The following is a 72,089-nucleotide window of genomic DNA, read 5'->3' on the forward strand; positions in this document are numbered from 1 at the left end:
AATTGCTACGTCTTGAGCTTGCGTTGGTTTTCCTTTAAGAGGAAAGGGTGATGCAACAATAGTAGCGTAAGTATTTCTCTCAGTTTTTGAGAACCAAGGTATCAATCCAGTAGGAGGCTCCTCAAAAGTCCCACGCACCTACACAAACAAACAAAGAACTCGCAGCCAACGCAATAAACGGGTTGTCAATCCCTTCAAGGCCACTTGCGAAAGTGAGATCTGATAGAGATAGTATGATAAGATAAATATATTTTTGGTATTTTATGATATAGATTGGAAAAGTAAAGATGCAAATAAAAGTAGATTGAAAGCTTATATGATAAAAGATAGACCCGGGGGCCATAGGTTTCACTAGTGGCTTCTCTCAAGATAGCATAAGTATTACGGTGGGTGAACAAATTACTGTCGAGCAATTGATAGAAAAGCGAATAATTATGAGATTATCTAGGCATGATCATGTATATAGGCATCACGTCCGTGACAAGTAGACCAACTCCTGCCTGCATCTACTACTATTACTCCACACGTCGACCGCTATCCAGCATGCATCTAGAGTATTAATTTCATAAGAACAGAGTAACGCATTAAGAAAGATGACATGATGTAGAGGGATAAACTCATGCCATATGATATAAACCCCATCTTTTTATCCTCGATGGCAACAACACAATACGTGCCCTTCTGCCCCTGCGGTCACTGGGAAAGGACACCGCAAGATTGAACCCAAAGCTAAGCACTTCTCCCATTGCAAGAAAGATCAATCTAGTAGGCCAAACCAAACTGATAATTTGAAGAGACTTGCAAAGATAACTTAATCACACATAAAAGAATTCAGAGGAGATTCAAATATTTCTCATAGATAAACTTGACCATAAACCCAGAATTCATCGGATCTTAACAAACACACCGCAAAAAGAGTTACATCGAATAGATCTCCAAGAAGATCGAGGAGAACATGGTATTGAGATCCAAAAAGAGAGAAGAAGCCATCTAGCTAATAACTATGGACCCAAAGGTCTATGGTAAATCATCGGAGGGCTATGGTGTTGATGTAGAAGCCCTCCATGGTCGATTCCCCCTCCGGCAGAGCACCGACGAAGGCTCCAAGATGGGATCTCGTGGATACAGAAGGTTATGGTGGTGGAAATAGTTTTTCGTGGTCGCCTGTGATGTTCTCGGGGTACGTGGGTATATATAGGAGGAAGAAGTAGGTCGGTGGACGCCCGAGGGGCCCAGGAGATAGGGGCGCGTCCAGTAGGGGGGCGCCCTCCACCCTCGTGGCCGCCTCGACTGCTTCTTGACTTGCACTCCAAGTCCTGTGGATCACGTTCGTTCCAAAAATCACGCTCCTAGAGGTTTCATTCCGTTTGGACTCTGTTTGATATTCCTTTTCTTTGAAATACTGAAATAGGCAAAAAAACAGCAATACGGGTTGGGCCTCCGGTTAGTAGGTTAGTCCCAAAAATGATATAAGTGTGTAAAGTAAAGCCCATAAACGTCCAAAACAGGTAATATAATAGCATGGAACAATCAAAAAATTAGATACGTTGGAGACATATCAAGAATCCCCAAGCTTAATTCCTGCTCGTCCGCGAGTAGGTAAATGATAAAAACAGTATTTTTGATGTGGAATGCTACCTAGCATAATTCTCAATGTAATTTTCTTTATTGTGGCATGAATGTTCTAATCCAAATGATTCAAAATAAAAGTTCATATTGACATAAGAAATAGTAATACTTCGAGCATACTAATCAAAGCAATCATGTCTACTCAAAATAACATGGCTAAGGAAAGTTCATCCCTACAAAATCATATAGTTAGGCTATGCTTCATTTTCGTCACACAAGAATGCTCCCATCTTATACACCCCCGATGACAAGCCAAGCAATTGTTTCGTACTTAAATAATCTCAAACTTTTTCAACTTTCACGCAATACATGAGCGTGAGCCATGGATATAGCACTATGGGTGGAATAGAATATGATGATGGGGATTGTGTGGAGAAGACAAAAAAAGAGAAAGTCTCACATTAACGAGGTTAATCAACGGTGTCGTGGAATTGTCACGGCAGATGTCCTTAGTGTCAGGACTTAGTCGCGAGGCCAACGCATCTATGCGGTAGCTTGAAGGGGTTGGTTGGAATTGAGAGACACGAGGCAGATCAGCACACTAGACAAGGATTTAGACAGCTTCGGGCCCCGGGAAACATCATCCAGTAATAACCCTACATGCTGTTTGTGACTAGGTCTCATTATGATCATGAGGGAGTCACCGGTAAACCGGCTCTTTGTGTCTAGCCCTAGAGATTGTTTCTTCTTTCTTGTCCCTCTTTGGGGAGCCCTGCCCTTCCTTATATAAGTTAGAGGGGCGGGTTACATGTGGAGTCCAAATAGGATTAGGACTAGCATATCTTGTACTACAAGTCGGATACAAGTTCGGGTCTTGATTCCTTGTAAGGGAGATATTCCTCACACCTTTCCTCTTAAGCCGACCTATCATAACGTAAGCCGGCCTTCTGGGCCTTGAGCCTCCTGGGCCCCCGGGTCTTGTCGCTCCTCTGATCCGCTTGCCAGGTCGTTCATAGGTCGCCAGGATCGGGCGGGTCACTTAGTGTGTCGTCCAATCAGGGCGGGTCATTAGTTAGTCGCCAAGTCCGGCCGGGTTACACCACGGGGTATATCCACGACATTAGCCCCCAAGTTTAGCTTGGATTTATCCATGGTAAACTTATGCTGCAAAATAAACACAAGAACAAATTTGACAGGTTGTGCTCCGGGTTAAGAATTCTTGTAAACCGGCACCTGAACATCCTTAAGTCCTTGTCATTTCCTTCTTCTAGAAAATCCGGGTCAATAGACCAGCTTCACAATCAATTTGCTTGTAGAAGAAAATATTGTAAACAAATAATCCATTTGAGTCGGCTTCCGAAGCGCCGGCTTAAAAAATATAGGCCTTGAAATACTCATCTGATTTTCAACCGGCTTAAAGATGTAGATCTTGCCGAGTTATAATTTCCAAAATCTCCGGGTTATAAAAGACTGATGATGTCGAGTCATAACTGTTGTTGACGCCGGTTTATGTAATTGATCCTCCTGATTTACTCAAAACTGATAATTTGAAGATTTTCTCCCTTATATCCATAATACCTGTAGCCCCCAAGTCTTGAGTAGAACAAAGTGATGGTTTAAGACTTGCTCCAATAAATGTTGCAACCTTGAAGAAATCCGATTCATTCATCCTGCTCATGAAAACTTCAACCAGTGTGGCTAGGTCTCATTATGCAATAATGAGCAGGGACTTTGTAGTTATAACCATGTAAATTTGAACAGCAATGTGTAGCCCCCAAGGGCCGGCTTAGTAAGATAATACTGAGCTGAGACTTTGCATATAATTGATAATAACATCATATGATGTAATCTCCACCATGGGGTTTGAACCCACGTCCATAAGGTTAAGAGCCTTGCGCTCTACCAACTGAGTAGTGGATCTTTCAATGTAATCGACTGAGGCTTGTGTACCTTGAATTTTTGACAGGAGCAATTGGTAGCCCCCAAGGGCCGGCTCATTTAAAATGTGATGAGTCGGGTCTTTCAATAAGTTGAGCAAAAAATGACTTTGCATTAGCCCCCAAGTGCCATGGTGCATGCTGGCAGTGACATGGGACTTGCATATTTGATATAATCCCAATCTGAACAATATAGCCCCCAAGTGTCGGGTCGTAATCCTGCAGCGACTCGGGACTATTCCTTCCATTGTAGAATAAATCATATCCATTGATAAAAATAATAGCCGTTGCGCTAAAGCGACTTTGAAAACCTCAATCATAGCACTAGTTATTGATAATCACAATAGAAATCCAGCCATGTTGTCTATTCGAGATTTGAATAATATAATCCGGTATGAAAACCTCAATCATCAATGTCATCATGAAAATCCAGCCAGTTTGGCTATTAAAGGTTTGAATACCTCATCGGTTTCACAAGTAAATCCGGAGTTTAAAGACTTGGCGGCTCTTGGCCGATGGCAATGTAATACACCTCCATTGTAAGCCGGAATTTTTATAACCCTGCGGCTTATAGCCTTTGAGAAAAATCCAAAACGGATCATCATTTTGAAGCATGAACTTTGTTAATGAGCTTGAACTTAATCACTTATATGTCATATTTCTGCAAATCCTGCAAAGAGTTTAAACAACACATGCCCTGGCGACTTAACGTCAAAAACCAGGGCGGGTAACCACCCAAATGTAGTCTTATCCTGCACACAAGTAGATCACAAGATCCCTATGATCCTTTGAATGATACCGCCGGCTTATGTGACCCGGACAGTGAAGTTGATAACTCAACTCTGTAAGAACCTGCACATATGATATTTGTGACAACTCAAATACTTGCGATTGTATAAAAAAAGATAAAAATTTTGAGGCTTCTGATTCGAATACGATTAGTAAACCGTTCCAAAGGGGTTAAGCTAAGATTCGAATACGATCATATAGCCCCCAATGGCGTTGGCGTTGTCGATCAAAGTGGGTATCGATAGCTATGTTCTCTTTGGTTCTAATACGACCTATGTTTGAACAGGAAGCCCCCAAATGACCTTAAGAGTTTTTTAGCGACACTGATTCAAATACGATCCACGTCGAGTCCCAAAGGGGTTGAGCTATGATTCAGATACAATCAAGAAGCCCCCAAGTAGGTTCAGCAGTTTGCTAATCAAAAGGGTATAGATAGCTATGTTCTCTTTGGTTCGAATACGACCTATGTTTGAACAGGAAGCCCCCAAGTGACCATAAATTTGGCATCACACCGATCAAGAGGGTACCGACAGCTATGCTCGATGAGCAGGAAGCCCCCAAGTGACCATAATAAGATAAGTCGTAAAGCAGGATACCCATGTTTGAACCGCGCATCATGGCAGCAAGTTCTTTTTGGCAACCTTTACTTTGTCTGAGAACTTGAACTTTGCGAGACATTAATTCTTTTTGAACCGGAACTTTAAACTGGACTTGAAAGCTTCAAAAATTTGTGAGGGACAAATTTACCTTGAGACGGATTTTGAACCTGATTTGAGAGCTTCAGTGCTTTGTGGGAGAAAGATGTCTCTTGAGCCGGATTTTAAACCAGAGTCCTTATTTTGAGCCGAAAATCTTCTGACGGCTTTTAAATTTTCATCGATCTAGCAGTAATCTCTGGGGCCGGGTTATTTTCCCTTCAATGATCTTGAATTTATTGAAACCGGCTAATTTTGCCGAGTCATATCATTGTAGCCCCCGAGTCTCAAGACGACTTGAGGAGTTGGCTTGAGATTCTCCATAATTAACCGTGATATAGACCGGTTTGAATCCTACATGAGACAACTTGCAAACCAAAGTAATTGCTCTTCTGAAGAAAATAATATGTAATATAAAATATATTGGATGGATTTCACCTGATATGTTAGGCTAGTGATTATCCATAGAAGGTTGAGGTGACTGCGGCGGGTTATAAATGATCCCGTATGAGCCGTGTCAGCAACTCGGCCAATGGTTCCTTCCAACTGGCTGTTTGAAGTTAACCAAACCGTAGTGTCGGCGACTTGTGCACCTATCCATTGAGCCATCCAGTGCAGACGGCGGTTGATAATATATGATAGTTTGCCTCCCATTTGTTGGAAGAGAAATCGGGCTTCCCAAGTAGTGACTTGCTCATACTCAATAAACAGCTCATCCAGAAAAATGTGCTCCGGTGTGTTGATGTAGACCAGGCCGCAAGAGACGGACCATAAAAAATGATCGTAACATCAAAGGCGGCTTAGACAGATGAATCAACCGTGGTGCTGTAAACCGGTGCGGGCGGGTAAGTTGTCCTCCTTGTTGTAAGCCGGCGTGGTCATAAGAGACGGCCACGGCGTTGTAAGCCGGCGCGGTCGCGAGAGACAGCCACGGTGTTGTAAGCCGGTGCGGGAGTCCGTTGAGTAACGACGACCACCTGTGCCAAAAGATGTTGGCGTTTCTCCACCTCCGCGGTATAATATCACTTTTTGTCATAAATAATTGCCCTGCATAAACAATATTGCAGACCAAGGCAAAGATAAACTTGTTCTTTGACAAAAACAACATGTGATAATAAAACAAACTTGGATGGATAACACCTGATTTGTTTAGGCCGAAAAATAATCCGCCATGAAATTGATGATCCCTAGGTGAAACCGAAATCCCTCACGGGTGAATCGACCGCGGGAACAAACTGATAAACCGGCGATGGCGTTTGTAAGACGGTGCGGACGAGCACGTTGTCATCCATGTTGTAAGCCGGTGAGGACGCGTGAACCGGCCGCGAGGGTGTACGGGCGAGTCGTCCGTGGCGTTGTAAGGTGGTGCTGACGGGCGAGCCGGTCGGCGCATTGACGTAAACCGGACCGCAGGGGCGATGGATGTATATAACAACACTAGGAAGAGTAGTTGTTTTCAAAAAATTAATAAATATTGATAAAAGTAAACTGGATGGATATCACCTGGTATTTTTTGCCGGATGCTGGCGCCAGATAGTGCATAGTGCTGCTTTTGTTTTTTGACAAAAGAGTTAATTGGTTCGGTGTCTTCTAGTGCCTGAGCTCTCCACATAACCTGGCTGACACTTTTTGAGCCTGAATTTTTGAAACCAGAACTTCTTGATAATCCGGACGGAACCTTTGATAACCCGGAAATTTTTTTACCGGAACCTCTAGATAATCCGGAACATTTCTGTAGCCTAAGTCGGAACTCTTTGATGACTCGGACGGAACCTTTCGGTGATTCGGCTGGAACCCTTCGGCGATTCGGACCGAACTTTTCGTCAAGGCGATCGGAACTCTTTGGTGATTCAGACGGAACCTTTCGTCGAGGCGGTCGGAACTTTTTCGGCGATTTAGACGGAACCTTTCGTCAAGGCGGTCGGAACTTTTTCGGTGAGCCTGCTGGAACTCTCCGACAAGTCAACTGAAACTTCTTCAATAAGCTGGGCGGAGCTTCTCGATCCCTGGGATAACGCCCTTCGAGAACTCAACACCACCGTGCGCGAGCCCCACGGTGGGCGCCAACTGTCGTGGAATTGTCACGGCAGATGTCCTTAGTGTTAGGACTTAGTCGCGAGGCCAACGCGTCTATGCGGTAGCTTGAAGGGGTTGGTTGGAATCGAGAGACACGATGCGGATCAGCACACTAGACAAGGATTTAGACAGCTTCGGGCCCCGGGAAACATCATCCGGTAATAACCCTACATGATGTTTGTGGCTAGGTCTCATTATGATCATGAGGGAGTCGCCGGTAAACCAGCTCTTTGTGTCTAGCCCTAGAGATTGTTTCTTCTTGCTTGTCCCTCTTTGGGGAGCCCTGCCCCTCCTTATATAAGTTAGAGGGGCGGGTTACATGTGGAGTCCAAATAGGATTAGGACTAGCCTATTTTGTACTACAAGCCGGATACAAGTCCGGGTCTTGATTCCTTGTAAGGGAGATATTCCTCACGCCTTTCGTCTTAAGCCGGCCTAGCATAACGTAAGCCGGCCTTCTGGGCCTTGAGCCTCCTGGGCCCCCGGGTCTTGTCTCTCCTCTGATCCGCTTGCCAGGTCACTCATAAGTCGCCAGGATCGGCGGGTCACTTAGTGTGTCGTCCAATCAGGGCGGGTCATTAGTGAGTCGCCAAGTCCGGCCGGGTTATACTTCCGGCCGGGTTACACCGCGGGGTATATCCCCGACAAACGGGCTATGGAGATGCCCATCAATTGATGTCAATACGAGGAGTAGGGATTGCCATGCAACGGATGCACTGGAGCTATAAATGTATGAAAGCTCATCAAAAGAAACTAAGTGGGTGTGCATCCAACTCGCTTGCTCACGAAGACCTAGGGCACTTTGAGGAAGCCCATCATTGGAATATACAAGCCTCTCTATATGAAGAACATGGTGCTACTTTGAAGCACAAGTGTGGAAAAAGAGATAGTAACATTGCCCCCTTTTTATATTTTTATTTTCTTTTTATTCTCTTTTTTTCTTTTTCTTTTTTTTTCTTTGGGCCTTTCTTTTTTTTGGCCTTTTCTTTTTTTTTCTTTGGCCTTTCTCTTTTTTTGGGGGGGATACTGCTCTAATAATGATGATCATCACACTTTTATTGATTTACAACTCATGAATTACAACTCAAAACTAGAACAAGATATGACTCTATGAATGGCTCTGGTGGTGTACCAGGATGGGCAATGAATCAAGAGTGACATGTATGAAAAATTATGCAAGGTGGCTTTGCCACAAATACGATGTCAACTACATGATCATGCAAGGCAATATGACAATAGTAATGTGTGTCATGATGATAAACAGAACGGTGGAAAGTTGCATGGCAATATATCTCGGAATGGCTATGGAAATGCCATAATATGTAGGTATGGTGGTTGTTTTGTGGAAGATATAAGGAGGTTTATGTGTGATAGAGCGTATCATATCACGGGGTTTGGATGCACCGGCGAACTTTGCACTAACTCTCAAGGTGAGAAAGGGCAATGCATGGTACCGAAGAGGCTAGCAATGATGGAAGGGTGAGAGTGCGTATAATCCATGGACTCAGCATTAGTCAAAAGAACTCATATACTTATTGCAAAAATCTACAAGTCATCAAAAACCAAGCACTACGTGCATGCTCCTAGAGGGATAGATTGGTAGTAAAATACCATCGCTCGTCCCCGACCGCCACTCATAAGGATGCACAATCTAAGAACACCTCATGTTTCAAATTTGTTACACAACTTTAACCATACGTGCATGCTACGGGACTTGCTAACTTCAACACAAGCATTATTTAAATTCATAATCACCCAACTAGCATGAATTTAATATCACTACCTCCATATCTCAAAACAATTATCAAGTATCAAATTGATCATAGCATCCAATTCACTTCCGATGATACTTTTTATTATACCCAACTTGGATGCCCATCATTCTAGGACCAATTTTATAACCATAGCAAATAGCACGTTGTTCTAAGAGACTCTCAAAATAATATAAGTGAAGCATGAGAGACTAGCAATTTCTACAAAATTAAGCCACTGCCATGCTCTAAAAGATATGAGTGAAGCACTAGAGCAAAAACTATCTAGCTCAAAAGATATAAGTGAAGCACATAGAGTATTCTAATAAATTCCAATCAAGTGGGCTTCTCCCAAAAGGTGTGTACAGAAAGGATGATTGTGGAAAACTAAAAGCAAATACTAATATCATACAAGACGCTCCAAGCAAAACACATATCATGTGGCAAATAAAAATATAGCTCCAAGTAAAGTTACCGATAAACGAAGACGAAAGAGGGGATGCCTTCCAGGGGCATCCCCAAGCTTAGGCTTTTGGCTATTCTTGAATATCTTGGGGTGCCATGGGCATCCCCAAGCTTAGGCTCTTACCACTCCTTATTCCATAGTCCATCAAATCTTTATCCAAAACTTGAAAACTTCACAACAGAAAACTCAACAGGAAATCTCATAAGCTCTGTTAGTGAAAGAAAGCAAAACCACCACATAAGGTACTGTAATGAACTCATTCTTTATTTATATTGGTGTTAAACCTACTGTATTTCAACTTCTCTATGGTTCATACCACTTAATACTGGCCATAGATGCATCAAAATAAGCAAACAACACACAAAAAACAGAATCTGTCAAAAACAGAACGGTCTGTAGCAATCTGTAACCCTAGAATACTTCTGGAACTCTAAAAATCCTACCAAAATAGGAAGTCCTGGGCAATCTGTCTATTGATCTACAGCAAAAAGAATCAACGCAAAATCACGTTTCTGTGAATTAACAAAATTATTTTCATGCGCGCAAAGTTTCTGTTTTTCAGCAGAATCAAATTAACTATCACCATAAGTTAAGATTCTACTTGGCATAGACACTAATTAAAACATAAAAACATATCTAAACAGAAGGTAGATGCAAAATTTATTACTAAATAGGAACAAAAACAAAGAAACGCAAATAAAATTGGGTTGCCTCCCAACTAGCGCTATCGTTTAACGCCCCTAGCTAGGCATAAAAGCGAGGATAGATCTAAGTAGTGCCGTAATAATAAGATAGATCTTGAAAACTCATCTCATATTCTCTATGTTCAGCAGCAAGTTTTCTTTGAGGCAAGAAGAAGTAATCAAAAGGGCTAAATTTAATGGGACAAAAGTCCCCAAGATCAACCACAGGAGGAATGGGTTCCTCCTTTGGCCCTTCATATTGCACAACTAATTCATCATTATAAGCATTCTTTTGGCAGAACTTCGTGAGCCTATACTCAAGAGAGTATCCTGGCTCATTATTTCGAAGAGCAAAATCATTATTAAGTTCAGAAGTTTTATCAACTAGGACATTGGTAGGAACCTTTTTTCTAAGGTTTTCATTGAAAGCAACATAGTCCAAAGATTGAAAACGCCTAATTTCCTCTTGATCGAAGAGGATCGCCTCTATGGGAGGACGACCGGCGTCCACCCTATAGTGCGCAAAGATTTCTTTGGCCTCTCTTATTATAAATCTAAACTAATGAGCCAAAAACATAGTAACGACATGCTTAACAGAAGAATGTTCAATGTTAGAAAATTCCAGGAAAATTCTTTGTATGCAAGGATGCATATGCATAAATTGTCTTTCAAGTTCAATTACAAGCATAGCGATAGCATCCGCGAGACTACTAGTTATATGAAGAATATAACCACCCATAGAGGATAAAACACCGACACAAGTAAAGAAATCTTGAATAACTCCTTTTCTGATAATATTACCACTACCGATTCGAAACCTTTTAGTATGCAAGATAGGGGGTTCTTCAGCATGTGCATCAGAATTTTCTATATTATCATTATTGTCCATATCGATGATAATCTCCCCAATTTTAGACATAATGGCAAATAAGAGCGAGGAAGAAGAAGAGGGCAAGCGAAAGAGAGGAGAAGAAGATTGGCAAAGAGAGGGCGAATAAAACGGCAAGGGTGAAGTGGGGGAGAGGAAAACGAGAGGCAAATGGCAAATAATGTAAATGCGAGGGAGATGAGTTTGTGATGGGTACTTGGTATGTCTTGACTTGAGTGAAGACCTCCCCGGCAATGGCGCCAGAAATCCTTCTTGCTACGTCTTGAGCTTGCGTTGGCTTTCCTTGAAGAGGAAAGGGTGATGCAGCAATAGTAGCGTATGTATTTCCCTCGGTTTTTGAGAACCAAGGTATAAATCCAGTGGGAGGCTCCTCAAAAGTCCCACGCACCTACACAAACAAACAAAGAACTCGCAACCAACGCAATAAAGGGGTCGTCAATCCCTTCAAGGCCACTTGAGAAAGTGAGATCTGATAGAGATAGTATGACAAGATAAATATATTTTCGGTATTTTATGATATAGATTGGAAAAGTAAAGATGCAAATAAAAGTAGATTGAAAGATTATATGATAAAAGATAGACCCGGGGGCCATAGGTTTCACTAGTGGCTTCTCTCAAGATAGCATAAGTATTACGGTGGGTGAACAAATTACTGTCGAGCAATTGATAGAAAAGCGAATAATTATGAGATTATCTAGGCATGATCATGTATATAGGCATCATGTCCGTGACAAGTAGACCAACTCCTGCCTGCATCTACTACTATTACTCCACACATCGACCGCTATCCAGCATGCATCTAGAGTATTAAGTTCATAAGAACAGAGTAACGCATTAAGAAAGATGACATGATGTAGAGGGATAAACTCATGCCATATGATATAAACCCCATATTTTTATCCTCGATGGCAACAATACAATACGTGCCTTGCTGCCCCTGCGGTCACTGGGAAAGGACACCGCAAGATTGAACCCAAAGCTAAGCACTTCTCCCATTGCAAGAAAGATCAATCTAGTAGGCCAAACCAAACTGATAATTTGAAGAGACTTGCAAAGATGACTTAATCACACATAAAAGAGTTCAGAGGAGATTCAAATATTTCTCATAGATAAACTTGATCATAAACCCAGAATTCATCGGATCTCAACAAACACACCGCAAAAAGAGTTACATCAAATAGATCTCCAAGAAGATCGAGGAGAACATGGTATTGAGATCCAAAAAGAGAGAAGAAGCCATCTAGCTAATAACTATGGACCCGAAGGTCTGTGGTAAACTACTCACAACTCATCAGAGGGCTATGGTGTTGATGTAGAAGCCCTCCGTGGTCGATTCCCCCTCCGGCAGAGCACCGACAAAGGCTCCAAGATGGGATCTTGTGGATACAGAAGGTTATGGTGGTGGAAATAGTTTTTCGTGGTCGCCTGTGATGTTCTCAGGGTACGTGGGTATATATAGGAGGAAGAAGTAGGTCGGTGGATGCTCGACGGGCCTAGGAGATAGGGGCGCGTCCAGTAGGGGGGGGCGCCCTCCACCCTCGTGGCCGCCTCGACTGCTTCTTGACTTGCACTCCAAGTCCTCTGGATCACGTTCGTTCCAAAAATCACACTCCTGAAGGTTTCATTCCGTTTGGACTCCGTTTGATATTCCTTTTCTTCGAAATACTAAAATAGGCAAAAAAACAGCAATACGGGCTGGGCCTCCGGTTAGTAGGTTAGTCCCAAAAATGATATAAATGTGTAAAGTAAAGCCCATAAACATCCAAAACAGGTAATATAATAGCATGGAACAATCAAAAATTATAGATACGTTGGAGACGTATCAACAATTCTTTTGGCAATTCCAGCTTGTAAGCAACTTCTCCCATACGTTCTAAGACTTTGTATGGTCCCACAAAATGTGGTGCTAACTTTCCCTTAACTCCAAAACGCTTAACTCCTCGAAGTGGTGACACACGAAGGTATACTTTGTCTCCGACTTTGTAAACTGTATCCTTGCGTTTAGGATCCGCATAACTCTTCTGCCTGGACTGGGCTACCTTGAGTCTGTCGCGAATCATTTTAACCTTCTCTTCAGGCTCCTTAATCAAATCTGGTCCAAACAACTGACTGTCTCCAACTTCATCCCACAATAATGGTGTCCTGCACCTCCTTCCGTACAAAGCTTCGAAAGGGGCCATCTTCAAACTGGCTCGATAACTGTTGTTATAAGAGAACTTTGCATACGGCAAATTGTCATCCCAACTAGATCCATAATCTAGCGCACAAGATCTCAACATGTCCTCCAGAATCTAATTGACGCTCTCGGTCTATCCATCTGTCTGTGGATGAAAGGTTGTACTAAACTCTAGCCTAGTACTCAAACTCCCATGTAACTGATTCCAGAACTTTGAGGTAAACTGGGTTCCTCTATCTGATACAATAGTCCTCGGAACTCCATGTAGACATACAATCCTGGTCATCTATATCTTTGCCAACTTAGCACTCATATAAGTGGTCTTCACTGGGATGAAATGAGCTACTTTCGTCAACCGATCGACTACGACCCAGATAGAGTCATAGCCTGAACGAGTCCTGGGCAATCCCGTGATAAAATCCATGCCAAGCTTGTCCCACTTACATTCGGGTATCGGCAATGGCTGTAGCAAACCTGCTGGCTTCTGATGCTCTGCCTTAACTCTCTGACATACATCACATACTGCTACATACTCGGCAATATCCTTCTTCATTCCTGTCCACCGGAAACTTTCCTTCAAATCCAGATACATTTTAGTGTTCCCTGTGTGAATTGGATATGGCGAATCATGGGCCTCCTACAGAATCAACTTCCTGATCTCGGGGTCATTAGGCACATATACGCGATCCTCAAACCATAAGGTATCGTGCTCATCCTCACGAAATCCTTTAGCCTTTCCTTTACTCATCATTTCCCTTATCTCTGCAATCTCCTTGTTAGTCTTCTGGGCTTCTCTGATCTTATCCATCAAGGTGGACCGAATTTCCAATGCTGCTACATAACCTCCATAACCTCTCGGGACTATTTCCAAACATAGCTCATGAAGATCCTCTGCTAACACCATGGGTAATCCTCCGATCATGAGCGTATTGACATAACTCTTGCAACTTAACGCATCTGCTACTACATTAGCCTTTCCGGGATGATAGTGCAATTTCATATCATAATCCTTAATGAGCTCCAACCATCTCCTCTGCCTGAGGTTCAACTCCTTCTGCGTGAAAATATATTTCAAACTCTTATGACAGTGTATACCTCACAGTGGTTTCCGATGAGAAAGTGTCTCCACGTCATCAATGCATGCACTACGGCTGCTAATTCATGCGAAGTATAATTTAACTCATGGGGTTTAAGCTGTCATGGGGCACATGAAACAACTCTTCCCTCCTGCATAAGCACTGATCCAAGTCCTCGACGTGAAGCATCGCAATACACTTGATAATCCTTTCGTTGATCTGGAAGAATTAGCACTGGGGTTGTAACCAAATGTTTCTTCAACTCCTGAAAACTAGCTTCACACTCCTCCGTCCATTTGAACTTGGTGTCCTTCTTCAACAACTCAGTCATGGGCTTTGCAATCCTGGAGAAATTCTCTATGAACCTCCGATAATATCCTACGAGTCCAAGAAAACTCCTGATCTCTCCAACTAATGTGGGTGGCACCCATTTAGTCACAGAAACAACCTTGGTGGGGTCTACTGCTATTCCTTCTTCGGATATAACATGTTCGAGAAATCCAACTTCCTTTAGCCAAAACCCACACTTGCTGAACTTGGCATATAACTCGTGTTCCCTGAGCTTCTCAAGAACCAAATGCAAATGCTCCTTATGCTCCTCTTCATTCTTCGAGTAGACCAATATATCATCAATGAACACAATGATGAACTTATCCAAAAACTCCATAAACACCTTGTTCATCATGTTCATGAAATAGGCAGGCGCGTTAGTCAAACCAAATGACATAACGGTATACTCGTATAGCCCGTACCTTGTGGTAAAAGTTGTCTTAGGTATATCCTGCTCTCGAATCTTCAGCTGGTGATATCCTGATCACAGGTCGATCTTGGAGAAAACTTTAGCTCCTTGCAACTGGTCAAACAAATCATTGATCATCGGAAGTGGGTACTTGTTCTTGATCGTCACTTCATTCAACGCACGATAATCAACAACCATCCTTAATGATCCATCCTTCTTCTCCACTAAAAGTACTGGGGCTCCCCAAGGTGACGAACTTGGTCGAATATAACCTTTATCCAGTAACTCCTTAATCTGCTTCTTAATTTCCTCCAAATCCTTTGCGGGCATCCGATACGGTCTCTTTGATATTTGCCCGGTGCCTGGCAAAAGCTCAATCAAAAACTCAATGTCTCGATCCGATGGCATGCCTGGTAACTCCTCTAGAAATACGTCGGGGTAATCCTTCACCATTGGTACTTCCTCCTGTACAACTCCTGATAAGGAATTCACTTGAGTCCTCTTCGGCACATGCCGGGATACATACTTGATCCTTCTTCCTTCTAGGGCGGTGAGCATAATTGAATTACTGGCATAGTTGATGTTTCCTCCATACATCGATAACCAATCCGTACCCAAAATCACATCCAACCCTTGCGACTCCAGAATTATCAGATCTGAGGGGAAAACATGCCTACCTATGGTCAATGGCATTTGAAAACATCCTTGGGTTGCCATATGCTCCGCACCGGGCGAGCTTACTAACATAGGTGTCCTAAGAACTTTGGTGGGCAACTTATACTTATCCACAAACCCCCTTGATATGTATGAATGTGATGCACCAGTATCAAAAAGAACGATTGTAGTAAATGACTTAACCAAAAACTTACCTATAACTGCATCTGGCTGCTCTTCAACCTCCTCCACGCTAACGTGATTCACTTGCCCCTGTTGAAAGGGTTGGGCTTCTTCCCAGAGCTTCCATTGCCATTTCCATTCTTTGCTTCAGAACACTCGGTGGCATAATGTACATTCTTCCCGCACTTGAAACAAGTAATGTGACTTAGATCCTTCTTGGTGGGCATTGCTGGGTTAGAACGGTTCTAGCTACTGCTTCCTCCATTCCCATTCCCATTCTTGGGGCTACTATGATTATGCAAACTTCGTCCATTGGCATTATGGCCTCCATGGTTATGGTGAATGTGTCCTCCCGAGTTCGGGGTAAAACGAGGTCTCTGTTGATCTCTTGAATTGTACTTCCCTTCTCCATACTTCCTCTTGTGGCTCTCTATCTGCTGCTACTTCCCTTCAATCATAAGAGCTCTATCTACCAACTCCTGGTAGTTATTGAATGTTGCCACCATCAACTGCATGCTCAGCTCATCATTCAGTCCTTCTAGAAACTTCTCCTGCTTAGCAGCATCAGTTGCTACGTCATCAGGGGCATAGCGTGCTAACTTACTAAACTCATCCACATACTAGCCCACTGTGCGTCCTCCTTGGCGCAGGTTGCAAAACTCACGCTTTTTCATGTTCATAGCTCCTGCTGAAACATGAGCAGTGCAGAAAGCTTGCTGAAATTGGTCCCATGTAACAGTGTCAATGGGGTAAGTCGTTGTGAAATTCTCCCACCATGATGATGCGGGTCCATCAAGCTGATGTGCGGCAAAACACACTCTCTCTGCATCTGTGCATCCTGCAGTGGTCAGCTCCCTTCCAATCTTGCGGAGCCAATCATCTGCAACAATCGGCTCGGTGCTACTAGAGAACACCGGCGGATTTAGCCTTAGGAAACGGGCTAAGTGATAAACAGGTGGTGGTGGTGGTGGGTTGTTGTTGTTGTTGCCATGGTTCTGATTTTGAACTAGTAGCTGCATCAAGGTATTCTGCTGCTGGATCAACTAGCTGAGCTCCGGTGGGAAAGCAAATCCATTGTCACGTCTCAGAGGCATCTGATGGGTTTAGAAAAGGTGAGATAACAGAATAGATGAGGTCTAAAGGGAAAACACTACCCATATGCACATGAGACAAACACATTCATATCACACCAATCAATTCAAACAAGGGCATACAATCGATCTAACTACTGTTACAAAAGTGCTCGGACTATTCTATATACATGGGGGAATACTACTAATAATATGGTGGTCAACTAGAAGTTTTGATCGGTGGAAGACTCCATGATATCTGCTCCAGCTTCATTAACATAGTCATCATCGTTATCGTCGGGGTCAGAATCGGTGTCGTCGATGATGATGTAGTCCTCCGAACGAATGTCCTTGGAATGGTCATTCCCTCCGCCTGGTGCGGGGTCTCCCATGAATACTCCTAGCTTCCTCGTTAGGTCGTCATTCTTCTCCACTAGTATTGTCATTTCCTCCTCATATCTGTCGTGTGTAGACTTGAGTTCCTCCTCTAGCTCCGTAATCCTGGTCATTGCCTTCTTCAGATCTATCATGCTTGCACACGTCTGGTTCTCCTGGTGATGAATGTGCTGGTTTAACTCCTGGATGAAGGCTGCAATGGACTTGTCCCTCCTGGTGCTGATCATCTCCCATTTCTCATCTCGGTGCCCACATATATGGTAGAGAGTGTCCTTAAGATCCTTGTGATAAACTTCTCCAATGCGTCCCATGGTGATGTGGGCTACCATGCTCTTTCCTAGACTCCAGGTTGGTGCATCAAAGGAAAACTCTATGGGTTCAGTAACTGGCATAAATGTCCTTCCCAGAATTTGAACTCGCATCATCCAACGTTCCTCTTCTGGTAAAGTGGCGATGTAGGTCCCGGTGAATCTTGGTATTCCGGTGTTCAGGTACCTAGTAACTTCCTCAAGTGTCGTCCAAAAGGAGTGTCTTCATCCGGTTGTGTAAACTTGTTCCTTGAGTCCGCCACCCTATAGAGTGGAAAAGGGAGAGGAGTCATAAATGAGTAGAGAAGAGTGACCTATGGTTTAACTTAGTGGTCGTGTCCTACAGTCAGCATGTGCTCTGATACCATCTTGTAGCGACCTGACCTCAAACAGTCTAGTCTCTGTGCATTAGTGTCATCCCTGGATTGGTAATGCTAACACGCATAGTACTTGAGGATTTATAAAAGAGTTTCAATTACACATTTATTACATCGAATGTCTCAAAAGAGAACTTATTACAATAATATGGCTTAAGGCCATCTAAATAAGATAACTGCGGAAGGCTTGGAAGATAAAGTGAGTCCACCAACTCCAACGGCATAGCTGAGTGAACGACAACGAGCTATCGCACCTTACTCGTCGTTTGAAAAGTCTGCAACATGATATGTTGCAGCCCGAAACGGGTCAGCACATGGAATATGCTGGTAGTGTAACACAAAAGAGCAATGAACAGAATAAATGCTATCACTACATGCATATGTGGCTGGTGGAAAGCTCTATGGTTAAATATTTTGCATAAAGCCAATTTTTCCGTACAACAAATGAATAAATTTTATTTAACTTTCATGGTGGTTGTTAAACATTGAGAAGGTTCCTCCAACTCAATCCCAATTAAACAATATCAATTAACCCAACAAATTAATTTAGAGTGATGAGATCAACATGATAATCCAAGAATCAGATACTCAAGATGTCCATAACCGGGGACACGGCTAACCATGATTAGTTTGTACACTCTAAAGTGGTTTGCGCACTTTTCCCCACAAGACTCGATCTCCTCCGTTAGATTTCTCACACTACATGGTGTTTGAAAAACGGATGACCAAGACACAGTCTTTCAGAAACACTAACTCTTTACTCTAGATGGATAGTTACACCTACTTTCCCCTACATCTGCTAGCCCACCACTGAAAGAGGTCATGCAACCTACTCAACTATGCTAGAGCCCATAATAGCTTGTGGATGCACATAGAAGTTTCTAGGATGAATAATCTTATGATCCCTTTGAGCCTGGGTGGCGAATTGTAGGATGATCACACGGGTACTCCGGGATATCCTAGGACAATAGTAGATTCTCCAGGTGCCCGCAACCAATCCACCCAAATGTGTATTTAAGTAGCCACCTTAAGTTAACAATTAATTAACAATTCTCACATCTATCATGGATACACTCACCCAATCCACATCTACGAGCATAGCATAGCAATCCTAAGCATAATGTAGAAGTAACTCCCAAGGGTTTGATAATAAAAGGGCAATAGGTTCTACCTCATCATGTACTTCCCAAACCCACATGTTATCAGATCCTAACCATGCAATGTTTGAGGATTGGAACTAATGCATAAAAACTGGGTAATAAAGGGATATGATCAAAGTGTTACTTGCCTTGCTGACGATCTGCAAAACCTAGAGACTCGTAGTAGCACGCTTCACACTCCGGGAATTCTATCACAAACAAACAATAGCATACATAAGCCCTCAAGCATAGATGCACGGGTAAAACTCAAATAAGAAGACCCAAACAGAAAGTTCAACTAAAGAGCTTCGATTTGCAAAAAGAATCAACTCAAACGGAGCAACGAAACTCAAGATACGAATGAAACAAGATTCGTTTGCTAATCTGGACTAAAGTCAAATTTTATAGTACCAAATTCATGTTCAAGTTGGTTAAACAGAAAGAGGGCTTCACAACGAAGATTTAGCCACTGGTTTCATCTAATTTGGACTAACGGTTAAAAAGTTATACTAGATTGAAGATCTCGGCAGAAATCGCGATCGAAAATAATCGCAGATAAACCCTGGAAAATAAAACGGAACGAATAGACTAACGAACGAACGTTCGCTATCTGAGCCTAACCGACCAACAACGTTCGTTAAAACGAATGAACAAACGAACGTCCGCTAAATAACTAAACCGATGAAAAACCGAACCGATCTAACTAAAAAAAATAGATCTACTGTTTTTCCAAAAAAAATCGACGATTTTACCTAACCAAAAAAACGACGACGACGGCGGCGGCTACCTCCGGTGATGTCGGCGGCGGCGGGTGGCGACGGCGGCAGCTCTGGCGGTCGGGGAGGCGGCGGTGGGGGCGGGTGGTGTGGCGCGGGTGGCGGTGGCGGCATGAGGCGGCGGCGCGAGTGGCAGCGGCGGCGCGAGGCGGCGGCGCGAGGCGGCAGCGCGGCGCGGGGTCCAAGGCAGGGCGGTGCTAGGGTTTGGGCGGCATGGCTGGCGGCTGGGCTGGCGGGGCAGTCGGGCCTCGCCCTTTAAAGGGCCGGTCGGGAGAGTCCGGCTCGGGCACGACCCGTAGGTTGGTTGCGCGTCTTTTTTTAAACTAACGCGGTAAAATAAATAAAAGAAATACTAAACAAAGTCCAAAAATCCTGAAACAAATTTTCACGGTCCTTAAATAATAATGCGGACAAAGTGAACATTTATTTGGCTACTAATGCAATTTCTGGAAATCACAATTTTTTCTAATTCAAATAAAATAGCAATTAAAATCCAAATAAAATATTTATTTGATTTTAACATTTTTCCTCCCATATTTCTTTTATTTTGGAGAAGTCATTTTACCCCCTCTCTTTTATTTTAATATTGGAAATATACAGAGAGAAAATGATTAAAACCAAAATGATCCTCTTTTCAATATTTGAGAAAATTCAAATATGGAAATAAATGAAACCCCCAACTCTCTCCATGGGTCCTTGAGTTGCTTAGAGTTTCTAGGATCAACAAAAATGCAATTAAAATATGATATGCATATGATGACCTATGTATAGCATTCCAGTTTGAAAATTTGGGATGTTACAGTAGGTCATCAAGAATATTTTCAAGCCTAGACAAGTTATCATCTACGGGGTTCTCTGCTCCTTTTCTATCAGTGATATGCAAATCAAATTCTTGTAGTAGAAGAACCCACCTAATGAGTCTAGGTTTAGCATCTTTCTTTTCTATAAGATATTTTATAGCAGCATGATCGGTGTGAATGGTCACTTTGGAATCAACAATGTAGGATCTAAATTTATCACAAGCAAACACCATTGCTAAGAATTCTTTTTCAGTAGTAGCATAATTTTGTTGAGCACTATCTAGAGTTTTACTAGCATAATGGATAACATTTAATTTCTTATCAACTCTTTGTCCTAGAACAGCACCAACGACATAATCACTAGCATCACACATAATCTCAAAAGGCAAGTTCCAATCAGGTGGTTGAACAACAGGTGCAGAAATTAAGGCTTTCTTGAGTGTTTCGAAGGCTTCCAAACAATCATCATCAAAAACAAAAGGAATATCCTTTTGCAAAAAAATTGTAAGAGGCCTAGAAATTTCAGAAAAGTCTTTGATAAACCTCCTATAGAAACCAGCATGACCAAGGAAACTACGAATACCTTTGATATCTTTAGGACATGGCATTTTCTCAATTGCATCAACCTTGGCTTTGTCCACCTCAATGCCTCTTTCAGAAATTTTATGGCCCAAAACAATACCTCTTTAACCATAAAGTGGCACTTCTCCCAATTCAAGACAAGATTTTTTTGCTCACATCTCTGCAAAACTCGATCAAGATTGCTTAAACAATCATCAAAAGACTTCCCATAAACAGAAAAGTCATCCATGAAAACTTCAACAATATCTTTTCACAAGATCAGAGAATATAGCAGCCACACATCTTTGAAAGGTAGCAGGTGCATTACATAGACCAAAAGGCAAACGTCTGTAAGCATAAGTTCCAAAAGGACAAGTAAAAGTGGTCTTTTCTTGATCAGGTTGAGAAACAGGTATTTGTGAAAAAACAGAATATCCATCAAGGAAGCAAAAATGTGTGTGCTTAGATAATCTTTCTAGCATTTGATCAATAAAAGGCAGAGGGTAATGATCTTTTCTAGTTGCTTTGTTTAATTTTCTAAGATCAATTACCATTCTATAGCCTGTGACAATTCTTTGTGGAATAAGTTCATTCTTATCATTAGGAACAACAGTTATACCTCCCTTAGGGACACAATGAACAGGACTTACCCATCTACTATCAGCTATAGGATAGATTATACCTGCTTCCAGAAGTTTCAATATTTCCATTCTCACCACTTCTTTCATCTTCGGATTTAACCGACGTTGGTTATCAACAACGGGTTTAGCATCAGGTTCCATATTAATCTTGTGCTGACATAGAGTGGGACTAATGCCCTTAATATCATCAAGAGTATATCCAATAGCAGCTCGGTGCTTCCTTAGAACTTTCAATAATCTTTCTTCTTCATGTTCTAAAAGGTTAGCACTAATAATAATAGGATATATCTTTTTTCTCATCAAGATAAGCATATTTCAAAGTGTCTTGCAATTGTTTTAATTCAAACACAAGATCACCTTTAGGTGGAGGAGGACCTCCTAGAGTTCAATGGGCAGATTGTGTTTAAGCAGATGTTGTTGTTCAAACAAGAATCTATCAATTTCATTTATTTCACTCATATGCAAGTCATTTTCATGGTCTAGCAAATATTGTTCTAAGGGATCAGTAGGAGGTGCAGCAATAGAAGCAAGACCAATAATTTCATCCTTACTAGGCAAATCTTTCTTATGAGGTTTTGTACTAAACTTAGAAAAATTAAAATCATGAGATTCATCACCAAAACTAACACCGACAGTTTGTTTCTCACAATTTATTTTAGCATTAACGGTGTTCAAGAAAGGTCTACCAAAGATAATGGGACAAAAATCATCTTGTGGGGAACCAAGAACAAGAAAATCAGTAGGGTATTTTATTTTCACACACAAGACTTCAACATCTCTAACAATCCCAATTGGTGATATAGTATCTCTATTGGCAAGCTTAATAGTAACATCTATGTCTTCTATTTCAGCGGGTGCTATGTCATTCATAATTTCTTGATATAAGGTAATAGGAATAGCATTCATACTTGCACTTACGTCACATAACCCATGATAATAGTGATCTCCTGTCTTAACTGAGACAACAGGCATGCCAACAATAGGTCTATGTTTATCTTTTAAATTGGGTTTGGCAATTCTAGCAGCTTCAACATAGAAATAAATAACATGCCCATCAATATTATCGACCAGGAGAACATTAACCATAGCAACACTAGGCTCTACTTTGATTTTTTTCCAACTTGTTTAGGTGTTCCAATATAAGTTTTGTTGACCACATTTGAAACTTATGGATGTTCCTTCATCCTAACAGGGAAAGGTGGTTTTTCAATATAAGCAGTGGGAATAACTGGATCAACATTGTAAATGATAGTTTCTTCTTTAGCTTTTACCAGTTCTTTAATTTCTTATTTCATTGGTGGGTGGTATTTAAACCACTTCTATTTAGGAAGATCAACATGAGTAGCAAAAGATTCACAAAAGGAAGCTACTATCTCAGAGTCAAGTCCATATTTAGTGCTAAACTTTTGAAAAGCATCGGTATTCATAAAAGATTTAACACAATCAAACTTAGGCTCAATACCTGACTCTTTACCTTCTCGAGTTCCCAATCTTCAGAGTTGTGCTTAATTCTTTCTAAAAGATCCCACCGGAATTCAGTAGTCTTCTTCATAAAAAACGGTACAAGAAGTATCGAGCATGGATTGATCATTACGAGAAAGCCGAGCATATCTGAATAATAATTTCTCTCGAGAGCTCATGATTGGGGCATGAATATAATAGTGACTTAAGCCTCCCCCAAGCTAGAGCGGTACTTTCTCCTTCACGAGGACAAAATTTATATATATAATTCCGATCACGATGAACTAGATGCATAGGATATTTTTTTGATGGAATTCCAATTTCAACCGATTCCAGTTCCAAGATCCAATATCATCGCATAGCCTATATCATGCCAATGCATTTCCCTTCAAAGATAAATGGAAAACCTTCTTCTTAGATTCATCTCTGCGTAAACCTGCAAGCTTAAACAATCCACAAATTTCATCCACATATATCAAGTGCATATCAGGATATTCGGTTCCATCTCCTGCATAAGGATTAGCTAGCAGTTGTTGTACAACACCCGAAGGAATTTCATATTCAATATTTTAAGTAGGTGCAGTAGGTTGAGGGGCAACTAATTGTGGTTCAGGTCGAGGTGAAGATACCCCGAACAAACCCCTCAAAGGATTGTTTTCCATAGTAACAAGTGGCAATAAATTTCAGCACACAGTAATAATTTTTCCTTACCAATTTCCACTTACCAAGAGCGCTTCATTCCCCGGCATCGGCGCCAGAAAATAGCCTTGATGACCCACAAGTATATATGGGATCAATTTTATCCTTTTCGATAAGTAAGAGTGTCGAACCCAACGAGGAGAAGAAGGAAATGACAAGTGGTTTTCAGCAAGGTAATGTCTGCAAGTGCTGAAATTGTAAGTAACAGAGTAGTTTGATAGCAAGATAATTTGTAACGAGCAAGTAACGGTAGTAGTAACAAAAGTGCAGAAAGGTAGCCCAAGCCCTTTGAGGCAAAGGACAGGCCAAAACGATCTCTTATGATAAGCAAAGTGTTCTTGAGGGTACACGGGAATTTCATCTAGCACTTCCATCATGTTGGTTCGATTCGTGTTTGCTACTTTGATGATTTGGTATGTGGGTGGACCGGTGCTTAGGTGTTGTTCTTACTTGAACAAACCTCCAACTTATGATTACCCCCCTCGCAAGCATCCGCAACTATGATAAAAATATTAAGAATAAATTCTAACCATAGCATTAAACTTTTTGATCCAATCGGTCCTTTACGGAATAGCGCATAAACTAGGGTTTAAGCTTCTGTCACTCTCGCCACCCATCATCTAATAACTACTCCAAAATGCATTCCCTTAGGCCCAAATATGGTGAAGTGTCATGTAGTCGACGTTCACATGACACCACTAAGGGAATCACAACATATATATCATCAAAATATCGAACACATATCAAGTTCACATGATTACTTGCAACATGATTTCTCCTGTAACCTCAAGAACAAAAGTAACTGCTCACAAATGATAATCATGCTCAAGATCAGAGCGGTATTAAATAGCATAATGGATCTGCACATATAATCTTCCACCAAATAAACCATATAGTAATCAACTACAAGATGTAATCAACACTAATAGTCACCCGCAAGCACCAATCTATAGTTTCGGTACAAAGATTGAACACAAGAGATGAACTAGGGCTTGAGAGGAGTTGGTGATGTTGAAGATGTTGATGCGGATAGCCCTCCCCAAGATGGGAGAGTTGTTGGTGATGATGATGACGATGATTCCCCCCTCCGGGAGGGAAGTTCCCCTGGCGAAATCGCTCCACCGGAGGGCAAAAGTGCTCCTGCCCAGGTTCCACCTCGAGACGGCGGCGCTTCATCCCAAAAGTCCTCTCCTTGTTTTTTCTAGGTCAAAATGACTTAAATACCAGAAGAGGGGCACCGGAGGTGGTCCTGGATGAGCACAACCCACCAAGGCGCGCCGGGGGGCCCAGGCGCACCCTGGTGTCTTGAGCTCACCAGGGTGGCCCCCTTCGGTACTTACTTGATCCAGTATTTCTTATTTATTCCATAAAAAATCCTCGTGAAGTTTCAGCTCATTTGGAGTTGTGCAGAATAGGTATCCTGACGTAGCTTTTTCAGGTCCAGATTTCCAGCTTTGTGTGTACCTTGCATATTATGAGAGAAAAAGCATTAGAATTACTCCCAAAAAGCATTATTATGCAATAAAATAACATAAATAACAGTAGGTAAACATGATGCAAAATGGACGTATCATTTCCCACTCCTCTCCATCTGTGACTCCACTGTCGCGTCTTCCCCATCTCCAGGTCGACCCAGTCTGGGGTCTCGCCGTCGTCCACCGGTCTTGGTGCACTCGGCACGGTGTGGTCAACATGGTCAACAAACAAGAGTCATCTGAAGATGACTATACATGAGAGGCTGGCAGTTTTTACCCTGAAAAATAATGTTTTCTCCCCCTGACAGTTGGGACCCACCAGTTGCATCTTTGCACGCAAGGAAGTGCGTCCTTATTACGGGCAAAAACATGATTCCTCCCCCTGACAGCTGGGACCCAGCATCTATATATTCGCATGCAAGGAAGTGCGTCCTTATCCTCCCTGACAACTGGGACCAACCCGGTCAAAGCGTACGTAGCATTGTCTGTCTTGTCGCAAACGTGTACGTACATACTGGTCAGAGTAAGTAGCAGCACATGTCAGAGTAGAGCCCCCCACGTAGCAGTTCAGGCTATCCCATCTAAATCGTTTACACGTACATACAGCCACGCGTCAAAAATATGGCCATGTATGTACATACTACCGGGGTCTCGAAATGCGTACTCGCGAATACGGACGACCAGGGCTCGTGTACATGGAGAGGTAACGGACAGCAGCGACATTGTCCTGTTCATCAGCAGCTAACCGCCTAGGTCGGAACGAAGGAAACAACGTTGTGTTCACTAATACGTCCATTTTACATCATGTTTACCTACTGTTATTTATATTGTTTTTATGCATAATAATGCTTTTGGAGTAATTCTAATGCCTTTTCTCTCATAATTTGCAAGGTTCACACAGAGGGAGAATTCCGCCAGCTGGAAATATGGATCTAAAAAAGCTACGTCAGGCAACTTATTCTGCACAACTCCAGACGAGTTGAAACTTCACGAGGAATTCTTATGGAATAAATAAGAGATAATTGAGCAAATAATTACCCGAGGGGGACCACCTAGTGAGCACAAGACACCAGGGTGCGCCAGTGTCCCCAAGCACGCCCTGGTGGGTTGTGCGCAGCCCAGCCCACCTCCAGTGCCCCTCTTCTGGTATTTAAGTCATTTTGACCTAGAAAAAATAGGGAGAGGACTTTCGGGACGAAGAGTCGCCGTCTTCAGGCGGAACTTGGGCAGGAGCACTTTTGCCCTACAGCGGAGCGATTCCGCCGGGGGAACTTCCCTCCCGGAGGGGGAAATCATCATCATCATCATCACCAACAACTCTCCCATCTTGGAGAGGCAATCTCATCAACATCTTCAACAGCACCATCTCCTTCTCAAACCCTAGTTCATCTCTTGTGTTCAATCTTTGTACCAGAACTATAGATTGGTGCTTGTGGGTGACTAGTAGTGTTGATTACATCTTGTAGTTGATTACTATATGGTTTATTTGGTGGAAGATTATATATTCAGATCCATTATGCTATTTAATACCCGTCTTATCTTGAGCATGATTATCATTGTGAGTAGTTGAAAGTGTAATCATGCCCTTAATCATATTTTGATGTTGATGACAACACATATGCTCGGGACTAATCATGTTTATCAAGTATATCTCAGGATTATGTTCCAAAGACCGTGTGCATGGATCATGACTAGGGACAAAAGCATATAACTCAAGAATGGAGATACAAGATGTTGACTTCATTTATGGTTTGTTTTTGAGTATAGGGATCCCGCACTATTAAGAGGGGATCGATGGATTTGTGAAAAACTTGCTCAAAAGTTGCTATCCATATACCTTGCCTTCGGACGTCCGGTGTTCTACGGACGTCCGGTCCTTCCTGATTGCCCGGACGTCCGGACACTTCCGGACGTCCGACACTTCCACAACAGAAACATTTTTACGGATGTCCGGAACCCTCCGGACGTCCGACACTTTCACATCAGAAGCATTCTTACGGATGTCCGGCCCCGCTCGGACGTCCGTATCCTGTACACTGGATTGTGGGTCACACTTTTCACAGCGGCCGGTCGTCCGATGACTGTCGGACGTCCGGACCCATTTGGGCCTCCGGACGTCCGACGTTCTCCGGACGTCCGGCCATCCTGTACCCCAAACGGTCACTTTTTCCCACCACCTATATATACACCCTTCCCTTCCACGGGATAGGGTTGACCATTCACTTTGAGCCTCACAAGAACACTCCTCACTCTCTCTCTCTCATTCATCCACACTAAATCCTAGATTCCAAGTGTTCTAGGAGCATTTTGAGAGAAGTTCTCCAATCAAGTGATAGATCCACTTCTTCCCCTTCTTTGCACCAAAGGAATTCGTGACTTGAGCAAGTTTTGAGCATTTCCCCATCGGTCTTGTTACTCTTGGAGGTTGGAGACTCCTAGGCGGTAGGAGTCATCCGGAGAGGAATCGAACTTTGTGATTACCCTCGGAAAAGTTTGTGAGGGTTTGGAGACCACCCCAAGGTCTACCACTAGTGGTTGAGAAACGCCTCCGTGGTGTTGTCTCAAAGGGAGAATAGGGTGAGCCTTCGTGGCGTTGGTGTGCCTTCGTGGTAACATCCATCCCTCTAACGGTGACTAGCTTCCCTCCAAGGAAGTGAACATCGGCTTACATCCTCGTCTCCCGGAGTTGCGGTTATTCCTAACCTTAACTCTCTACTTGTGGTTACTTGTCTCTTTACACTTGCGTACATTATATTGTGCTTGCCTACTTACGTGTTTGTGTTATTTGCTTAGTACTTTGTGCTCACGTGCAATTGTTAGGCTCATCTTCATATTCTGCATTATTGCCTAAAAATTGCCAAGTAATAATTAAAATTTGTAATTGTACCTATTCACCCCCCCCCTCTAGGTCCATCTCGATCCTTTCAATTGGTATCAGAGCCTCGTGCTCTATTCTTGTGGCTTAACCGCCCTAGAGCGAGATGAACCCAGATGGGACTCCCCTGGTTGTAGATCCTAAGGATAAAGGCGAGGCTTCTTCTGAAGTCAAGTCCTTTACGTCTCAGGATCTAGAACGGGCCCTTGCTAAGCAAAAAGAGGAGCATGATGCTTCTCTTGAGGCCTTGGTCCAACTGAGATTAGCCACGTTGTCCGTGGTGCTTGCACCACACTCAAGTGGTGTGAGTCCGAGGCCAACTATGCCTACTTCATCACTTGGTCAACAACCTCCTAGCAATGAACACACCAGTGTTCCTTGGCTTTATGCAAGACCTCAGGTTGAGAAACCAAGATATAACCCTCAAGGCAAACCTCCTTTACTTACTGCTACTGCCGATTTTGCATTGTGGAAAGTTGCTATGCAGGATCATCTTCGACATGGAAACGATGAGATGCTGGAGATTATAGAGTATGGCTATCATGTGGTTGATCCAAAGAACCCCACACCAAGAGAAATATATGACAAGAACCTCAATGACACGGCAATCATGTGTATAAGGAGAGGTATGGATGAAAAGCAAAGGAGACCGTTCATACACATCAAAAGTGCCAAGGAACTATGGGAAAGTATTATACGATCCAGGACTGGCACTTCTACCCTCCGGAGTGCTCAATATGAAATTGCCAAGGGGCAATTGCAAAATTTTGTATGGAAAAAGGTGAAACCCCCAATCAACTCCTTGAGCGTCTCATGACTCTCACTGCGGATATTGAGTCATGTGAGTGTGACAAGACACAAGATGGATTCAATATGACTAAGAGGTTTCTTGTGGATAAGTTGCTTCATGCTCTTGCTCCATATCATCATCAAATGGTGTGGGACATAAGACAACACCATACCTTCAAGGAAATGACTACAGATGACATCATATCCACCTTCCAACTATTTGAAGAGTCAAAGGCCAATGCCACAAAACATCTTGCCATGCATGGTTCCCCATCATCAAAAATCAATCTTGCATTGAAGGCCAAGCAAGTATGTGAAGATGAGCAAAGTGAAGAAGAAGAAGAAGATGATGAGGATGAAGATGGTAATGAGATTGACTCCGACGAGGGCCCTTCGTATGAAGACATGGCTCTTTTTGTCAAGAAGTTTAGCGCCGGAAAATTCAAGGGAAGATTTCAAAAGAAGAAAGTGAGAAAATGCTACAACTGTGAAGAAACCAGTCACTTCTCCAACGAGTGCCCTTATGAGAAGAGAGAAGATAAACCAAGGTTTCCCAAGACCTTTCCCAAGAAGAAGTTGCCAAATCCTTTGAACTCCAAGCTCAAGAAGAGAGATGGAATGGCAATGGTTGCTCAAGAAGAATCTGATCCGGATGATGTTAGTGGTGTTGCCGGAGTTGCTCAAGACTCTCAAAACACGTTGAGGTTAGTAAACAAGAGTGGTGACGTGGTCACCTACAACTACATGAAAGATTACAAGGGCAACGCTCACAAGTGCCTAATGGCAAAGGCCATGGTTGAAGAAGGAGAGGACCAAAGCTCTTCTGACAAGGTCAAGGTAACTCCACGATCAAATCCTCCTCTTTTCACACCTTCTACTCCTAGTGATGAGTACCTTGATGCGGAGGATAGCTATGAGGATGATGATCTAGATGATCCTATGATTGCTAAACTTAATAAGTTCATGTGCTCCCTCAAAGGAAAGAAACTCACTATGTTTCGTATGCTTATGGAGATGGTGAGTAAGCACACCATCACCATTAAGGAACTCGAAACCCTCGTCACCGAGGAAAAGGAAAAGTGTGAAATCCTTGAGCGGAAAGTCCAATATGAGGAAGCACGAAATGATGAACTATGCTTAAAAATTGGTGCAAACATTGATGTTCACACTAATGATCTTGCCTCCTTGAAAAAGGCTATTGACTCTTGTGAAGAGTTAATGAATGATAAAAGCAAGCTTGTGAAGTCTCATGCTTCTCTATCTAAGGATTGTGAGCTTCTATCCGTGTCCCTCAAGACTAAGGAAGGAGAGCTCACCGTTCTTAGAAAGAGTTTTGAGACGCTCAAACTTACTTATCTTGAAACTTTAGCCAAGGCTTACTCTTCCCCTATTATAAATGTTGATGCTTGTGCTACTAACTCTAGTAGTGATCTAGCATCTATTCTTGAGGAAAATCGTTTTCTCAAGGCTCAAATTGAGAAAGGTCTCATGACATGTGCTCAAGGGCAAAAGAATCTTGATGAGATTTTGAGCCAACACAATGAGGTGTTTGCCAAAGAGGGACTTGGGTTTGACCCTAGCACAAGCAAGAAGAAGACGTCCTCCCAAAAGTGCACAACTCCTCTAAACGAAACTTTTGTAAGAGAAGGGCACAAGGAGAAAGGTAAGGTTGTGAGTGGGAAGGCCACAAGGGGCATGCCCACTCTCAACAAGCCTAAAGAGTTCATGCCTCCTTCCTATGTACTTCGTAAGACTAAGGATGGAGAAGTCTTTGCAAAATTTGTTGGTCCTCGAAATGCATTCCGTTTCTATGCTATTTGGGTCCCTAAGACCCTTGTAACTAACTTGAGAGGTCCCATTGCAAAATGGGTGCCTCTAACCAAGTCCTAATTGTGTGTAGGTAAGCTTCTCCGGTGGAGTGAAATGGGTGATTGATAGTGGATGTACAAATCATATGACGGAGATAGCAAATTGCTCTACGATTTCATGGAAGCTATTCAACCATTCATGAGCATTATGTTTGGTGGAGGTTCAAAAGGACAGGTACTCGGATTGGGCAAGGTGGCTATCACCAATGACATGTCTCTTGGAAATGTTATGCTTGTCCAATCCCTTAAATATCACTTGCTTTCTGTTCGCCAATTGGCTTCTGTTGGTTATGATACACTTTTTGGACTAACGGATGTGAAAGTCTTTAAGAGAGATACTCTCGAAGTGGCCTTTGTTGGAGAGTTGGATGGCAACCTTTACACGGTTGATTTCTCGAAAGAGAGCACATTCCATGCAACTTGTCTAATGGCCAAGGATGACAAGGGGTGGCTATGGCATCGCCGGCTAGCCCATGTCGGCATGAGAAATCTTCAAGATCTCTTAAAGGGGAATCACATCCTTGGACTAACCAATGTCTCTTTTGAGAAAGATTGTGTGTGTAGTGCATGCATAGCCGGGAAGCAACATCAATCAAAGCACCCACCCAAGAACATAGTATCTACTTCAAGGCCCCTGGATCTCCTTCATGTGGATCTTTTTGGGCCTCCTTCATGGGATAGTCTTGGTGGGAAAAAGTATGGGCTTGTCATTGTTGATGATTACTCAAGATATACATGGGTGTTCTTCCTCAAGTCCAAGGACGAAACGAAGATCACCTTCATTGATTTTGCCAAGCAAGCCCAACGCAAGTTTGACAAAGAAATCCGAGCAATAAGGAGTGACAATGGCTCTGAGTTCAAGAACTATACCTTGGAAGAATTTCTTAGTGATGAAGGGATTGAGCATCAATATTCAGCTCCATACACTCCTCAGCAAAATGGTGTAGCCGAACGGAAGAACCGTACACTTGTAGAATTGGCAAGGTCCATGTTGGATGAATACAAGTCACCACATAGTTTTTGGGCTGAAGCTGTCAATACCGCATGTCATGCATCAAACCGACTCTTTCTCCGCACTATATTGGAAAATACTCCATATGAGCTTCTAACTGGAAACAAGCCAAATGTCAAGTAGTTTCGTGTATTTGGGTGCAAATGTTTCATTCTCAACAAAAGAGAACGGTTAGGAAAATTTCAATCCAAAACAATTGAGGGTATATTTGTTGGTTATGGATCAAACTCTCACGCCTATAGAGTCTACAACAAATCCAATGGATGTGTTGTAGAAACTTGTGACGTGGTGTTTGATGAATTTAATGGCTCCCATGGGGAGCAAGTTGATCTAAGTGATGTAGGTGAAGAAGATGCTTCTCAAGAAATTTTGAACATGGGTATTGGTGCACTTCTTCCTATGGAACAAGAACCTCATGATGATGAAGAAGAAGATGGAGGTCTCACGCATCATCAAACTACTTCAACATCCATACCAACACAAGTTCCTAGTGTTCAACCTATACCCTTGGCCCAAGTTGATGAGGTTGATCAAGTCTCACTTAATGATAATCATCAAGAACAAGATCATCATCAAGAGCAAGAACAAGAAAGTCCAATCATGGATGACAAACCTCAACAAATGCAACATGAACAAGAAGATCTTCCTCCACATGTGAATGATCCATATGTTGAAGATGTGGATGATGGACATGAAGTTGAACCTCGTGAAACCCTCACCTCCATCATGCCTCGAGTGGACGGTCGTGTTGATGTTGACAAAATCCTCACCGGCATCTCGGAAGGTAGAGTCACTCGTAAACATTTGACAAACTTTTGTGCTCACTTCTCGTTTGTGTCTAGTATTGAACCACTCAAGGTACAAGAGGCATTGATGGACAGCGATTGGCTTGTTGCGATGCAAGAAGAGTTGAATAGTTTTGAACGCAACCAAGTGTGGTCACTAGTCAAGAGGCCGTCCACCGAGCACAACGTCATTGGAACAAAATGGATTTTCAAGAACAAGCAAGATGAAAATGGTGTCATCATCCGCAACAAGGCAAGGTTAGTGGCACAAGGGTACTCACAAGTTGAAGGTTTGGACTTTGGTGAGACCTTTGCCCCCGTTGCCCGCCTTGAATCCATTCGCATTTTACTTGCTTATGTCGCTTTCCATGGTTTTACATTACATCAAATGGATGTGAAGAGTGCTTTCCTTAATGGTCCTCTACAAGAAGAAGTATATGTGTCACAACCACCCGGGTTCGTTGATCCCTTTCACAAAGACTATGTGTATAAACTTCATAAGGCTTTGTATGGCCTCAAACAAGCACCTCGTGCTTGGTATGATCATTTGAAGAAGTTTTTACTCGATGATGGTTTTGTGAGAGGGGTGATCGATCCCACTCTTTTTACTAAGAGGGACAAGGGTGATTTGATTCTATGCCAAATCTATGTAGATGACATCATTTTTGGTTCTCCTAACATTCATTTGTGCAAGAAGTTTGCGGATTCAATGACCAAGAATTTTGAAATGTCACTCAATACGGATTTGAAGTTCTTTCTCGGATTTCAAATTCAACAATTTCAAGAAGGAATTTTCTTATCTCAAGCAAAGTACCTCAAGGATATTCTAGAAAAGTTTGGTATGTCTGACGCTAGTCCATGCAAGACACCCATGCCAACCAAAATCACTCTCACTGAAGACACAAATGGTACTCCTTTCGACCCATCTACTTACCGCTCTATGATTGGTTCATTGCTTTATCTTTGTGCATCTAGACCAGACATCATGTTCAGTGTATGCATGTGTGCTAGATTTCAAGCTTTCCCTAAGGAAAGTCATCATAAGGCGGTTAAGCATATTCTTAGATACCTTGTTCACACCCCAAAGTTGGGCCTCTGGTACCCCAAGGATGCTAAGTTTGATCTCATTGGGTACACGGATGCGGATTGGGCTGGAGACAAAGTGGATCGTAAGTCCACATCCGGTGCATGTCAGTTTCTTGGACGATCCTTGGTGAGTTGGTCCTCGAAGAAACAAAATTGTATTGCTCTCTCTACCGCAGAAGCTGAATACATTGCTGCCGCTAGTTGTGCAACTCAGTTGTTATGGATGAGGCAAACTTTGAAGGATTACGGTATCACCTATAGAAATGTGCCTCTTCTGTGTGATAATGAAAGTGCCATCAATATTGCTGAGAACCCCAAAGATCATCTCCGCACCAAACACATTGATATTAGGTATCATTTCTTGAGAGATCATGTTGAAAAGGGTGATATTCACATTGATCACATTGGTACAGATTTTCAACTAGCAGATATCTTCACCAAACCTCTAGATGAAGCAAGGTTCTGTCGACTTAGGCGTGAACTTGGTATCTTGGAGCTTGACAACATTATGTGAAATCTAGTACCCAGTCATGCATGAATCTAATGTCTTGTCATGATGTAGGCATATACTTAGGGGGAGACATTCAATTCATGAATGTTCTCGCCCTACTCAATGCATAAAAAGAACCAACACTCTCAAAGTATCCATGGGTCTAGACCTATGGTGCTTTAACATGATGGAGTAGTGACTATGCACTCAAAGTTCAAGTCTTTCTGTGTCATGTCGTGTCTACTCAGACATTGTGGCATTAGCCACCACTTGTAGTATATGGCTATGATTGAGTAAGGTAGGATATGAATTACTACATAAATAAGTTTTACTGTGAAAAAATGCCTTTCTCCTCATCATGATCAGCACCTGCATTCTTGCCTCCTGTCAAAACTTCTGGCATCGGACGTCCGTAGGTTCCGGACGTCCGTGTGGTATTTCACTGTCGGACGTCTGTAAGCATTCGGACATCCGTATATTCTGCTCTGATTACCTTCGACCGGTCGTCCGGCCTCTCCGGACGTCCGTAAAATCCACTCTGGTTCCCTTAAGTTGGCCTAGACGATGAAGCTCCGGATGTCCGGAAGACTCCAGACGTCCGTAAAAACCTTTCTGTTACAATCTGCCCGGTCATCCGAAGCCGTCGGTCGTCCGTACAGTCATCTCTGTCATCCTCTATTTGCTGATGGTCCAGACTCCGGTCGTCCGTCCGTTCCCGGACGTCCAGACGAATATGTGACTCCGGTCGTCCGTAGGTTCCGGATGTCCGTACATTTTTACTGGGCTCTATATATACTGCGCCATAGGGTTTGTCAACCAACCACATCCTCTCCACTTGTTTCACCGCCGCCGCCACCGCTGCTCCTGCCGTGCGTCCACTCCCCGCAGCTGCCCGCCGCCGTACCCCTCGCCGGGGTTTCTCCCCGCCGCGGATCTGCGACTCGCCGTCCGGCCCGTCCAGCCCATTCTGCTCGGAGTTTCTCTCCCCGGCCAGTCCGTCGACCCCCTGCTCCAGCACGCCGCTCGGCTCCTCCTCCGTGCTCTTCCTCTCAAGGTAGGGCACAATCTTCCCTCTCCCCTCATGCATTCACCCTGATCTATGGAGGGGTGTTGACATGTGCTTTCCTTCTCCCCTAGGTCACGATGCCTCGGTCCAAGCACTCCGCTCGCAAGCAAGTCACTGGAGGGCCGGCTCGTCCGTCTCGTCGTGGTGGCTCCGATGACTCCCAGGAGGAAGATCGCCCTCGGAAATGTGCCGCTCATCCTCCCAGCTCGTCCAGTTATTCCTCTTCGGAGGGGTCGGATTTTGAGGATGAGCTTGAAGAGGTGGATCCGTCCCCGCTGGTTGGCGTCCGCGTCGCTGGCCCCAAGCCCGGCACTCGTCGTCCAACCATTCAACCTCCTCCTCCTCCGGTGCAACCCCACCGTGATGCCCGTCACATCTCCATTGAGCCTCCACTGTCACTAGGCCGTCATGTTAAGCGTTTCAACGAGGTCCCCAAATCTTCATATCTTAAATTGCGTCGTGATGTAGATCAATTTACTGTTGTTAGGGATTCTCAGGATAGTCGCTTTCGCACAAATGTCCAAGCCGACATCTTCACCACGATTGTCATCCCTAAAGGCTTGTCACTTCATGTTTGCATTGATCTTGAGCACATTCGCACTCATCCGGAGAAATATCCGGGAGCCATTGAGCTCATTGAGTCGTCAAATCTAGCTGCTCCATTCGCCTGTCAACACGATTTTAACCACGCTGCCATCCATCAGTTTTATGCCACATGTTACTTTGCTCCTGATAACACTGTCACATGGATGACCTCCGACACTGCACTCACAACATCTTATGCTCAGTTTGTCACTGCACTTGGATTTCCCGACACTGGGTTCAAAATCCACAAGGATGACCCCAACCATAAGCCCAAAGGCATTGCGGTCTGTGCGGATCTTCTTAGACCCATACCATCTTTGTCTAGCACTGAGAAACAAAAGGGTCTAAATCAAGTCTCCATTTGGCGTTTCCCATTCAACATCATTTATCAGTGTGTCATCCGCACCATTTATCCCAAGATGGGTGACAAGGGCTCCTGCAGCAGCTACTGCATTGATCTCATGCATCGCCTCTTCACATCTCCTAAAGGGAAGATAAATGTTCCACACTTTCTATGGCATGAGATCCGCCTTGCTAGCTTCCAGCACAAGCGGGCTTTTCCTCATGCACCTTTTATTCAGGCATTTATCGAGAGTGTAGCTCCCTTTCCTATTGCACGCACTCATATACATGAGAGATGGGTCATCCCATCTCACATGGCGGCTGACCATGCTCCTCCTCCTCCCGCTACTGCTAGTCACACTGCCGCTAGTTTTCCTTCTCACGCTAACCATCCTCCTTCCAGTGATACCCCCTTTGGGCGCATTGCTCGTTTTCTTGGGAAGGCTCATTCAACCATAATGAAGATGTTCACCTACCATTGCTCCCAACACCACGATGTGGTCACTCACATGGTCACTTCCAAGAACGCTCTGAAGGCTCGTTTGAGAGAGTCAGGCGTATATGGTGTGAGTGACGATGAGCATCTTCCTACAAATCCCCCTTCAGATTTTGGTTTTCCCTCCGGTCCTGAGTGGGCTGATTTCTTCGACGAGGCTGGTGGCAGTGGTGTTCATGATGATGATGATGAGGATGATCTTTAATGTTGTTATGTCATTCCCCCTAGTTCTTTTCTTTGGATACTTGATGCCAAAGGGGGAGTAGGCTCCATATGCATGTTACTCTAGCTCATTATGTAATCGAACCTATGTTATGAGTAGTCTGTTGAACTATGTTATGAGTTGTTGAACTATGTTATGAGTTTGTTGAATCTGAGATTTGGTGAATCTATATGAAGTGTAACTCTTGGTTATCGTGGCATCAGTTTGAGGGGGAGCCCTCATCATTTTTGTTTTAGTAGTATCTGTGGTATCACTTTGAGGGGGAGCTCGCTCGCTACTCATTCTTATTATGGTTATTGAGCTCCACAACAAATACTTTCGATTACTATTATGAGTATGCATATGAGTTGTCATCAACTACATAAAAGGGGGAGATTGAAAGTGCAATCATGCCCTTAATCATATTTTGATGTTGATGACAACACATATGCTCGGGACTAATCATGTTTATCAAGTATATCTCAGGATTATGTTCCAAAGACCGTGTGCATGGATCATGACTAGGGACAAAAGCATATAACTCAAGAATGGAGATACAAGATGTTGACTTAATTTATGGTTTGTTCTTGAGTATAGGGATCCGGCACTATTAAGAGGGGATCGATGGATCTGTGAAAAACTTGCTCAAAAGTTGCTATCCATATACCTTGCCTTCGGACGTCCAGTGTTCTACGGACGTCCGGTCCTTCCTGATTGCCCGGACGTCCGGACACTTCCGGACGTCCGACACTTCCACAACAGAAACATTTTTACGGATGTCCAGAACCCTCCGGACGTCCGACACTTTCACATCAGAAGCATTCTTACGGATGTCCGGCCCCGCTTGGACGTCCGTATCCTGTACGCTAGATTGTGGGTCACACTTTTCACAGTGGCCGGTCGTCCGATGACTGTCGAACGTCCGGACCCGTTTGGGCCTCCGGACGTCCGACGTTCTCCGGACGTCCGGCCATCCTGTACCCCAAACGGTCACTTTTTCCCACCACCTATATATACACCCTTCCCTTCCACGGGATAGGGTTGACCATTCACTTTGAGCCTCACAAGAACACTCCTCACTCTCTCTCTCTCTCTCATTCATCCACACTAAATCCTAGATTCCCAAGTGTTCTAGGAGCATTTTGAGAGAAGTTCTCCAATCAAGTGATAGATCCACTTCTTCCCCTTCTTTGCACCAAAGGAATTCGTGACTTGAGCAAGTTTTGAGCATTTCCCCATCGGTCTTGTTACTCTTGGAGGTTGGAGACTCCTAGGCGGTAGGAGTCATCCGGAGAGGAATCGAACTTTGTGATTACCCTCGGAAAAGTTTGTGAGGGTTTGGAGACCACCCCAAGGTCTACCACTAGTGGTTGAGAAACGCCTCCGTGGTGTTGTCTCAAAGGGAGAATAGGGTGAGCCTTCGTGGCATTGGTGTGCCTTCGTGGTAACATCCATCCCTCTAACGGTGACTAGCTTCCCTCCAAGGAAGTGAACATCGGCTTCCATCCTCGTCTCCCGGAGTTGCGGTTATTCCCAACCTTAACTCTCTACTTGTGGTTACTTGTCTCTTTACGCTTGCGTACATTATATTGTGCTTGCCTACTTACGTGTTTGTGTTATTTGCTTAGTACTTTGTGCTCACGTGCAATTGTTAGGCTCATCTTCATATTCCGCATTATTGCCTAAAAATTGCCAAGTAATAATTAAAATTTGTAATTGTACCTATTCACCCCCCTCTAGGTCCATCTTGATCCTTTCAGTAGTTACTTTTGTTCTTGAGGTCATGGGAGAAATCTTGTTGCAAGTAATCATGTGAATTCTATATGTGTTCGATATTTTGATAGTATGTATGTTGTGATTCCCTTAGTGGTGTCATGTGAACATCGACTACATGACACTTCACCATAGTTCGGCCTAAGGGTATGTATTGTGGAGTAGTTATTAGATGATCGGTTGAGAGAGTGACAGAAGCTTAAACCCTAGTTTATGCACTATTCTGTAAGGGATTGATTTGGATCCAAAAGTTTAATGCTATGGTTAGAATTTATTCTTAATACTTTTCTCGTAGTTGTGGATGCTTGCGAGGGGGTTAATCATAAGTAGGAGGTATGTTCAAGTAAGAACAACACCTAAGCACCGGTCCACCCACATATCTAATTATCAAAGTAGCGAAAACAAATCAAACCAACATGATGAAAGTGACTAGATGAAATTCCCGTGTACCCTGAAGAACACTTTGCTTATCATAAGAGATCGTTTTGGCATGCCCTTTGCCTCAAAGGGATTGGGATACCTTGCTGCACTTTTATTACCGTTACCGTTACTTGGTCGTTACAAATTACCTTGCTATCAAACTACTTGTTACTTATAATTTCAGTGCTTGCAGACATTACCTTGCTGAAAACCGCTTGTCATTTCCTTCAGCTCCTCGTTGGGTTCGACACTCTTACTTATCAAAAGGACTACGATTGATCCCCTATACTTGTGGGTCATCAAGGCTCTTTTCTGGTGCCATTGCCGGGGAGTGAAGCGCTCTTTCTATGTGGAAATCGGTAAGGGAAAATTATTACTACATGCTGAAATTTATCGTCACTTGTTACTATGGAGAACAATCCTTTGAGGGGTTTGTTCGGGGTATCTTCACCTCGACCGGAACCACAATTAGTTACCCCTCAACCTACTTCACCTACTAAAAATATTGAATATAAACTTCCTTTGGGTATGATAGAACAATTGCAAGCTAATCCTTATGCAGGAGACGGAACCGAACATCCTGATAAGCACTTGATATATGTGGATGAAATTTGTGGATTGTTTAAGCTTGCAGGTTTATCCGGAGATGAAGCTAACAAGAAGGTTTTCCTTTTATCTTTGAAGGGAAAAGCATTGGCATGGTATACGCTATGCGATGATATTGGATCTTGGAATTGGAATCGGTTGAAATTGGAATTCCATCGAAAAATTTATCCTATGCATCTAGTTCATCGTGATCGGAATTATATATATAATTTTTGGCCTCGTGAAGGATAAAGTATTGCTCTAGCTTGGGGAAGGCTTAAGTCAATGTTATATTCATGCCCCAATCATGAGCTATCAAGATAAATTATTATTCAGAATTTTTATGCTCGGCTTTATCATAATGATCGATCCATGCTCGATACTTCTTGTATTGGTTCCTTTATGAAGAAGACTACTGAATTCCGGTGGGATCTTTTAGAAAGAATTAAACGCAACTCTGAAGATTGGGAACTCGACGAAGGTAAAGTGTCAGGTATTAAGCTTGAGTTTGATTGTGTTAAATCTTTTATGAGTACCGATGTGTTTCAAAAGTTTAGCACTAAATATGGACTAGTCTCTGAGATAGTAGCCTCCTTTTGTGAATCTTTTGCTACTCATGTTGATCTCCCTAAGGAGAAGTGGTTTAAATATCACCCACCTATTAAAGAAGAAATTAAAGAACCAGTAGTTGCTAAAGAGGAAACTATCATTTACAATGTTGATCCAGTTGTTCCTACTACTTATATTGAAAACCCACCTTTCCCTGTTAGGATGAAGGAACATGCTAAAGTTATATTAGAACACCTAAACCCTAAAAAATCAAGGTAGAACCTAGTGTTGTTATGGTTAAAGATCTCTTGGTCGGTAATGTTGATGGGCATGTTATTTACTTCGTTGGTGAAGCTGCTAGAATTGCCAAACTCGATGGGAAAGATAAACATAGACCCGTTGGTGGCATGCCCGTTGTCCCAGTTAAAATAGGACATCACTGTTATCATGGTTTATGTGACATAGGTGCTAGCATTAGTGCTATTCCTTTTACTTTATATCAATAAATTATGAATGACATAGCACCCGCTGAGATAGAAGATATAGATGTTACTATTAAACTTGCTAATAGAGACACCATCACACCACTTGGGATTGTTAGAGATGTTGAAGTCTTATGTGGGAAAATAAAATACCCTACTGGTTTTCTTATTCTTGGTTCCCCATAGGATGACTTTTGTCCCATTATCTTTGGTAGACCTTTCTTGAACACCATCAATGCTAAAATAGATTACGAGAAACAAATTGTCGGTGTTAGTTTTGGCAACGAGTCTCATGAGTTTAATTTTTCCAAGTTTAGTAGAAAGCGTCACAAGAAAGAGTGCCTAGTAGGGATGAAATAATTGGTCTTGCTTCTACTGATGTGCCTCCTACTGATCCTTTAGAACAATATCTACTAGACCATGAAAATGATTTGCATATGCACAAAAGAAATGAAATAGATGGAATCTTGTTCGAACAACAACCTCTGCTTAAGCACAATTTGCCTATTGAAACTCTAGAAGGTCCTCCTCCACGTAAAGGTGATCCTGTGTTTGAATTAAAACAATTGCTAGACACTTTGAAATATGCTTATATTGATGAGAAGAAGATATATCCTGTTATTATTAGTGCTAACCTTTCAGAACATGAAGAAGAAAGATTACTGAAATTTCTAAGGAAGCACCGAGCTGCTATTGCATATACTATTGATGATCTTAAGGGCATCAGTGCCACTCTATGTCAGCACAAGATTAATATGGAACCTGATGCTAAACCCGTTGTTGTTCACCAACGTCGGTTGAATCCGAAGATGAAAGAAGTGGTAAGGACAGAAATATTAAAACTTCTGGAAGCCGGTATAATCTATCATATAGCTGATAGTAGATGGGTAAGTCCTATCCATTGTGTCCCTAAGAAAGGAGGTATTGATGTTGTTCCTAATGATAAGAATAAACTTATTCCACAAAGAATTGTTGCAGGCTATAAAATGGTAATTGATTTTAGAAAATTAAACAAAGCAACTAGAAAAGATCATTACCCTCTGCCTTTTATTGATCAAATGCTAGAAAGATTATCTAAGCACACACATTTTTGCTTACTTGATGGATATCCTGGTTTTTCAAAAATACCTGTTTCTCAACCTGGTCAAGAGAAGATTTACTTGTCCTTTTGGAACTTATGCTATAGACGTATGCCTTTTGGTCTATGCAATGCACCTGCTACCTTTTCATAGATGTATGACTGCTATATTCTCTGACTTTTGTGAAAAGTTTGTTGAGGTTTTCATGGATGACTTTTCTGTTTATGGGAAGTCTTTTGATGATTGTTTAAGCAATCTTGATCAATTTTTGCAAAGATGTGAGCAAACTAATCTTGTCTTGAATTGGGAGAAGTGCAAATTTATGGTTAATGAAGGTATTGTTTTGGGCCATAAAATTTCTGAAAGAGGTATCGAGGTGGACAAAGCTAAGGTTGATGAAATTGAGAAAATGCCATGTCCTAAAGACATCAAAGGTATTCGTAGTTTCCTTGGTCATCCTGGTTTCTATAGGAGATTTATCAAAGAATTTTCTAAAATTTCTAGGCCTCTTACGAATCTTTTGCAAAAGGATATTCCTTTTGTTTTTTATGATGATTGTTTAGAAGCCTTCGAAACACCCAATAAAGCCTTAATTTTTGCACCTATTGCTCAACCACCTGATTGGAACTTGTCTTTTGAAATTATGTGTGATGTTAGTGTTTATGCTATTGGTGTTGTTCTAGGACAAAGAGTTGAGAAGAAACTGAATGTTGTTCATTATGCTAGTAAAACTCTAGACAATGCACAAAGAAATTATGCTACTACTAAAAAAGGATTTTTAACAGTTGTGTTTGCTTGTGATAAATTCAGATCCTATATTGTAGATTCAAAAGTAATAGTTCACACGGATCATGCTGCTATAAAATATCTGATGGAAAAGAAAGATGCCAAACCTAGGCTTATTCGATGGGTTCTCTTGCTACAAGAATATGATTTGCTAATCACTGGTAGAAAAGGAGCTGAGAACCCCATGGCTGATAACTTGTCTAGGCTTGAAAATATTCTTGATGACCCGCAACCTATTAATAATAGTTTTTCTGATGAGCAGTTAGCTGCAATAAATGTTTCTAATAGTACACCTTGGTATGCTGACTATGCTAATTATATTGTTGCTAAATATATCCCTCCTAGCTTTAAATACCAACAAAAGAAAAACTTCTTCTATGATTTAAGACATTACTTTTGGGATGGCCCACATCTTTATAAACAAAGAGTAGATGGTATTAGTAGAGGTTGTGTACTTGAGCGTGAACAGGGAGAAATCCTACGGAAATGTCACTCCAAAGCTTATGGAGGACATCATGCGGGAGATAGAACTGCTCACAAGGTATTGCAATCTTGGTTTTATTGGCCTACTCTCTTCAAGGATGCATGTAAGTTTGTTTTATCTTGTGATGAATGTCAAATAATAGGTAATATCGGTAAGCGTCAAGAAATGCCTATGAATTATTCACTTGCTGTACAACCATTTGACGTTTGGGGATTTGATTTCGTGGGACCTTTTCCTTCCTCTAATGGGTATACTCATATTTTGGTCACTGTTGATTATGTTACTAAGTGGGTAGAAGCTATACCAACTAGTAGTGCTGATCACAACACTTCTATTAAAATGTTGAAGGAAGTAATTTTCCCAAGGTTTGGAGTCCCTGGATATTTAATGACTGATGGTGGTTCACACTTTATTCATGGTGCTTTCCGTAAAATGCTTGCCAAGTATGATGTTAACCATAGAATCGCATCACCCTATCATCCTCAGTCTAGTGGTCAGGTTGAACTTAGCAATAGAGAAATAAAATTAATTTTACAAAAGACGGTCAATAGGTCCCGGAAGAATTGGTCTAAGTGATGCACTTTGGGATTATAGAATAGCATATAAAAATCCTATGGATATGTCTCCCTATAAAATGGTTTATGGAAAATCTTGTCATTTGCCTCTTGAGTTAGAACATAAAGCATATTGGGCAATTAAAGAACTCAACTATGATTTCAAACTTGTTGGTGAGAAGATGTTATTTGATATTAGCTCTTTAGATGAATGGAGAACCCAAGCTTATGAAAATGCCAAGTTATTTAAAGAAAAAGTTAAAAGATGGCATGATAAAACAATCCAAAAGTGTGCGTTCAAAGTTGGAGAATATGTTCTTTTGTACAACTCTCGTTTTAGATTATTTGCAGGAAAACTCCTCTCAAATGGGAAGGACCCTATGTTATAGAGGAGGTTTATCGATCTGGAGCTATCAAAATAAATAATGCCGAAGGTACTAACCCGAAGGTTGTTAATGGGCAACGACTAAAACATTATATCTCATGTACGCCCATTAACGTTGAAAGCAATATTATCCAAACTATGACACCGAAAGAACACATAAAAGAAACTTCTGGAACACTCTAGAATCATGAAAAAGAGGAGGTACGTGGTACGGTAAGTAAACGGTCGCCGAAAAATCTGCAAAAATATTTTCCGTCTGTTTGGAATATAACAAAAATTAGGAAAATAAGAAACAACTAGGAAGGCACCCCTGGTAGGCACAAGACACCAGGGCGCGCCTGGCCCCGGTGTCTTGTGCCCACCTCGGGTACCTTCCAGACTCCGTTTTTCTTCCGTTTGCTTGTTTCCCAAGATAAAAATATATTTATATACACCCCAAACCCATTGACCTCTGTATCGCTGAGAAATCTTCTATCTTCTCTTCTTGTTGTTTTCCTGACATACCTGAAATTATGTCGTCCCAAGACTCAGAGGGTGAGAGCTATGTTGCCGATTATATCGCAAACCCCATGGTCTATGGGGATTTGGAGCACTGTATTGGACTTTGGAGGAATAAGAAGACTATGATCCTAAGGTGGAGGAGGAGACGAGCTCAGACAAGGAGGAAGCCCCATTGCCCCAACCTGGGGACATGCACGTTGAATTTTAGAAGTTGAGTCTCCCCAACAAAGCAAAGAAGCCTAAGATCCAGTTTATCCCCTTTTGACTTTTGCAGGAAAACAAGAAAGATTTATTCAGAAAGGTATTGGAACTTGAGCTGGAGATCGGTGAATTGAAGGAGGAGAATTCCATCCTCAAGTGTAAGCTAAGGAAGAAAGATAAACCCGCCACTTCATCACCACCACCTCCTTCTTCATCAACCAAAGAAAATTGAGTATCGGGTATGGGCACTCCCCTTGGCTTTTGCTAAGCTTGGGGGAGGTGCCCCGATATCGTATCACCTCCACTATCATTTGCCTTTACTTATCTTAGTTCGATCCATAGTTATCTTTTGCTTTAGATGAATAAAAGTTTAGTTCGATCCTTTCTTTTGAAAGCTTGTTTAGTGATCCATCCTTGTAATCGTGCGAGATATATAATAGTTTAGTTTGAGTTTTGCTTTCTTTACTTTCTTGTTTCAATAAAAAGGAAAGGAAATAAATGAAAAAGATCATATGCTAATCTTATGATAAGTAATGACACCACATAAGGAAAAGTATAAGTAGAAATTTTTATTGGAGATTGATAAGCATAGCATTAGTCAATGATGCAATTCATGAAAGAATTAATAAGGTAAGAGAAGATTCACATGCAAATACACTATCTTGGAAATCTTTTGTGATTGTGAGCCCCCATCAAAATATTATATGCCAAAACTATTAATGTTGGACAAGGAAGACAATGTAATGATTTATGTTTGTTCATATTCACATAGAAATTATATTGTCATGGATCCTTCAACATGTGGTGCTTGCCCCCCATCTTTGCTAGCCAAAAATTCCGCACTAAGTAGAGATACTACTTGTGCATCCAAAAACCCTTAAACCCAAATCTTATTTTCTAAGAGTCCACCATACCTACCTAAGGATTGAGTAAGATCCTTCAAGTAAGTTGTCATCGGTGCAATAAGGCAATAAAAGAATGCTTCTAAAAGTGTTAGATCATTTAATGTAAGAAAAAATTGAGCATTGTACGAACTTGTGATGGCAAAGAATAAAAGCGACAGGCTGCATAATAAAGGTTGCTATCACAAGGGGCAATATAACATGATGTTATTTTGCACTAAGGGATTGAGAATACAACCAAAAAGCGCATGGCAACCTCTACTTCCCTCTGCGAAGGGCCTATCTTTTACTTTTATGTATTTACTTTAATGCAAGAGTCAAAGTTTTTCTCTCTATTCCTTTTTATATTTCTCTTTTGGGAAGCATCATGTGGTGAGGAAAGATCTAGGCACATATATCCAGTTGGATATGGGTAGCATGAGTTATTATTGTTGACATCACCCTTGAGGTGAGTATGTTGGGAGGCAAAACTATAAGCCCCTATCTTTCTATGTGTCCGGTTAAAATGTTTTGCTCATGTGTATGCGGTGAGTGTTAGCTATCATAGAAGACTAATGATGGTTGAGTATGTGGACTTTCCAAAAAGGCTCTGAAATGTGACCCTTCCTGAAAAGATGATGAATTATAGTTGCAAAGATGATTGAGAACATAGTTTGTTAGTTTTCAATAGAGTTTTTGCTTTATACTTCGATGTTGTGATGAATTGTTACTTGTTCATGAGAAGTCTATGATAAAAGTTTTATGTTAAAGTTTGTTGCTATTATAATAATTTACATGATGCTACTATGTCCGTATTTTGTTTTTATTTGACACCTCTCTCTCTAAGCATGTGGACATGTTTTTCGGTTTAGGTTTTCGCTTGGGAACAAGCGAGGTCTAAGCTTGGGGGAGTTGATAACTCCATTTTGCAGCATGTTTACCTAGTGTTATTTATATTGTTTTTATGCATAATAATGCTTTTGGAAGTAATTCTAATGCCTTTTCTCTCATAATTTGCAAGGTTCACACAAAAAAGGAGAATTCCGGAAGCTGAAAATCTGGACCTGAAAAAGCTAAGTCAGGCTACGTATTCTGCACAATTCCAAATGAACTGAAACTTCACGGGGAATTTTTATGGAATAAATAAGAAATAATGGAGCAAATAATTACCGGAGGGGGGCACCTGGTGAGCACAAGACACCAGGGCGCGCCAGGGCCCCCGGGTGCGCCCTGGTGGGTTACGCTTAGCCCAGCCCACCTCCGGTGCCCCTCTTCTGGTACATAACTCATTTTGACATAGAGGAAGTAAGGAGAGGACTTTCGGGACGAAGCGACGCCATCTCGAGGTGGAACTTGGGCAGGAGCACTTTTGCCTCCAATGGAGCGATTCCGCTGGGGGAACTTCCCTCCTGGAGGGGGAAATCATCGTCATCATCATCACCAACAACTCTCCCATCTTGGGGAGGGCTATCTGCATCAACATCTTCAACATCACAAACTCCTCTCAAACCCTAGTTCATCTCTTGTGTCCAATCTTTGTACCAAAACTATAGATTGGTGCTTGTGGGTGACTAGTAGTGTTGATTACATCTTGTAGTTCATTACTATATGGTTTATTTGGTGGAAGATTATATGTTCAGATCCATTATGCTATTTAATACCCCTATGATCTTGAGCATGATTATCATTTGTGAGTAGTTACTTTTGTTATTGAGGTCACGGGAGAAATCTTGTTGCAAGTAATCGTGTGAATTTTATATGTGTTCGATATTTTGATAGTATATATGTTGTGATTCCCTTAGTGGTGTAATGTGAACGTCGGCTACATGACAGTTCACCACACTTGGGTCTAAGGGAATGCATTGTGGAGTAGTTATTAGATGATGGGTTGCGAGAGTGATAGAAGCTTAAACCCTAGTTTATGCGATATTCCGTAAGGGACTGATTTGGATCCAAAAGTTTAATGCTATGGTTAGAATTTATTCTTAATACTTTTCTCGTAGTTGCGGATGCTTGCGAGGGGGGTAATCATAAGTAGGAGGTTTGTTCAAGTAATAACATCACCTAAGCACCGGTCCACCCACATATGACCAACATGATGAAAGTGACTAGATGAAATTCCCGTGTACCCTCAAGAACATTTTGCTTATCACAAGAGACCATTTTGGCTTGTCCTTTGCCTCAAAGGGATTGGGCTACCTTGCTGCACCTTTATTACCATTACTGTTACTTGCTCGTTACAAATTACCTTGCTATCAAACTACTCGTTACTTATAATTTCAATGCTTGCAGACATTACCTTACTGAAAACCGCTTGTCATTTCCTTCTGCTCCTCATTGGGTTCGACGCTCTTACTTATAAAAAGGACTATGATTGATCCCCTATACTTGTGGGTCATCATTCACCGGGAGCCAAGTGACTGGGTCGGAACGTGTCCTGTTCATCGGGAGCGAAGCCACTGGGTCGGAACGGGTCGTGTTCAATGGGAGCCAACTAGCTTGGACGGAACGGCCGGAATAGGGTCTGGCATACCGCAAAACGGAGGAAAATGGCCTTCTGTTCGACCGCGTACGGTCGAAACGGGGTCATGTTCATTGGGAAGGGTCTGGCATACCGCACAACGGAGGAAACGGACTTGTTTTCGAGTGCCTACAAATGAAACGGGGTGCTGTGTAGGGGAACGCAGCAGAAAACAAAAAATTTCCGACCTACGCACCAGCCCAGGACCACTATGGAGACTGCATACATGGTTTGATCTTTTTCGTTACCGACTCGTAGCACAGCGGGAAGTAGAGTCGATGACGAATGGTGGTGCAGATCCCCGCAGCTAGGATTTACAACCTCCCAACCGCGAGGATGTATACCCTCATCTGCTCCTCAGACAGCCCTCCGGGAGGCGGTCGAACAGCCCCTCGGACGGTGTCACGGACAGCCCTTCGGGAGGACCTTCAAAACTCGAACGGTCACTCGGACAGCCCTTCGGGAGGACCTTCAAAACTTGGACGGTCACACGACAGCTCTTCGGCAGGCACTCACGAACTAAGACCAAAACTACGATTTCTCTACAGAGTTGCACACATACGGTGTCATCTATCTAGCAGGGCTTCGCCGTCCAGAACTAGTTCCTGCCGGAACCCAGACAGCCTTACGGCTCTACGAAACTCTTTTCGTGGGAGGGAGAGAAGAAGCCAGATCATTGCATGGCACTTGTATGTGAGAAGGGATGAGTGTGGAGAGTGCCTCTCCACCTCTATTTATAGGGAAAACCCCAAAATGCCCACACTTTATGTCACACATAAAGGGCATAAAGGGATGTCAAGTGGAGCCCCATGGAGGATCTGCACCCTCCAACTTCCCACCTTCATGGGGGCCCCCAAATGGGGTTCCTTGATCCCCAAGTCCTTCTAGAAGCCTTTTGGGAAAAGCCCCAAAAGGTGGCTTTCCATAAATATCCCAAAAAGCACTTTCACTATTCACGATGACATTTTTCAGCGTCCGTTCGAACTAAAAATATTTATGTGGGCTTAAAATATTTCCAATACCCACCATAATGATTTTCAACGCGTTCTAGAACAATTCCATTTTAGTGATTTTCATCTGCGAAACGCATCTGAAGTGGCTCCGGCAGCTCCGGAACATTTCTGGTTTTTATCTCAGAAAATTCCAAAAAGCTTCCAGAATGATTCTGGCATCCTCCAAGAATTATCAGGCATGTGCCGAAACCAATTTGACTTAATGGTATATCCCGAAACAACTTTTCGGTATCATCAAAACTTATCCGATGACCTCTCTCTGCGGTACGATTCCGCTGTCCGAAACTTTTCCGGTGTCCGAAACTTTTTCGGTGATTTTCTCTCAGACTCCTTGTCTAGTATTCAACAGATAGATGACCCGTAAGCGTGTGACCCTATAGGTTCGGTGAAGTATAGACATGACGGAACCCTTTCCAATCAATGATCAACATCGGAGCCGTGGACACCCATATTGACCCCTATACCCACACGAATGAATATTCGAGTGAACCTCCAGTTGTCGTGCGCTATTCCTGTTGCTTCGCAATATGTTACAAATACCCGAGGTGAGACATGTTGGCATTCCCATGGATCAACAACTTGTCCACTATGCCAGTTACCTCGTTACTGGTTTTGTTCTCTTTTCTCGTTTCCGTGTTCCGGCATCCCTGTGATCAAATCACACTGTGTCTGGCCAGACGATGATGGATACTGTAACACCGAGAGGGCTCGAGAATATCTCTCCATCGTCGGAGGAGCAAATCCCAATCTTGAGCTATCAAGTTACTTGACACACTTTTCCATGAACCCGTAAGCCGCCGTAATAGCCACCCATTTATGGATGACGTTTAACAAACCCCAAAGTTCATGAAGCAAGCATGAAGAAACTCGATACTCTCATGGTCTAAGGAATCATGCAAACATAACCATCTATGTGTTATTTACCATTAACTTGTGACAAATGAATCTCATAGCATAACATCAATCCGGGTCGATTCAACACAAATGTTCTCTTAACATTGTGCCCTCAAAGTTGATGGCATAGACATGCCCATGATTGGGAAAACATAATCATCATGCAACACTTGAGCTAGTCTTAGAGGCATGACTAGGAATACATTTTACCGTTTATTATTCCACACGTGCACATGGGTTTTCCCCAGAGCCTTTATGGATATACGGGCTCGGGAACCACAGCAGTTATAGCATGGAACATAAACATAATTATGAACTCAGAGATAAATAATATCATTTATTATTGCCTCTAGGGCATATCTCCTACAGACTCCCACTTGCACTTGAGTCAATAATCTAGTTAATACTAATGCACTTTACACCTATGGCATGCGGGTGTAAAAAAATGCTTCGCATGTGGTGATGAAGTCATGTACCTGGGGTAGGGTCATGGACCTGTCCAAGATACCCTCCCCGAGGACATCTTTAGAAGAAGCCGTCTTCCTGTCGGCCTAGAGGGACTCCACTCGACGGACTGGATGACACTCGACGAACTTGAAGACACTCGACCATGAAGACTCACTCGACCACCAGGAGTTCGAGATCTACTCTGTATCCAAACGGTCTGTAATTAAGTAGTCTTTATGGTCATGATGACACTTTATGTAAGGCGTTACCAGTAACGCTAGGCCTTAATGTACTTTAAACCCTCTGCTACATGGGCTGGCTGGGGTCTTGGCATCCTCTATATAAGACACCCCCCTCCACTGGCAAAAGGGTTCGCACCCCTGTAACTCTCACACATACAATCTAGTCGACCGCCTCCGGGCACCGAGACGTAGGGCTGTTACTTCCTTCGAGAAGGGCATGAACTCGTAAAACTCTTGTGTGCACAACTACTCCATAGCTAGGATCTTGCCTCTCCTTAGTACCCCCTTACACTACTGTCAGACTTAGAACCACGACAGTTGGCGCCCACCGTGGGCCGGTGTCTTAGCGACTTATTGGAGAAGTTGCAATTTTTCCGATTCCCATCATCATGGTTTCAAGCGGAGTTTTGGTTGAGGGCCGCGAGATCCGTCTCGGCGCACTCACTTTTGTCGCCGATGACTCTGCCTAGCTGCAGGAGGCTCCGCTCGACGTCGACGCGCTCCCAGTCCGCGGGGCTACGCACTTTCGAGCATGCGTTCGTGGCGTCCTTCTGCGGCAACCGTCGACCCAGTATCGACCGGTTTTCATGTCATCCTCCCTCCCGGCTTCCCGCCGGCGCAAGCGCTCCGGTTGGTCGAGGCTTCAGCGGTGGGTGAGGCACGCGGTGGCTCGCTAGTCGACCACCGCCCAAGTCGCGGCAATCGAGCTCGACGAATCTCTCTACGGCTTGTTCGATATGTCGGCTGGCTCCGCAGAGACTGCATCCGAGTGCGATAGCAGTGATCCAGCGGCGGAGATCCTGATGGTCAATGGACCGCATGTTCCCCCCGGCTTTCCCGGTGCCGAGGGAGGCAACGGCGGAGGCGATCCGTCGCACGCCCATGAGGAATACCTCCCCGAGCCCCTCAATTCGCAGCAGAGGGAAGAGCTTCACCGTCGGAACATGGATGCGCTTCACACTCCGATCGTTGGAGAAACCCCTGAGGCTCGCGCCTTGGAGGACGCACGCTTGGCCAACCTGGCCGAGTGCACTCGACTAGAGAACCTTCAGCGGGCACTCGACGAGCGCGCGCGGTAACGGATTCCAGACTCCAGTCGACGCCAGCTCTTTCCACCTACGACTCAGGTATATCGAACTCCGATTCAGAATTTAGCAGCTGCAGCCCGTATAGCAGAATCGATTCAGCCTCCCAGTCAGAAGCTGGTAGAGGCTTGATGCAGATCAGAGATTTGCTCCGGGCAGCAGGAGATCAGAATTCAGCTGTATCGCAGTCGCGGAACAGGATTCACAGCAGATCTGTGGCAGCGAATACGGTCCAGTCAGCTCATAGCCCCAGATCGCCCCGAGGCGTGAAGGGCGTGGTGACCGGCATGATCAGTACAGGAACTATGAGCAGTATGATCACCGACTCGATCGCAACGATCGATGTCGAGTGCCCGCTCCTCCCCCAAGGGGTGGATCTTATGTGCCTCGACAGCAGGATGATAGACGCCAACACAGTGGCGGACGAAGGATCCCAGTCGACCCTAGAGAACCAGGCTTTGATGCGAGATCCATCATCATTCAAGGTCTGGTCGACCGGAACAGAGCTCACAAAGAGGGCAATGACAGAGATGTACCCATCAGCAGCCGAGTGCATGTCTCCGGACCAGAGTGCTTCAGCAGAGCCATCCAAGCCGCAGTGAGTCCTCCCAACTTCAGGTTGGCGACTGGAGTCAGCAACTTCAACGGTGAGTCTAAGCCCGATACTTGGCTTGAGGACTACCGAGTGGCTGTTCAGATCGGCGGCGGAAATGACGAGGTGGCCATGAAGCATCTGCCTCTTATGTTGGAAGGGTCACCCAGAGCGTGGCTGAATCAGTTGACGCCCAGCAGCATTTACACGTGGGAAGACCTTTCCCGAGTGTTTGTCAGAACATTCGAAGGAACATGCAAGCGACCAGCAGGACTGACAGAGTTGCAATCTTGTGTGCAGAAGTTGAATGAAACTTTGAGAGACTACATCCAGAGATGGATCACATTGCATCACACAGTAGAGAATGTATCTGATCACCAGACAGTCTGCGCCTTCAAGGAGGGCGTAAAGTACAGAGAGCTAAGCCTGAAATTTGGTCGAACCGGAGACATGTCTCTGAGTCGAATGATGGAAATAGCCACCAAATATGCCAATGGTGAGGAAGAGGATCGGCTCCGGAGCGGCAAGCATAAGTCAGTCGCCCAGGAAACCGGAGGAGGGAACTCCAGTCGGAAGCAAAAGTGGAAAGCCGAGCCAGCTGCTCCTGGAGAAGCCCTGGCCGTGACTCAAGGAAAGTTCAAAGGAAAGCCCAAGGGGCCTTGGAACCCCAAAAAAGTAAAGGATAAAGAAGGAAACGACGTGATGGATTTACCGTGTCACATCCACACGAAGAAAGATGAAGAGGGTAACTTCATTTACCCGAAGCATACCACTCGGCAGTGTCGACTCCTGATACAGCAGTTCCAAGGAAAGCAGCACAAGGATAAGGAAAAAGAGTCGGACAAAGTCGAGGACAAGGAGGACAGTGACGAGGAATATCCGCAGGTCAATTACACCATGATGATTTTTGCTGATGTTGAGAGCAAAAAACGACTAAAAGTTATAAAGCGAGAGGTGAATATGGCTGCTCCGGCAACACCCAATTATCTGAAGTGGTCTCAAACCGCCATTACATTCGACCAGTCTGATCACCCGACGCACATAGCCACCCCTGGGAGGCAAGCTCTGGTGGTCGACCTAGTCGTTGAGGGCACTCGACTGACTAAAGTGTTGATGGATGGCGGCAGTAGTTTGAATATACTGTACGCTGAGACGCTGAAAGGGATGGGCATTCCGATGTCCAGACTCAGCACAAGCAACATGAGTTTCTATGGAGTCATTCCTGGCAAGAAGGCCGCGTCACTCGGCCAGATTGCTCTTGATGTGGTTTTTGGTGATTCCAAGAACTTCCGCAAAGAGAAGCTGACATTTGAGGTTGTAGATTTCCAGAGGGCCTCTCACGCTATTTTGGGCAGGCCGGCTTATGCACGTTTTATGGCTCGACCATGTTACGTGTATCTCAAATTGAAGATGACAGGCCCTAAAGGCGTGATCACTGTTACTGGTAATCGCAAGAAGACAGAAGAGTGCTTCCAGAAAGGCTCAAAGATCGCTGATGCTCAGATGGTGGCAGAAGAGTGGCAGGAACACCAAAGGAATGCAGATCCGAGTGATTTGTTGCGAGCCAAGAAGCCTGCTGCGGAATCAGCGTTCCAGTCGTCCGGTGAGACAAAACCAGTTCATATCCACCCGACCGACCCCAACGCTGCTCCGACTCATATCTCCACAACACTCGACCCCAAATAGGAAGAAGCGCTCATCTAGTTCCTCCGTGAGAACTGGGACATCTTTGCATGGAAACCTTCTGAGATGCCGGGTGTACCCAGGGGGCTGGCTGAGCATCGTCTGCGAGTCGATTCAAAGGCAAAACCTGTGAAGGAACACCTGCGACGGTCCGCCGTCCAGAAAAGGAAGGCTATTGGCAAGGAGGTGGCTCGGCTCCTAGCAGCAGAGTTTATCCGAGAGATTTACCACTCCGAGTGGCTTGCTAATGTCGTCATGGTCCCCAAAAAGGGCATTTCGCTTCGCATGTGCATTGATTTTAAGCATATCAATCGGGCCTGCCTGAAAGATCATTTTCCTCTTCCCTGCATCGACCAAATAGTCTACTCGACTGCGGGATGTGAGCGACTGTCTTTCTTAGACGCTTATTCTGGGTACCATCAGATCCGCCTGTTTGGGCCCGATGAGATCAAAACAGCTTTCATCACCCCATTCGGGTGCTTCTGTTATGTCACCGTGCCATTCGGCCTCAAGAATGCCGGAGCCACGTTCATGAGGATGATTCAGAAGTGTTTGCTCACTCAAATCAGTCGGAATGTGGAAGCGTACATGGATGACATTATGGTCAAGTCACGGAAAGGTTCCGACCTGCTGACTGACCTCGCTGAAACATTTGCCAACCTCAGGAGGTATGATATCAAGCTTAACCCATCCAAGTGCACATTCGGAGTTCCTGGTGGAAAGTTACTCGGTTTTCTCGTTTCCGAACGAGGAATCGATGCAAACCCAGAGAAAGTGGGCACTATACTCCGAATGAAACGACCTGTGCGTGTGCACGATGTTCAGAAGCTTACTGGTTGCTTGGCCGCTTTAAGTCGATTCATCTCTCGTCTCGGTGAGAAGGCATTGCCTCTTTACCGACTGATGAAGAAGTCAGACAAGTTCGAGTGGACTCCTGAAGCTGACGCAGCGTTTGCAGAGTTAAAAACCCTGCTTTCCACCCAGCCGGTGCTTGCTGCCCCGATCAGCAAAGAGCCTTTGCTGCTTTACATTGCAGCCACAGGACAAGTCGTCAGTACTGTACTTACGGTCGAGCGGGAAGAAGAAGGGAAAGCCTTCAAAGTTCAGCGCCCAGTATATTACATTTCCGAAGTCCTGACCCCATCAAAGCAACGATACCCTCATTATCAGAAGCTTGTATATGGGATTTATATGACCACGAAGAAAGTTGCTCACTACTTCTCTGACCATATCATCACAGTCGTCAGCGACGCCCCCTTATCAGAGATTCTGCACAACAGAGATGCAACTGGCCGAGTGGCAAAATGGGCGATTGAACTTCTTCCCCTGGATATCAGATTTGAGGCAAAGAAAGCTATCAAGTCCCAAGCAATAGCAGATTTCCTCGCCGAGTGGACTGAACAGCAGTTACCGACTCAAGTTCACTCGGAGCACTGGACTATGTTTTTCGATGGCTCTAAAATGCTGAATGGTTCCGGTGCCGGGGTAGTGTTGGTTTCCCCCGAGGAGATAAGCTCAGATATGTACTCCAGATTCACTTTGATTCTTCCAACAATGAAGCAGAATACGAAGCACTCTTGTATGGGTTGCGTATGGCCATTTCACTCGGCGTCCGTCGCCTCATGGTCTACGGTGACTCGGATTTAGTGGTTAACCAAGTGATGAAGGAGTGGGACGTCAGAAGCCCAGCCATGACTGGTTACTGCAATGCAGTCAGAAAGCTGGAGAAGAAATTTGAGGGATTAGAGCTCCATCACGTCCCCCGACTGAAAAATCAAGCAGCCGATGACTTGGCGAAGATAGGTTCCAAAAGAGAAGCCATCCCGAGTGGCGTGTTTTTGGAGCATGTTCACACGCCGTCAGTTCAAGAAGATCCTTTCACTGAAGAAGCCCCGCAGCCAAAAAGCGCCACAGATCCGACTGAAGTCGAGGTCCCAGCTGTGGTCGACTTAATCATGGAAGTTCTGGTTATCACTCCCGACTGGACAGTGCCCTATATCGCGTATATTCTAAGGAAAGAGCTCCCAGAGAATGAAGAAGAGGCTCGAGAGGTCGTCCGTCGATCCAAAGCCTTTACTGTCATGAGGGGACAGTTGTACAGAGAAAGTACGACTGGAGTCAGCCAGAAATGCATAACACCGGAAGAGGGTCGAATGATTCTCAACGATATCCACTCGGGGACCTGTGGCCATCATGCGTCTTCTCGGAACATCGTGGCTAAAGCATACCGAGCGGGTTTTTACTGGCCCAGAGCAAATGAAATGGCGAAAGAGATAGTCGACAAGTGTGAAGGATGTCAGTTCTACTCCAACATGTCACACAAACCCTCCTCAGCCTTGAAGACCATCCCGATCGTCTGGCCTTTCGCTGTTTGGGGTTTAGATATGGTTGGACCGCTGAGAACTGGCAGGAGCGGCTTCACCCATGTACTGGTGGCAGTCGACAAGTTCACCAAGTGGATCGAGGCCAAGCCCATTAAAAATGTTGATGCTGGCACTGCCATCAGCTTCATTAGAGAATTAATATTCAGATATGGAGTTCCGCATAGCATCATCACTGATAATGGGTCAAACTTCGACTCCGATCAATTCAAAGCTTTCTGCGCTTCCCAAGGCACACGAGTCGACTACGCTTCAGTCGCCCACCCCCAGTCGAATGGACAAGCAGAAAGAGCAAACGGCCTAATTCTCAAAGGACTGAAACCCCGGTTGATGCGCGACCTCAAGCACGCAGCAGGCGCGTGGGTCGATGAACTTCCATCAGTTCTTTGGGGATTGAGGACTACTCCAAATCGGTCGACTGGGAGGACTCCGTTCTTTCTGGTCTACGGAGCTGAAGGCGGTTCTGCCAAGTGACCTGCTTCACAATGCACCGCGAGTCGAGCTCTACTCTGAAGCTGAAGCAGAACAAGCCCGGCAGGATGCAGTCGACCTTCTAGAAGAAGAAAGAGAGATGGCCATGACCCGCTCGACCATCTATCAGCAGGACTTGCGTCAATTCTATGCCAGAAATGTGAAGAGCCGAGCCTTCCAAGAAGGGAGACTTGGTCCTCCGAGTGGACCAACAGAAGCCACACAAACTCGCCCCTACTTGGGAAGGCCCCTTCATTGTTACCAAAGTTCTCCACAACGGAGCATACCGTCTTTACAACGTCGATCGCCAGATTGACGAGCCACGAGCTTGGAATGCGGATCTGCTCCGCCTCTTTTATACTTAAGTATTCACTCGGATGAGTTGTAATAAAAGTACTTCTGTAGCTTATTTATCAAAGACAAGAGTTTCATAATTTTCCCAGTGATTGTTATTACTTTTGTTCACATAAATCAAACCCCCAGTGGGTGGCTTAGCTGCGAACCCATTTTGCCTAAGTTTGTAAAAAAATCCTACTGAGTGGTAAGCCAGCCTTCCACTCGGAGGCTTAGCTGCGAATCCGTTTTGCCTAAGTTTAAACAAAATCCTACCGAGTGGTAAGCCAGCCTTCCACTCGGAGGCTTAGCTGCAGTCCAAATACTCGCCTAAGTTTAAACAAAATCCTACTGAGTGGAGAGCAAACCTCCCACTCGAGGGCTTAGCTGCAGCCCAGTGCTCGCCTAAGTTTTTGAAAATCCTACCGAGTGGTAAGCCAGCCTTCCACTCGGGGGCTTAGCTGCAACCTAGTGTTCGCCTAAGTATAAAAGACAACGTGCACTCCGCAAGGAGGACGAGGCGCGGGTCGACTCCTACCTTCTCCTTCTGAGCTACGCCACAAATACAACATGCGCTCCGCAAGGAGGACGAGGCGCAGGTCGACTCCTGCCTTCTCCTTTCGAGCTACGCCACAAATACAACGTGCGCTCCGCAAGGAGGACGAGGCGTAGGTCGACTCTTGCCTTCTCCTTCCGAGCTACGCCACAAATACAACATGCGCTCCGCAAGGAGGACGAGGCGCAGGTCAACTCCTGCCTTCTCCTTCCAAGCTACGCCACAAATACAACGTGCGCTCCGCAAGGAGGACGAAGCGCAGGTCGACTGCTATCTTCTCCTTCAGAGGTACACCTTGGAAATCCTACCGAGTGGAGAGCAAACCTCCCACTCGGGGGCTTAGCTGTAGCCCAGTGCTCGCCTAAGTTTCTAAAATCCTACCGAGTGGAGAGTAAACCTCCCACTCGGGGGCTTAGCTGCAGCCCAGTGCTCGCCTAAGTTTCTAAAATCCTACCGAGTGGAGAGCAAACCTCCCACTCGGGGGCTTAGCTGCAGCCCAGTGCTTGCCTAAGTTTCTGAAATCCTACCGAGTGGTGAGCAAAACTCCCACTCGGGGGCTTAGCTACAGCCCAGTGCTCGCCTAAGTTTCTAAAATCCTACCGAGTGGAGAGCAAACCTCACACTCGGGGGCTTAGCTGCAGCCCAGCGCTCGCCTAAGCACGACGAGTACAAGTTGATTGCAATTTGTGCTTCGTCCCTACCTGCAAAAGAGCATCACAGACACTAGCATATATTCCAAGCAAAGGATGATGATCGTTCGAAGGCAGAAGCAAACATATTCAATGGCAAACCAAGTTCGGATAATGTCCTATGGATCCAGAAGTGCTCAGGCATCAAGCCTGTTAAGGTTTATCGGTTACAAAAATCACTCGGCATTCCGAGGCAAATTTAAAGCATCAAGCATAGAAGTTTTTTACCCCTCCTACGGAGGGCTGGAAGGCGCAACAAACTCGTCCAGGTCGATTCCATCTGCGATCCGAGTAGCAGCAGCAATGAAGGTCTCCATGAAAGAACGGAAGTCATGCTTCCTGGTATTGGTCACCTTGAGAGACACCAGCTTGTCTTCTCTCGCTTCCTTGTAGTGAACACGGACTAGAGACAGGGCAACGTCGGCGCCACACCTGGCGGAAGACTTCTTCCATTCTTGCACTCGACTTGGAACTTCGTTCAGTCGAGTCATCAGAGACTCGAGGTCATTCTGGAGTGTTTCTTCTGGCCAGAGTGTTGTGTCGATGCGCGATGTTGCGGCCTTCAGTCTCGCCAGATAGTCAACCACGGCAGCAACGCGAGACTCGAGACGGAGCATGTTCATAGCAGCTTCATCCTTCACGGGAGAGTTGATGGGGTCCAAGCCAGTCTCCACTCGACTAGTCTCCTCTTCAAAATTTTGGCAGAATTCTGTGGATGCGATCCAAGGATAAGCTAATGTTCCCACAAAGTCAGTGATCACCAGTCGGATATAAGGAGTTACCTTCGAGCATGAGTAATAACTTCTTGGCGAGCCCTCCCAGATAAGCCTCCAAGTCGTTCTTCTTTCCCGCCAGTTTGTTAGCTATGTCACTCAGGGCTATCTTCTCACGCTTCTGTTGGGTGACCTCCTTGTTGGTCGCGTCGAGAGCAGCTTTCAGAGTGGCATTCTCCTCTTCAAGTTTGCTGACCAAAGCCAACTTCTCTTCGGCAAGTTTCGTCTTGTCCGAAGTCGCTTTCTGCGCCTCGGCAAGGTCAAGGTCCTTCTTCTTCAGAGCATCCTTCAGTTTATCTGCAAAACGACAGTGAGATCAGACTCAAAAATGGACAAAAATAAGGACAGTCGACAAGATTCTCACCAAACATACCTTTTGCCTCCTCCTTCGACTTCGTGAAGTTCTCCTGGACAAGCTTCAGATCAAGTTCAAGCTGGATATGCTTGTTCTCCAACTCAGTATAACGAGAAACAAGGTCGCAAGATTTTTGCAAAAGATCAGTCGACAGACATCAAAGATAGATCACTTTCGAGTGACTAAGAGAAAAATTGTAGCACTTCTAAGACTACAGCCAACTCAAAATACTCAATTGTAGTCTCGGGGACTACACCCAGCGGGTGCACTCAGAGTGCCCCCACTGGTTCTACCGGCTCGGATCGATCAGTCGACCGGAAGCAGCTAACTGTCAGCAGTTAGACACAAAAAAACGAACGAAGAATTCTTCAGACCATAGCCGACTACCAGCAGTCGACCACGGTCTCGGGGACTACACCCAGTGGGTGCACTTAGAGTGCCCCCACTGGTTCCATGATTCCACTCGACCAGCTCGAGTGAAGCAAGTAAAAAAAAAAAGTTTCAGACATAAAGACTACAGTCGACTGCCAGCAGTCCACCATAGTCTCGGGGACTACACCCAGTGGGTGCACTCGGCGTGCCCCCACCAATCCAGACATTCCAATCGACACACCCAGTGGGTGCATGACAAACATTAAAGATTTTCAGTCGATGTTCAACTAACCTGGACATTGCTCTAAAGAGCTGAACTCGCGTCATAAGCTGCTTGGCTGGCGGCTCGGATCGCCTTCACCTGCTCCATCATGATCCCCGCTTGGCGTATAGCTTCCTTGGCAGCGCCTGCTTGGTCCTCCGGTACGTGGTATGTGGAGAAGAGAGAAGGTGGGTCAGCACTCGACGACGGAGGACGGGCACTCGTCAACGGCTCCGCAAAGGACACGGTAGCCCGAGCAACATTGCTCCCCTCCGGAACCAATGGTTCAGGTGCTGAGCAACCTGAGCAGTCTTGCCAGCAGTCGCCTTCCTGCTCCTCCTCGGCCTCAGCGGCGCTTCATCATCATTGTTAGGGAGATCGATGATAACGCTAGGTGGAGCTGCAGAAAAAGTTCAAAGTCAAAAATGAAGATACAATCGACCAAAAGTGAAACTGCGCAGATCATACCAGGATGGGAAGTAGCAACATCCTCCATTTCTTGATCCTCATCTCTGGCTGAAGTCTCAGAAGTAGCAGCACTACGATTTCAGAATTCAGTCGGTCAGCGATCGGGTCGACCAAGAATATATCCATGTTAAAAGGGAAAACATGAGTTATGCTATTACCCAGAAACAGTCGGAATCTCCATCCTCATCTTCGGTAAGGCCTTTGCTGGTTTTGTCGGTGCCGCTCGGGGTTGCTTCGACGCTTTCTCAGTCGGTGCCGGAGAAGTCGTCCGAGGACGTTTTGTCGATTGCCGAGCAGGCACGACTCCCTTGCCACGCTCGACTGCAAGGTCGTGGGAGAGCTTGGACCGTCTTTCAGTATGAGGAGGCTCGACTGCCTCCTCCTCTTCCTCTTTAGAGTCAGCATCTTCATCACCCTCGTCGCCGTCCGACTCCCACTCCTCCTGGCTTTCGCCTCCGCTTCCTTCTTCTTCTTTAGTGCGCCCCGTTGGGCATCGAGTACATCTCGGTAGTGATCTGGAAGACAACAAACAAAATTTCAGTCGACCGAATTGCAACAAAGCGGAATGAAGAAAACAAGAGGCACAGTCAGAAGGATGTGGTCAAACCTTGTCTGGTTCGTAGGACTGGTCGAGTGGCGGGATCCTCCTGGCTCCACGAGGATTGTCCCAGTTCCCTGTGATGGCGGTCGTCCACCTCTCCAGAGTGACATCATCGACCTCCTCCGGGTGGACCCGAGAGGTGTCTTCGGGACCAGAGTACAACCACATTGGATGCCCCCGATAATGAAGTGGCTGAATGCGCCGTTGAAGGAAAACCTCTAGAAGATCCATGCCCGTCACTCCATCGCGAATGAGCTGGACCACGCGCTCCATCAGCATCTTAAGCTGAGCCTTCTCCTCCAGGAGCACCTTCAAAGAAGATGGCTTGTTTGCTCGGTCCATGGAGAACGGAGGGATACCAGTCAACTGTCCTGGCGTCAACTGGTCTTGGCAGTATCGACTGCCACCCTCGAACTAACTCGGGAAGGGTCATGGCTGGAAAGGCACTCTTACTCCTCATCTGAACCCCGAGACCCCCGCACATATGAATAACTTGGGTTCTCTCGTCATTCGGGCTAGCTTTTTTCACCGTCTAGGAGCGACAGGTGAAAATGTGTTTGAAGAGGCCCCAGTGCGACCGGCAACCCAGGAAGTTTTCGCACAAGGACACGAAAGCAGCAAGGTAGGCAATGGAGTTGGGCGTGAAGTGATGGAGTTGTGCACCAAAAAAGTTCAGAAACCCCCGGAAGAAAAGATTCGGTGGCAGAGAAAAACCGCGGTCTACATGGGTGGCTAAGAGGACGCACTCACCCTCCTAAGGCTGCGGCTGCCACTCCTTCCCTGGAAGCCTCGCTGACCCATGGGGGATCAGTCCCTCGTTGGCCAGGTCATCGAGATCCTTCTGTGTGATGGTCGAGCGGATCCAATCTCCCTAGATCCAGCCTTGCGGCAGGCCGGACCGCGATGAGGATCCGCCCCGACTGGGCGCTCTTCCCTTCGCCTTCGTTGTCGCCTTCTTCGCCCGCTCCAAAGCAGCCGTCTTTTCCTTCACCATCGTCGCCGACAAGGCGCGCAAGGAGCATCGGTGCGGAGGCGAAAGCAAACGCAGCGGACGGACTCGAGGAGGGAGAGGAGATTGGGGGTGCACTGTTTGAAAAATCCCCGTCCGGCGCCTTATATGAAGTCTCTTCCGAGTGACTGACTGGTAGGCCCGGGCAATCCTGTCAAATCCCGCAACAGTCGCGCACACGATACGTGGCGAAGAAGGTGGCGCAGAAATCGAGGCGTCCCTGCCTTATCCCATCCGAGTACTGCGGCTTCCTCCGCCCCGCGCGCTTCCTGAAAATTCAGATCCCACTAAATCAGCGGACGGCAGGGCAACTTGTCAGACCGAAGATTTCCTCTGATCTGTCACTCGGAGATCTCCAAGTATAGAAAGATCACTCGACCTATATCCAGAATAGATCAAGGCGACTGAAAAAGAAGTTGATGTCGTGACCTACGATCATTTGATCCAGAACAAAACATACTCATAGCATAGAAAGAGGAGTCGGAAGAATTCTCAACTCCTTCCTCACTCAAACCTCGATCCATTCGGGGGCTAATGATGAAGTCATGTACATGGGTTAGGGTCATGGACCTGTCCAAGATACCCTCCCCGAGGACATCTTTAGAAGAAGCCGTCTTCCAGTCGACCTAGAGGGACTCCACTCGACGGACTGGAAGACACTCGACGAACTTGAAGACACTCGACCATGAAGACTCACTCGACCACCAAGAGTTCGAGATCTACTCTCTATCCAAACGGTCTGTAATTAAGTAGTCTTTATGGTCATGATGACACTTTATGTAAGGCGTTACCAGTAACGCTAGGCCTTAATGTACTTTAAACCCTCCGCTATGTGGGCTGGATGGGGTCTTGGCATCCTCTATATAAGCCACCCCCCTCCACTGGCAGAAGGGTTCGCACCCCTGTAACTCTCACACATACAATCCAGTCGACCGCCTCCGGGCACCGAGACGTAGGGCTGTTACTTCCTCCGAGAAGGGCCTGAACTCGTAAAACTCTTGTGTGCACAACTACTCCATAGCTAGGATCTTGCCTCTCCTTAGTACCCCCTACACTACTGTCAGACTTAGAACCACGACATGTGGTACAGCCTGATGTCCATCAGATCTGACAACTTCAGCTTCGTGTCTATCTCTGCATATCCTCGCGTTTTCACGCTTTCACAAAATTCATATTTTGTGCGGACTTGGCTTTGTATAAATGTGAATCACATTCCTCAGACTGAGTTATGGAGAAACTACCTGCAGTAGTGTCCCATTGACAAAAGCCATCTTGGAACCATACTAAGTTCATGAATGAACTATATGATTCAACATCTTGTTTGTCGCTTCTAAAGCGTCAACATACTTAATCATTTGTTATAGAATTCGCCCCAGTATCCTGTTGGGAACAATTTCCAACTATCGTGCCACCATATTGTGTATTACACAAAACCCTTAACTTAAATCGAAAATCGCATGGAGAAAAGATGAAGACTGCATCGATGTAACATTTTACACGAACTCTTCATGATCTCCGCTTGCGAGAAAACATATCATCAGTACTTACTCTAGTACTCAATGACATCTTTCACTGTTGTCCCATGATCAGTACTTTGATCACTTTAGTATCTATACTCGCAACACCTTGGGAGTATCGGACATATCTGGTTGTTTTACATACCATGGAATACATGATTAAATCAAACACAAAAGTGTGTGGAATTTGCATCATGTATTTTGCTCATCGGTGTTTTGGGACACTGATTCTTGCAAAAACTCTTTCCATGTGACTTCGGCAAGAATCACTCCTTGTCGTTCTTAGTGCTAAACGGTTTTAGCATCTTGTCAATATGTATTTATTGCTTAGCCCTATTAGGTAAATATATCTCCATAGATCATTATGCCTAATATTGAGGCTATTTAGCCTAAGCACTTCATCAAAAAACTATTTTCAAATGAAGTCCTAATTCGTGTCAAGAAATTTATTTCCAATTAACAATGTGTCAAGCACACAAGGTTTTTAGAAATATTATTACACTCCCACTTACTTTCTAGAATTACAAGCATCTTCGTTACCCATTGATGAAGTCAAATCCCTTTGACCATTTCATCAAAGTACGAAGATTCCAACTCCATTTTGCTCTCTTCTGTCCATCGCTGGAACTCTGAAGTTTGCACCCTTTCTAGCATCCTCTGGGTAAACAAAATGCCTTGGACTGTAACACATGCAAGTCCTTGGTTTCATTTCCATCAGATGGAAATCCTATTGTCATCCATGTTTCATATCTCATGATTGAAATATGTATTAATTGCTAGTTCAACCCGAACCGACTTTAAGCATCGCTACGATGAAAACATCCTCACCGTAGTCAACTCTTGAACTTGTTATTTCAATAAGTCGAGCTTTATGGATAAAACATTTTTATCCGTATAGGTTTTAAGTTCAATAAATATTCGTTAGACTCTAAGTCTTCCGAAAGGTGTATCAAGGTTTTAATCTTGAATCACTTATATGGAAACTAACTCGGGTTGTATTGGCATTTAGCCAATTCCGGAGTCAGGGCCCATCAACGCTTCCTTGTGTATCGTAGGTATAATGTTGTCTAACAACAATATCTCATTTGCGCACCTGAGAGGCTTGCACGAGCCTTGCCTACGTGGTTCAGTTGCAAGTTCGACCGAAGTTCATACATTTTATTATAGAGACTTCCGTATCAGTCGCAGTAGGAAACTCTGGAATTGCTTCCAAGGTCTCTTTCCTTTGATCTGATGATGAAGATATTGTTTATCTCGTCGAGTTGCACTATTCTCCCACTCACCTTTTTGAAAGAACCATTCTCTTTAAAAGCACATCGTTTCGCGGCAAAACTATTTGCCTCGGTATAGTGAGGGAGGAATACCCAACATTTTGGTATAACCTACAAAGTAGCACTTGTCTGATTTGGAATAGGTTTGTAACCTTTTACACAAGCCCAATATTCCAAATGTTAAGAAAAGATATAACATGGTGGGGCGTACCATACCGTGCCATCATTTCAATAGACCCGATGGAGCTCTTTTCAGTGTAAAATCCGCAGTCTCTAAAGCATTACTCTTTAAAAGTGATAATGACAAATTTATTTATGTCATCTTTGATCTTACCATGTCATAAATGGATTGGTTACATCTTCACAGACATTCCACTCATAGTTGTGTTCCGGGAGGTGTAAGTTATGAAACTCTTTTCACAACTCATCAGACATTCGCTAAACATGTAACTCAAATATTCCTTTGTGCAATCAAATTGCAGAAACATAATTTTCTTGTTACAATAACTTCTACTTCATTTTTGAAAACCTTTCAAATGATTTCAAAAGATCCAGACTTACGTCTCATCAAGTAAATATCCATATATCTACTTGAGTCATTTCAGAAGATAAATAAATCCACCACTTGCAACAACATTTATTGAACTACACACATCAAAATGTATGATCACCAATAAGTTTGTTGCTCGTTCCTTATGGCCCGTGAACGGTATTTCAGTCACTTCACTTTTTGGAGGAAAGTTGCAAGTGTCAGATGATTCAAAATCAAACGACTTCAAAATCCATCATAATGGAATTTTTCATGCGGGTTTCTCCAATGTGACCAAATGTAGTGCCACACATGTGTGGTATTCTCATAGTCTCGCGACATTTAGCATCAGCGTTTATGGATGTATCATATTACCATCAATATTCATAACATACATACCATCTTGGATAGAAGCATGGCCCTTCATGTTATTCATAATACTTAACAACAATTGTTGGTTTTATGAACAACTCTTTTGCAACAAACATTGTGCAATGGGCTAGAGTGTATGAAACTCTAAAAGAATTATGAAAATAAACCCAGAGGTATTTTATTATTATCAATATTCATAACATACATCTCATTCATAATGAAAGTACGGACCTTGTGTTATTCATAACATCAAACATAAAAAGTTCTCTTATGAACAACCTTCTTGCAAGATACCTGATGCAATGGGCTAGAGTTTGTAAAACTCTAAATGAATTATGAAAATAAATATAGACAGCAATACACCGATGGAAGGTATAGTAACATTTACTATGTTCCCTGTGTATACCTTAACCTCATTTCTGGCTAGTCCTTTTAGGCCATAGTAGCTCTTACATTGATTCGCAACAGAATGCAATCAAGCGGGTATCTTTGTGATTAACTCACAATACCCAAGAATTAGTGATTAACATGTTTAACCATAATTCCCAAGAACTATATCTTTGACCAGCCTTCTATACATCAAAAACTTGTATGACATTCATACATGAGCTGGATATTCCAGTCATCTTTCTTTCTGCCTTTATACTTCTAACAGTTTAACTTTTAGTAGTTCTCCTACTCGCAAAAGAAGCACCCAACTTAAGAGTGGCGTTAGCCCCGGACTTCCTAGGCGTGTAAGTCACACTAACACCCTTTGGACACTTTCTTTCTCTTTAAGTTGTTGTTTTATTCACCTTTTATCATATGATAGGCGTTCTTCTGGATCCCTCTCTTATTAGTCTAATGCATAGTAAACAATTTACTAATAATTTGCAAACAAACATTGCTTTGTTTGTATCTAAAAACGATTTTCAGCTCCATGAATATCACATAACTATCCCAAACTTTCGAAGTTCGGGTCTCATGGAAGCAAACATATTGCACTTGACCGCAACGGAATTCTAGCTTTTGGATTGAAGGACGAGAGTCTCATCATCCATAGCATTTAGCGGGAGTATACAAAAAGCATGCGATAGGACAAAATCCTTCTCAACACCTTTGAGGACAATCCTCACATTACGTTACCAATCGTAAAGTTTTAACCAGATATTTAACAGTTATTCAATTTTAACAGGGAAGGTGGAAACGCGAGCCATTATTCTATAACTATTTTGCAAGAAACACTTAGACAATGTTCATAATTAATTGCACTGAGAATTAAGCATGTTAATTCAATAGTGCGCTCCCACTCAAATCAATATCTCTCATAATTGATTTAGAGTGATTCAAGATCCATATTTTTATTCGATGCCATTGACGGGTTCATCACTGATGACACGAATTTCAATTGGTAGGCCAACTTGCCGATCACATCTCTATGTGATTCTTGTTCATCTTTCGATGGGCGTGTTCCGAGCTCAGGACTCTCCTGCCTGAACGTCAAAGGCAACCAAGTGATCTTGCTGCGAGGTCTGACCTCACCCGCCTCATTCCTCTCGATTCGTTCATGCTCATGTGTACATGGCGCACCCCGAAAAGATGCGAATTTCATATGGTGCTACACTGGGGAGAACACTAACTACTTGATATTTTTGTGAGAGATCACCCTAATAAAAAGTGACTACCACGCAATCAAGAAGGGTGCATCATAAGGGATAAACATCTCACGCAATTCATAATAGCATGATATAGTATAGCCCTTTCTGACGGAGAAGTCTTTCATTTCTTCGTCTTCGACATTTGCATCGGTGTTCACCTTCACTAAGATTGCCACCACCTTGTCGATGCACCGGATAATATTGCTATCTCTATAGCTAATAAAATAATTGCATTACTTAAGGTTGACATGCAGGTCATTAAAGTGACAATCATATGGCTCCAGCCATCATGTCGAATCATGACACACAGGTCATGTTAATTTACATTATATAGTCATCTCATACATAATCAAATTATTATGAGCACTGCTATACCACATCACATGCAAACCATCCTGCAAAACCAAGTTAGACGCCTCTAATCGGTTCATACAAAAAAGATTTACATGGCTTCTAAGGTTTCGAAACAAACCGAAGCTACCTACGTCCCTCGTCAAGTATGATAATTCAAGTCGCTAGATTAACATCTCGGGATGTATGAAGCACGAGATAATAAAATCTCGAACCCCATACTAAACTTCGTCATACGCATGACCCCCGTGCAGATCATATCTGCAATGCCCTTTCATCTGTGAATTTCATCTTTCTTTTGACTACGGCAGAACCCAAAGAACTGATAGCACTTCCATGATCAATCAGGATCACGGATTGCCAGAACTTTGTCAAATTCCACCATGCTGTCTCGAGATTGAGCAAACGCAAATTCTAGGGAAGCAACAAGAACGTCGGATAACAGATTTCATCTGTCACCCGCATAAATAATTTTCAGCAATAGATCTCATCTACTCCAAAATTATATTACGCAATACCCATACATCTACATGTATTCTAGATCGCAACCTGCATCTATGCATAGCACGGCTCATGATGCCACTGTAGGGGAACGCAGCAGAAAACAAAAAAATTCTGACTTAAGCACCAGCCAAGGACCACTATGGAGACGGCATACATGGTTTGATCTTTTTCGTTACCGACTCGTAGCGCAGCGGGAAGTAGAGTCGATGACGAATGGCGGTGCAGATCCCCGCAGCTAGGATTTAGAACCTCCCAACCATGAGGATGTATACCCTCATCTGCTCCTCAGACAGCCCTCCGAGAGGCGGTCGAACAGCCCCCCCCAGACGGTGTCATGGACAGCCCTTCGGGAGGACCTTCGAAACTCGAACGGTCACTCGGACAGCCCTTCGGGAGGACCTTCAAAACTCGGACGGTCACACGGACAGCCCTTCGAGAGGCACTCACGAACTAAGACCGAAACTACGATCTCTCTACAGAGTTGCACACATACGGTGTCATCTATCCAGCAGGGCTTCGCCGTCCAGAACTAGTTCCTGCCGGAACCTAGACAGCCTTATGGCTCTATGAAACTCTTTTTGTGGGAGGGAGAGAAGAAGCCAGATCATTGCATGGCACTTGTATGTGAGAAGGGATGAGTGTGGAGAGTGCCTCTCCACCTCTATTTATAGGAAAAACCCCAAAATGCCCACACTTTATGTCACACATAAAGGGCATAAAGGGCATAAAGGGATGTCAAGTGGAGCCCCATGGAGGAGCTGCACCCTCCAACGTCCCACCTTCATGGGGGCCCCTAAAGGGGGTTCCTTGATCCCCAAGTCCTTCTAGAAGCCTTTTGCGAAAAGCCCCAAAAGGTGGCTTTCCATAAATATCCCAAAAGGCACTTTCACTATTCACGACGACATTTTTCAGCGTCCGTTCGAACTGAAAATATTTATGTGGGCTTAAAACATTTCCAATACCCACCATAATGATTTTCAACACGTTTTGGAACAATTCTATTTTAGTGATTTTCATCTGCGAAACGCACCTGAAGTGGCTCCGGTAGCTCCGGAACATTTCCGGTTTTTATCTCAGAAAATTCCAAAAAGCTTCCAGAATGATTCTGGCATCCTCCAAGAATTATCAGGCATGTGCCGAAACCAATTTGACTTAATGGTATATCCCAAAACAACTTTTCGGTATCATCGAAACTTATCCGATGACCTCTCTCTACGGTACAATTCCGCTGTCCGAAACTTTTCCGGTGTCCGAAACTTTTTCGGTGATTTTCTCTCAGACTCCTTGTCTAGTATTCAACAGATAGATGACCCTTAAGCGTGTGACCCTATAGGTTCGGTGAAGTATAGACATGACAGAACCCTTTCCAATCAACATCGGAGCCGTGGACACCCATATTGACCCTTATACCCACACGAATGAATATTCGAGTGAACCTCCAGTTGTCGTGCGCTATTCCTGTTGCTTCGCAATATGTTACAAATACCCGAGGTGAGACATGTTGGCATTCCCATGGATTAACAACTTGTCCACTATGCCAGTTACCTCGTTACTGGTTTTGTTCTCTTTTCTCGTTTCCGTGTTCCAGCATCCCTGTGATCAAATCACACTGTGTCTGGCCAGACGATGATGGATACCGTAACACCGAGAGGGCCCGAGAATATCTCTCGATCGTCGAAGGAGCAAATCCCAATCTTGAGCTATCAAGTTACTTGACACACTTTTCCATGAACCCGTAAGCCGCCGTAATAGCCACCCATTTATGGATGACGTTTAACAAACCCCAAAGTTCATGAAGCAAGCATGAAGAAACTCGATACTCTCATGGTCTAAGGAATCATGCAAACGTACCATCTCTGTGTTATTTACCATTAACTTGTGACGAATGAATCTCATAGCATAACATCAATCCGGGTCGATTCAACACAAATGTTCTCTTAACATTGTGCCCTCAAAGTTGATGGCATAGACATGCCCATGATTGGGAAAACATAATCATCATGCAACACTTGAGCTAGTCTTAAAGGCATGACTAGGAATACATTTTACCGTTTATTATTCCACACGTGCACATGGGTTTTCCCCAGAGCCTTTATGGATATACGGGCTCGAGAACCACAGGAGTTATAGCATGCAACATAAACATAATTATGAACTCGGAGATAAATAATATCATTTATTATTGCCTCTAGGGCATATCTCCTACATGTTGTTGATCGGGAGGGGTGTGCTGTACCACAAAACGAAGGAAATGGACTTGTGTTGGAGTGCCTACGGTTGAAACGAGGGTCATGTTCATCGGGAGGGGTGCGGCATACCGCAGAACAGGACTCCACGGGCTACTATTCATCCATCGTCTACTGCCTCGCTCCAGCCTCCACGGGCTCCTGTTCATCCACCGTCGACTTCCTCCAGCCTCCACCTGCTACTGTTCATCCACCATCGACTTCCTCCAGCCTCCACTAGCTACAGTTCACCACGGGGTCTTGTTCATCCAGCCTCCACTAGCTACCGTCAACCAGCCCTGCACATGGGGTCCTGTTCAACCAACCCTCCACGGGGTCTTGTTCATCCACCCCCAACCAACTCGGGTGTGTGGCAGCGTCCTCTCGATGGGGTTCCTGTTCATCCAGCAGCAACGGCCTCTACTACCACGGGGTCCTGTTCATCCAACCCCCACCGGGAACTGTTCATCCAACCCCAACAATGCTCACTGTTCATCAAGAGGCAGCAGCAGGTTCGATCATCTTCATTTAGCAGCAGTAGCGAACGAATCGCTTGGGTTCAGTTAACAGCGAGAGATTGATCACTCGGGTTCAGTAACGTAGCTAGTGCAATCGCTCAGGTTCAGTAAGCAAACGCCTCGCTCGGGTTCAGTTAGAGCCCAACGCCTCGCACCCACGCACGTACATGTATGAGAGAAACGCGCAATCCCTCTGTGCATCGCTCGGTCCTGACCACCCATTGTAACCGGGAACTCCCTGAAATTTTCCTCACCCTCGCTTCTACCATGATTTTTTCATCATGGACGGCCCAAAGAATGTCATGCAGGTGCGTCCCCGGCTCGCCCACGATGAAAAGCCCATTTTCTGTCATGATTTTGTGTCATAGAAGTAGGAGCCCACCACATCTACGATGATACGTGCTTTTGTCACAATTATCGTCATAGAAGTGTCATAACCATGATAGGAAAAAATTGTTCGGCCCAAAATGTCACGGATGTGTCTTTTTTTGTTGTGAAAATATTGAGCAAATACCAAATTCACATGATTACTTGCAACATGACTTCTCCTGTGTCCTCAAGAACAAAAGTAACTACTCACACAACATAACATGCTTAAGATTAGACCAGTAATAAACATCATAGTGGATCTGAACATATAATCTTCCACCAAATAAACCGGCTAGCATCAACTACAAGATGTAATCAACACTACTAGTCACCCACAGGTACCAATCTGAGGTTCCGGTACAAAGATTGAACACAAGAGATGAACTA

Source organism: Triticum aestivum, chromosome 4B (assembly GCF_018294505.1).
Source record: "Triticum aestivum cultivar Chinese Spring chromosome 4B, IWGSC CS RefSeq v2.1, whole genome shotgun sequence".
Lineage (NCBI taxonomy): Eukaryota > Viridiplantae > Streptophyta > Magnoliopsida > Poales > Poaceae > Triticum > Triticum aestivum.